Source organism: Sinohyriopsis cumingii, chromosome 9, assembly GCF_028554795.1.
Source record: "Sinohyriopsis cumingii isolate HCF-2022 chromosome 9, ASM2855479v2, whole genome shotgun sequence".
NCBI classification, from domain to species: domain Eukaryota; kingdom Metazoa; phylum Mollusca; class Bivalvia; order Unionida; family Unionidae; genus Sinohyriopsis; species Sinohyriopsis cumingii.
The window spans coordinates 41,967,216-42,019,018 of record NC_142969.1 but is presented as its reverse complement, the minus strand read 5'-3'; the positions used below and the strand labels follow the sequence as shown (position 1 = coordinate 42,019,018).

At 37.9% G+C, this 51,803-nt stretch overlaps 2 protein-coding genes across 2 annotated transcripts; both read left to right on the top strand.

The window, feature by feature from the left end:
- Nucleotides 1-21,721: 21,721 nt before the first annotated feature.
- Nucleotides 21,722-29,416, top strand: LOC149791624 (uncharacterized). The gene is made up of 2 exons (XM_089969230.1): nucleotides 21,722-21,961; nucleotides 27,239-29,416. The coding sequence occupies exon 2, from the start codon at nucleotides 27,260-27,262 to the stop codon at nucleotides 29,288-29,290; it is 2,031 nt and encodes a 676-aa protein (XP_089825356.1). The 5' UTR covers nucleotides 21,722-21,961; nucleotides 27,239-27,259; the 3' UTR covers nucleotides 29,291-29,416.
- A 4,087-nt stretch (nucleotides 29,417-33,503) lies between these two features.
- LOC149791623 (uncharacterized) lies at nucleotides 33,504-42,253 on the top strand. The gene is made up of 2 exons (XM_089970177.1): nucleotides 33,504-33,783; nucleotides 38,398-42,253. The coding sequence occupies exon 2, from the start codon at nucleotides 38,423-38,425 to the stop codon at nucleotides 40,427-40,429; it is 2,007 nt and encodes a 668-aa protein (XP_089826303.1). The 5' UTR covers nucleotides 33,504-33,783; nucleotides 38,398-38,422; the 3' UTR covers nucleotides 40,430-42,253.
- The last annotated feature ends 9,550 nt before the right edge of the window (nucleotides 42,254-51,803 follow it).

Here is a 51,803-nt window from a genome sequence, read left to right as displayed (position 1 = left end):
ACACCTATAAATGCCCTGCACGCTACCGAGTCAGGCATTCAGCAAGGACAAGGCAGAAAGAGACGACGAAGAAAACATCCTTTCACCAGACTTCACACGTCTAAAGCTAGAAAGACCAAGAAAAGAAGAACCGTTCGAGACTTAGACGTTTTCGATTATTGAGACACAGCAACAAAAAAATGATGCACCGAGAGTCTTGTGCCTGTTCCAAGTCGGAACTGGATCTGTTTGCCATGCCACCCACCATGATGACCATGCAAGAATCCCAATGGGTGGAATTTCATCCCGTCTCCTCATTGACAGATTCCGCTCCCATCGAGTTTGAAATGAAGGGACAGCCCGAAGATTACATCGATCTGAATAGCAGTTACTTGTACTTGAAAGTTCTAGATAGGGATGATGGTGCAGTAGAAGACACTGAGAATATAGCTCCCGTCAACAATTTCATGCATTCCTTGTTCAGCTCAGTGGACTTGTACTTGAATAACAAACTGGTCAGTAGCAGCATGGATACTTACCCTTATCGTGCCTACCTGGAAAATCTCTTGACGTACGGAATAGATGCCAAGAATTCTCATCTCAATGCTTGTGTGCTATGGGAACCTGACGAAGCGACCAAGTTTGACGAAATAGATAAAGACAATGACGGCTTTGAGGAAAGACGAAGCAAAATCTTAAATAAGAAGAGTTTAGAACTGATGGATCGTTTGCATTTGGACATGTGGTTGCAAGAGAAATATTTGCTGAACGGTGTCAATGTCCGCTTGAGACTGAATCGTAGCAGTGCCGCTTTCCATTTGTTGGCTGATACTGCTGCTGACAATCCTAAAAGCAAAATCGAGGACGTAAAACTCTACGTACGACGCGTGGAAGTGTTACCCAAAGTGGGAAATGACATTAGTCAAACGTTGAGCAGAACGACCGCCAAGTATCCCATACGACGCATGGAAGTGAAAACGTTCACCATTCCCGCTAGCCATCATTCCATGATCGAAGATCATCTGTTTCAAGGACAGTTACCCAAACGTTTAATCCTTGGTATGGTCCTGAATTCAGCCTTCAACGGAGCCTTCCATCAAAATCCTTTCAACTTTCAACACTTTAAGGTGAAGAAAATCGAAGTCAGTCGCGATGGCAAGACCTTGTGTACCCGACCTTTCGAACCTGACTTTAGTGACACGAAGATGAATTACTTGAGATCATACTTGTCCTTGTACGAAGCCACCGGCCAGTTAGGGACCAACACCAGTCACGGCATTACGTACGAAGATTACGCAGGAGGCTATGCTTTGTGGGCTTTCGATTTCACTCCAGACCAAGGCAGCGACGAGGGACATTTTCACCCCTTAAAATCAGGCCAGATTCGTGTGGAACTTCAGTTTGCAGAACCACTAGACAAGAGAGTGAACGTCATCCTGTATGCAGAATTCGATAATACGATAGAAATCAACAGTTTGAGAGAAGTCATTCTAGACTATTAGAAGCTATGGAAGACTGTTATCCCTCTTTACCTAGTGGAAAAACATTGGAGATGGAATGTGAGGAGACCTTGGAAAAAGAAGAAGTTATCATGATGAAGTCAAGATGGCCAGAACAAGAAGCCCATTTAGTCTCCTGTTTTGCCAAACACTTGGTCGAAAAAATGACGGAATTGATCAAAAAAGAGTGCTATGGATGTCAAAACGATCATCCCAGTCAAATTCAACACGATAAATGCCTGATGCTGAGTCAAGAAGAAAAATTGGACGAGTATCTGGACGATGCTTGGAGTCTCATCTCGGACGAAGACGTGTTGCACCAGTGGTATAAAGACTTGCGTGAACATTCTTGTCCACCATTAACCACTCAAGAGATCCATCGTATCGAAGCTCTCCTGAATCAAAGTGAGGAGACGAAACGAAGAAGCGGTTATTTGTCAGACATTTTCAAGCAAAAAGTCAGGATCGAATTGATGACTTATTATTACCTGTGAAGAAGAAAAAAAAACACAAAACATGGAGACCTGGGAACTTTATTACCTTTTGAACCAAAGTTCGTATACGGCTTCTTGGAATCCTGTCGTCTGTGCTAAAGATGAACTCCCTCATCGCAAACCTCAAGACCATCTAGCTTTCGTGATCAACACGGACGACAGTCATCTCCCAGGAACCCACTGGGTAGCCGTTTACTTTCCTCAAGAAGGATGTGTGGAATATTTCGATTCGTACGGATTGCCCCCTTTGGAAGACGATATCATTGACTTTATGAGAAGAAATGCTCAGACCACCCGATTCAATAATGTGAAATTACAAGGCACAGATTCCTTGGTGTGTGGACAGTACTGTGTGTATTTTCTGCATCATCGCAGCCCGGGCTATTCCTTAGAACATTTAGTGACTCATTTTGATCCTCGTTCTTCTTCTAGAAACGATGTGAAAGTAGATCGATGGTTTTGTGACCATTATGCTTATCTTTTTTCTCAAGCTAGGAAACGTAGTGTCCATCAATGGCCTAATGACTTCCAACAGTGGAAATCACAATTTCATTCAGAACGTTGTCAGCTCTGTTTAAAGTAGACTGTAAATTGAAAAAAATGTTTGTGATTAGAAAAAAATGTTTGATGTTATAATGTTGGATTATTGTTAAAAAAATGTTAGAGTTGTTGGTTAGTGTTAAGTGATTTTTGAATAAAAAATGTTGTGTTTTGAAAAAAAATGCCTTTTTGTCGTTTGTTTGGCTATAAGAATGTTGATTCATGCTCTTTGACTTCTTACTATCCCTCTCATGTCACTCATTGAACGTTCCGGCTCGAAAACCGTGGAGGGATGTTTTCCTTCACGTCCGCGCTTTGACTTTAAGAACCGGGGTAGTTTCCAATCTAACCATCCATTGTCGACTCATCCTCCTACGAAGATGTGCTCCAAACTAGCTAAGCTAAACGAAACCTACGTGAATTTGCATAGGGTCAGACACAGTCTGATACAGAAAGCTGAAGAGATAGAGAATGTGAGAATGTTAAAAGTCACTGAAGACCTGATAGAAGAGCTCTTTAGAGAAGAGGCGAACAGGGAGAAAGAAGAATGGACAGAGAAGTAGAGACTTCAGAGACAGCAGCAACAGCAACAACAACAACAGCAGCAGCAGCAGGAACCTGAACCTGACAGAGGCTTTGTCGATTGTCGTATCGACACCAAAGAGTTCTTCTTCTCTTTCCGAAGAAGCAGACCTATGGTCAGAAAGTCTATCCTCAGAGGACGACGCATTCTTAGAAACTAAAAGATTGCCATAGCAAACAAAAAAAAAAAACCCCCAAAAACAGCCCTTTTCAGGACTACACAATACTCTAGAAAAGAAATAACCATCGATTTGCCAATGTGTGTAGGTAGAGTAGTGAGAATATAAACACTAACTCTTTTTTATAGTGCATGTGTATGTGTTTGTAGGTGCTAAAGTAAGTTAGGTGTGGATAGTAGATTAAGATCATGTTTTTTTTGGTGTTTGAGGTGTGGCGAGAGTAGATTTGGGGTTGGATTGCTTTGAGTATGTGAATAGTATATTGAAGTGATTAATGAAAAATCTTTTAGAATAGGAATGGGTAGTATAAAAAAGTGAGTGAGTGTTTCTTTTAGGTCCGCGAGTTGTTTTGGTCATGATCTAGGTAAGATCAATTTTATGTTTTTAGGGGGATGTTTTCCTTCACGTCCGCGCTTTTAGTATAAATTAAAAGTCACTCGTCAGTCCAGCTACCCTTGTTGATTGATCAACACCAGAATGAACACCAGACTAGCGAAACTGTTGGAACTTCATGTGCATCTGGAATATGCCAGGCGCCTGTCGAACGAACTGGCCGCGGAAGCCATTGTGGAAGAGGGAAGGATGAAAGAGGAGGAGAGAAGAAACAAAGAAGAGGAGGAGAGAAGATACAAAGAAGAGGCGGAGAGAAGATACAAAGAAGAGGAGGAGGAGAGAAGAAACAAAGAAGAGGAAGAAAAAGAGAGAAGAAATTTCAGAATCCCAGAGACAGAAAATTGGGATTCTGAAGCTATTTATCCCGCCTCTGCTCTCTCCCCAAAAAAAGTAAAAAGCAACTGGGGAACAAGATGTGTATGTGGCGCCAGGCCTGGAAGGTGCCAGCATTAGATAGGTGCATCTGGAGTTAAAAACCAACAGCCCTTTTCAGGGCTATCCCAATACTCTAGAAAAGAAATAACAATCGATTTGCCAATGTGTGTAGGTAGAGTAGTGTGAATATAAACACTAACTCTTTTTTATAGTGTGAGGGTATGTGTTTGTGCATGTGTTTGTGCTTGCAAGAGCTCACGTACGTTTGTGTGAATAGTAGATTATGAGTTAGTTAATTGTTTCTTAGAGTATGTGGAAAGTATAGTTTGGGTTTTGTAACCGATCACGTACGATTGTGTGGATTGTAGATTATGGATTTCGTTTTAATGATTTGCGTGTGTAAATAGTAGATTTGGGGTTCGTTTATTGATGGTTCACGTATGTGGATAGTATATTATATGAAATGAGAAAAGTAGGGGATGTTTTCCTTCACGTCCGCGCTTTAACTATCAAACTAACAGTGTTTGCCATTGGAGCCTATTCTACGGAATAAGCAAACAAGAAGATGCCAGCAGCTTCAGCTTTGTATAACAACCTTATGGGAAGTTGGTATTGGATGGTGGATGGATTGAATGTAGCAGAAAGGCTTGAACAGGAATGGAGGCATGCAGTGACAAAAGACTTCGTCTCAAGACAAGTAACCAGCCTCCACTTAGCCATCGATATTGTGAAAGAAATGATAGAGGATGAGGAGAAGAGAATCAGAGGTTTAATTAACCCACCGTATGTGAAAGTGGGCAAGTTGAAAGAAGCCATAGTTTATGTGACGAGTGTAAGGTGTTTTTTAGAAGACATTGTAGAATGGACAGATTGGTCTTTTGTGAAGTGGGGCTTAGACAAGCTTAAGAAAGCGGAAGAAGTAATGAGGAATGTGCTGACCGAAGAGGTCAAGAAGATCAAAGAAAAGTGGTCAAAGGAAAGAAAAGAAGAAGAAAATAGAAAGAAAAAGGAAGAACTAGAGAAACTAAACGCTAACTGGATGAAAATCCAAGAGAAGTTCCGAGCCATGGGTCACCCGGACTGGATGCCGGAAACAGAAAAGAAGAAGAAAGGAATGATGGAAAAAATAAGAGGATGGTGGAAGAAGTTAAGGAGTTAGAAGAAGAAAAAAAACCCAAAGGCCCTTTTCAGGGCCACCCACATTTCTCGAAAAGAGAATGACTTTCGATTGCCTACCCTTTTTTTATTTAAAAAAAAAATCCCATGTTCAATTTCCCTTGTAGCTCAACAGTCCCACGATTTTTCTCCATGTTAATTTCCCTTGTCGCTCAACAGTCCCACGATTTTTCTCCATGTTAATTTCCCTTGTCGCCAGATTGTCCCACGATTTTTCTCCATGTTAATTTTCCATTGTCGCCAGATTGTCCCGGGGGGGGGGGGGTCTGTAATGCTAATTCCCATTGTCGCTAGGGTATCCCTATATACTACTAACCTGTACTGGTAAACGAAATCAACCAAAAATACCCGGATTATGTTAAAATATATACCGATGGATCAAAAACAAACAACCCACCAAGAACAGCAGCAGCAATAGTCATCCCTGAATTCAATATTCAAACGGGATCCAGATTACCTGACTATTGATCCATTTACACCACTGAATTCACTACAATGGATCAAAGACAACCAAATACCTAAAGCAGTCATTATAAGCGATTCCCTAAGCGTTATCAAATCGATCCAAAATCGCAATACACATTCTAGGGAACAATTCCTCGACAGAGCATGCCAATTAATCGACGATATCACCACAGCACATAAATTAGTCGAGCTCATGTGGATACCGTCGCACATTGGAATCTCTGGCAACGAAACAGCAGACAAAGTTGCAAAAACCAAACTAGGAGATCAAAACTCTGTCAAGCTTAACTATAGCTCTACAGAAGCAACAAGCTTCGCACAAGCATATATAGACCAAACATGGCAAGATTTTTGGAACTCCTCCACAAAAGGTAAAAAGCGCCATGACACCCCCCCCCAAAAAAAAAAAAACGTAGATAGGAACATACAGCTACCTAAGGGTACCTATTTAGAACAGAAAACCATAAACAGGATAATAACTGGAAAAACTAAACTAGCAAGTAGTTTTGGAAGGTTTATAGGACCCAAACCAGCAACCATTAACTGCTTTAACTGCCACACCACCGAAGATCTACACCACGTATTCAATATATGCCCAAAATATCAACCCGCTCGGAAAATATTTATCAAAAACCAAGAAGAGATCGGATCACCACACACATACCCAGAGTTACTTATGGACTCTAATAAAAATAAACAATCAGCATATAAAAATATAAATCAATTCATAGACTCAGCAGGACTTAGGAACAAAATGTAATTACTATCCCCACAAAACCAAAAGACCCAGTAACTAGCTAAATAAATTTAGAAGCCACCACATAAAAACCCATAACATATCATTCAATTTTATAAAAGTATTAATAAATAATTCACTTACGAAGTACCTATAAAAAACTAAGGAAATCGCAAAATCGGATGTCCTAGATGTCCTTAACGAACCGAGTAATCAGCTAGGATTCCGGTCCTAGATGTCCTTAACGAACCGTGTAAACGGCTAGGACTCCGGTCTCTTGCTAAATAAAGTATAAATAACATTCAATCTCTAAAAACATTAATTAATAAATAACTTAAAGAGGTAATATCTAAAAACTTATAAATAACATAACGTAGGAAACACACCCTAAACACCTCGACTAGTAATACCATAATAACCTTGAAAATCTCTCTTCATACATGATTTCTACTAAGAACCTCTATAAACAGCATAGAACACGCCCCCCCCCCCCCAGAACATTTTTAAGAAGAAACAAAATCGAAAAAAAAATCGCAAGAAACACCAGGCAAATGCAACAAGAAACCAGCGATGTAAAACAAGCAGGACCGTTCCCGAGCTCTCCTTACCGCTAATGACAGCCAACCATTCAACTGTAAGGGACCTTTATGGACCCACAGATTGTGGCCAAACTATCAGGGTTCCTTGAATCCATAAAAGCCTGTGGGAGGTGGCACCATTCCCTTCCCCAGGAACAACTAGCAGGCTGCGGTGCAGTCAGAAAAAAGTGGCACATGCACAATTGTGCGCACGCAACTATAATTAAACTCAACAACAACAACAAAGTGTTTGTCACAGGAGTTCCTTCCTTTATACTCCTCCTCTTCCCACTGCTCAGGTGGCTTAGTGATTAGAGCGTCCACCTCGGTGTGGGAGGTCGTGTGTCCGATCCACGGCCGAGTCATATCAAAGACTTATAAAAATGGTTGCAACAGCTGCCTCGCTTGGCGCTCAGCATTAAGAGGTTAGTGTTAGGACTGGTCGACCTGGTGTCAGAATAATGTGACTGGATGAGATATCATGCTACATGTCATCGGCATGGTGCCCCATTGCTAGACATCACTATAAACTGCCACACTGCAGACATCGTAGCGATATAACTGAAAAATTGTTAAAGCTACGTTAAAAATCCAAATCACAAACACTCCTCCTCTTCACACCCCCGTACCACCATTACGTGCCGGAAGACAGGAAATGACAAAGAATAACAGGAAACAATAAGACATTCCAATCAGATATCCAATGTCCTCAGGCCCGGCCCTAGGATGTGCGGAGCCAATGGCAGCATGCGGGGCCCAGGGCAGCAAGCGATGAGCGGGGCCCCAAGCAAAATATTTTCAGTCCCTGAAAGCACGGGGCTCAAGGCGGTTGCCTCGTTTGCCTTGCCCTAGGTCCGGGCCTGACTGTCCTTCACGTAGGACAGTGGAGATATGGTTTTAATCAGATTGCATTAAGGCTGTACACAGCTATGACAGTGTTCATCCAGTTTATCAGACCTTTTTGGCTTTTAAATAATCAACGGCATCATGAATTCAGGAGGTTTTATTTAATGTTTACATCTACAATTATTATATTAAAGATCCCGCACCTCTTTATATTCGATTTTAGCAGTCAAAATTGTTTTGAATTTTTCTCATGGATCTGATGTATATTTTTGGACAATTCTTTTATACTTTGCAAATATTTAAATTTCATTTTAAATTTTAAGTCCCATGAAATATATGAGAATATTGTATATTCAAGGCCGGCCGAAAAGTTTTGAGCGCCCTAGGCAAACTATGACTTGCTCCCTTCCCCCTCTGAGATAAAAATTCACTTCAGTCTAATTTGCGACCCCTGAAAGCGTGGCGCCTTGGCGACCGCCTTGTTCGCCTATGTATTCAGAGAGGCATGTGTACATATCGATTCCATTCAGTACTTGCTTATGTCTGCTTTTTTTTTTTATAACAAACCTATTATACACAAACTTATAGTTATACCTTGTCCTGGTGAAACTCTGAAAATTAAAACCTTGCCCTGTACACATATGCGAGGCATAAATTCATAAATCTGTACATGATTCGAGTGACTGTGTTTTCTGTTGGTTACCAGTATTATTTTCGTGACCAACCCTTGTCCCCACCCACCCACTCCACCCCGACTCACCCAATGTGTATTACGATGATTCATTATTCCTAACGACATTGTCAAGTACTTAAAAGACATTTTAAAAAAAAGTGAGCTTGTAAAGGTAAGAGAGGACAAAGGATATATTATTAGTTTAAAAATTGAACTGCAGCAAAACTTTAAAACTACTGGATGGGGAAAAGGGGGCGCATAAAAAAGAGTAAGTACGAGACATTGTTTGAAATTGAACTTTATAATTTAATTTCACGCTATTGACAAATAAACCAGTCAAATGAATTGAGATATGTGATAGCTGCCTTTGTGTAAAACAGAAGAAACGACGGAGAAAATGGATAAACGTGTCACAAAATACATACAGTGTAAGAATTGCATATACTAACTTGAAGCTGATCACTGATTCTGTAAGGCAATCCTATCACACAGCAGACATTATTGATATTGATACACTTAAGTGTAAATGCAAAGAGACGTTGAGATTCACAATTAATTCACTTATAACAACGTACATCAAAGATTTGTAGAAGAAAACTCGGAAGATATGAAAAAGGAGATTGAGAATCACAAAAAACGAAAATAAGAAACAGAGTAGTAAAACTGTAGATGAAGAGAAAAATAAGCAATCAAAAAAATGCATGAGAATGAAAAGCAATAGAGCGAATGTTTTACAGTTCATGAGTTAGTATGATAATCAGTAAAATTTGTTCAACCACGTGTTCATTTAGACACGGTCCTCGTAAATGAAATTATTACCTCATAAGTAAAAGTTATGTGAGAGTCTGATTGGCCAATTGTCAAAACACAAATCCAATATTTCTATTTAAGTGAAAAATCATCTAACCCCATTGTAAGTAACAGAGAAATCAAACTATAAAATGAAATAATATGATGTTACTAAAAATCGATCACATCCATTTAGGCATTATGTAATTGCAGACTACTTGCAAGAACAAATGCCTCGAGAACTTACGAGTCTGACCTCCAACAACGGATGTGCGGCAATAACTATAGCTAATATAACGTTTGACAAAAACACTTCAAAATATTTTTACGAATAATTTTCTTGTTTCAAATTCCAATCAAGACTTATGTCAGCTTGACTTAAGTAAGTCAACACGTCATCATCTTCGCTAACTAAGGTTCCGATATGTTAACCATATCTACAGCTGGGCGGATCAAAAGCAGATGTTTATGTGCTTTGGGTCTGTGAATTTCAGTGGATACGACGGGAAGCCACCGCATTCAATCAAAATAAGTTGTTCAATTTGAACACTGTTCCTACATGACTGAGACAAGGGGAGCACACAACTTGAACGGATTCATAAATAAGCAACTTTCCACTGCCGGTCTGTGTTTATACAAATACCATTAACTCAAATACAACTGTAACGGCTTCTCTCTGGTACGTAGTCATACTTTCGATGTTAAACTTACAAATTATCCTTTTGAAGTCAATTGCCTCCACCATTTTCAGCTGATGTACAATATACACCGCCGTTACGCGCCTTTGGTTAGTTGGCATTGCATACTAAGGGAGGCAACTTATGCAATCCAATAGACGTCGCTCCGACAAAATACAAAACTATTTGCTCGATCCACCAAGGTGTAAATAGGGTTAACATATCGGAATTTTGGCTTCTGAAGATGTCACGTCATAGAAATTAAAGAGGTACAATTTGGGGAACTGCTTTTTTGAACTCTAACATACATACATGTTCGCCAAGTTAGTTTGCGTATAGGTAAAGTACGCAATTGTAAACTGGATTGCCACATAGCAGAAGCACTTTACTCAGTGGGCATGATGGAGAGTAATCCTACACCGCCATAACAAGATCAGATCATGCTAGACTCGAATGTCAAAACATAGTTGAGTTGAGTAAAACAAAATGGCAAACAACCTCCACTTCAGAAGCTTAAAATTTAAATGTCCAATTTATGATTAAAAAATATGAAATGAATTTAGTAAAGATAGAAATGTGTTCCTGTGTGATTCATTATAAGTAGGAAGAAGGCTAGGGTTTTATTCAAACAATGTTGATTCGCATGAGGTTCGGCAAGATCTTTTTCCCATCCAGGTGGAGGTGGAGGTAACTGCCACACATAGCTTGTTGTTTACAAATAATCATATGCATAGCAGACAACGACAGCTAAAAGATTTGCAAAATACAAATAAATATTTGTAAGGTTATGAGATAATAAATTCCGTGCAAATTAGTTTAACTTATGATAAATTATAATATTTTACACAAGGTAAATAATGGTGCAAAGTTATATTGTGAAACACTCAGTAGATCTGAGAGATGTGATAGATCAACTTAATGATTTTCGCGTAAAAATAATATTCTTGATATTGAGAGATAGCATGTACTTGTTTACAAGTCTGAGTGGAAAAAAAGCCTCAGGCAAACAGTTTGTGATCAGAATATCCATCCAGCAGAAAAAATGCTCCAGTTCAAACAGCAAAATAGATATCCTACTGTTTTGAAAAACAAGATGAGGTTTTATATAAAACATTCAATGATAATATCATACAAATACCGATCAGCTCTGGAGGCAAGATAATCAAAGAAATGTAACACGAAGATGGATCAAATAACGTATTGGATGTGGATAAACATATATTTTTGCATTTGGCTAAATTTAGTAGAGAACTTGAAAATCTCGTAAACTTTATATCGTCAACCTGAATGATGCCCGCAATCAGAGTGTTATTTATGGGAAAACAAAGTTACATCTGAAAAACAACCATGTGACACAGCACATCAATTATCTGTTTTCGAAATAACAAAAGGAATGACAAAATCAACATAAAGATGAGATCATCCATACCTTTGAAATGATTGAAGAAGCGTTGCAAATTGCTGGAAATTATTATTTATCCATTGTGTGTAGTGCATGTCAATCCATTTAACAGCGTCATCATCAGTAAAGTACAGAGCCTGCAGTCCACCAGGGAACTGTGTCAGTGGACAGTTGTTCACAGTGTGTGACATGGCATGTAGAGCACCACAACTACAGAAAGAGTCAGTGGATTGGCCCCACCGGAAAGGTTGATTGCACAACGACACTATCCTGTCTGGAAACGGTTCGGCGTGGTCCACATATGTCGTGGAAGGTTGAAGCCAGGAGGGACGACAGATGGTTCAGCTACGAAGTAGTGGTTTACAACATCTGTTGAATACCACTCATTACTCCATTCCGACAAAGCTGTCATAGCCTTCGGCAATGGACCTAACCCGATTGAACGTTTCAAAGCCAAGCGGACTGCTGGGAGTGAGGTGATGTCCATGAACAGTGGAAATTTCTCACTAACATAAACATTAGCTAGCAGTTTTGTGGTTGCTTCCTGGCGACGGAGATGTGGCATTGGAATGTTGCTGAGTACCGGCAGCTATGGTAAAGAAGTAGAACCTAGTGTTCCAGAGATTATGCGCATTGTTGTGTTGAACTGGAGTTAATTAGCTTAGTATGGGACGATCGAGACCTGACTGGAGCGCAATACTCTACGGTTGAATAATGGGTGGGTGGGTGGGGGGCAGTGCTGATGTCTTGAGTGTCTGAACACTAGTGCCGCAGCTTTAGCCAGCCAGTTTGCAGAGTAGGTTGCTTCGAGTGCTCAGTTATGCTGCAGTTTTCTTCACGTAACTGTTGAATGTCACTGATCTGTCCAGAGTCACACCAAGGTATATATGTGTCGGGTCGTGTTTTATGTGCTGCCCATTGATTAGGATGCAAATCTGAGGTAGAAGACGCTGGAGACGGCCTTTGTTATGCTTGGCTGTAGGCACCTTTTCTTGAAGAAGTCCGTCATTTCCTCCAGGTCCTTGTTCAGTACGTCCTCAAGCTAAATGAACGAGCGACTTTGGGTCTTGAGAGCAATGTCGTAGGCATACACGGACTTGCGCGACTGTGTTTCAGGCAAGTCATTGATATAACCATTGAACATACTTTGCGAAAGAACAGACTGATGTGGGAGTCCATTAGTCTGGCGTATACACTAGCTGCAGATCTCTCAGATGTACACCATGAAGCGCCTTTTGCGTAGGAATAGTTCGATAGTCTCAACTGTCCAGCACGGCAGTACTCTGGGAATTTTCAGGAACAGCGTTGCATGCCAGACCGTATCATGTGCCGCTGTTAGATCAAGGAAAACAACTCCAGTTTTAAGGTTCCTCTGAAAACCGTTTTCAACAAACGTAGTCAGGGCAAAGACTTGATGTGGCCATGCCTGAAGCCTCCCTGCTCAACAGTTATAATTTTTTCCAAGTCCGGACCGATTCTTTGGAGAATCAGGCGCTCTAGTACCGTAAAATACAGAAAGCAAGGAGATTAGCCGATAGCTCACCGCATTATGGGGATCTTTGCCAGGCTTTGGGATCGGAATAACTTTTTCCTGGCGCCACAATGTCGGTATGCACTTTTTCCTTACAACCCGGATGTGTAAAGTGGCGAGCTATACCTTTGCCTTCGGGCCAAGATGCTTCACAAACTCATGCAGGATACTGTCATATCCTGCTGCTTTGCCTGATTTGATGTTGCATAGTACCTTTTCCAGCTCTGTTATTGTAAATTCCTCTGGAGTATTTTGATCTAGTTCATCTGTCTTTCGACGGCAGTATTGTCGCCACTCATGACGTTTTTGCCGTTTTTCCAGGGGTGCTTTTCTTCCTTGTTTGCTTCGATTTGAGTCATATCTATTGATACGCATGCGTTAGGAGTGTTATTGTAACCCATATTTAGATAATGTAAAGGTGAACCATTTCATGTTGTTGTTTTTTTAATAGAAAAATATTTCCACATTCTAGTCTTTGAGCTCTGTTAAAACTTCCCGCTACAAAAAATTGCCAATCCTTTTCCTTCAAAGCAAGCAGGGAAGAAGATTTCAAAAGTATGTATCAATTTATTCGTTTACCTGATAACTGATACATTTGTAACTCATGCATTTAAAACTGGTGAAATAGCTAAAATATCAAAAATTAAAAATGATGTTTATTATTGACTGCCTTCTTAATCTTACATAGGTCCACGAGAATTCTCTTGCTAGGCAGAATTGAGCTATATCCACAAACTCTGTTGATTTATATTCAGAAATGCATAGTATATACAATATAAATTATAAATGACACTTTCATAACAAACTGACAGGAAAGCACATATCCTTGTATCCCACATTAAATGCATGATTTTTAATTACTGTATTATAGTTTTCTCTGTTTGGAATATAGATGACATTCATAATTGTATCTTCATCTGTGATATGATCTGAAATGTAAAAGAAAAATAACCGATAGAACAGTTGTTTTACATCGTTCAGTTTGTTTCTAAAGAGGAAAGAAAAAAAGAAGAAAACGTTGCTTCGATCCAGACCCATAATAGGAATGGTAACTATGAAAAGAAAGGTTAGCTGAAGTTGAAAGAGTTGCATTTCTTGTGATATTTCCAAAAACACGGATCGGCATCGTATCTGGTATAACGGTACCAATTGCGCAAGTCCAGTTGGGTGTAGCTTACGGTGTAGGAACATTGCATTCAGAAATAAAGAACGACACTAGCTGTGATTGGTGCTTTTTATGTAAGATTTGTACTTTCTGTTAAGCTTTAAAAAAGTTAAGCCTCTTGGCAACATGTTAGATTATGTTAATTCCTATCTAGATCATATTTTGTATTTTTTATGATTTTTTAAAATGTGGTACACATGGCTGAAACTGGGTCTGTTGTGACTAGATAACTCTTACCCCTGTCTAGAGTTGTCTCTCTTAAATGAAATGGCGTACCTGGTTTTGTCCTTGTCAGATTGTTCTATATGACTGTGTGACATGCATACTGAGATACTGAGGTAGGATAGAAAGTATATTTATTTGACAAAACATTTGCATTGAGGTATATGGAAAAACAATTGGTACCGTGATACCATCTACAATCAACTTTCATTGATTTGTGTTGACTTAATATAAAAATAAATATCTAAAACATTCTCTTATTTTCGGCATTTTTGCACTGGAAAAGTACACAAGACACATATAATGTTTTAGTAAAATGCACCAGTATTTGTAGTGGAACTAGTCTGACAAATCTGTGGTAACGCGACACTAAAAATGCAAAGTCATATCAATTATTCCGGTGAGTAATGTGTGTCTGTGTGTGTGTGTGTGTGTGTGTGTGTGTGTTTCGGATTTTTAACGTAACTTTAACAATTGTAGTCATATCGCTACGATGTCTGCAGTGTGGCCGTTATGATGTCTACCATCGGGTTATCGTGTCGCAGATATGTAGCATTATGTCCCACCCATTCCCATTATCCTGACACCAGGCCGACCAATCCTAACACTAACCTATTAATGCTGAGCGCCAAGGGAGGTAGCTGCTAGTACAATTTATTTTATACGTCTTTGGTATGACTCAGCCTGGGTTCTAACCCGCACTTTCCACATCCGTGGCAGACGCTCTAGCCTCCGGTAAGTAATACTTTTACATGAAAACACTCACATAGAGATGCGATATTCCATTCGGAACAGCCTCTTATGAGAGAAAACACCAAAATATAAAGTGCAAAATTGCCAGCAGATTACTCAGATGCATAAATTAAGACTAACATTTTTATACGGCATAAACAACGGCACTAAAGTACACTGTATTGATTTCAACAGTTTTCAGAGAGGTGATACAACTGTTTAGCGTGTTTAAAATGAAAGCAACAATGCCGTTATCTAGAAATAGTGCCTAATATATAAGAAAACACTTTGGCTGATTTTTAAACTGAAAAGATACCCCACAATGCTGTAGAAAAAGTGCTTATCTACAGACTACATTGGACGAAAATAACATTGGAACATTATCAGACATACGATAGCAAGAGCTTGTTAAAGAATGTAGTAAGAATAATGAATAAATTACGTACTTTGATATGAGCAAATTCACTAATGTCCATACGGCGAAATGTACAGAGCGGCGTAAATGTCTAGTACACTATAGTACACTTTTAAAGAGTAATGTTCAAAGACTCAACAAGGTAAAATAGTGTCACGGTGTGTCCGTGTATAAAGTATGTGTTGTTGGTCCAATGAAAGGGATGGCCAAATGCGAAATATAGTAAATATTATTTGTGTACTTCAAAGAGTTCACGAAAAGTTGTAGATTATTGAAAATAAACTTACCGCTTGTAGACGACTGTTATATTGGTTTGTTGATAACAGCTCCAGCCATTCTATCGGTCATGAGGCATTTCCTGGATAGCGACATTTAAAACGCAATAATCAACAAGACTTATTCAGATCAGTATACAAATTCAATATTTATCTCCAGGTGCGAAATCAGAATTTGGAAAATAAAACACAGTTACCGAACACAGTTATATTCAAATCAGACAATAATAGCTTAGATATGAAATTGTTTAATTTGATCTGCAACAGTTTTTAAATTCAACCGCAGCATGGCTGGAAATATTTCAAGGAAAGAAACAAATGCTTAAATGAAAATGGGACAACACAAAATAAAAATGTATGCCAATGTTATCACCTGCTGTAATGATATATGCCTATGTTATCATCTGCTGTAATGACATTTGCATATGTTATCATCTGCTGTAATGATATATGTCTATGTTATCACCTGCTGTAATTATATATGCCTATGTTATCATCTGCTGTAATGATATCTGTCAATGTTATCACCTGCTGTAATGACACATGTCTATGTTATCATCTGCTGTAATGATATATGCCTATGCTATCATTTGCTGTAATGATATATGCCTATGTTATCACCTTCTGTAATGATATCTACCAATGTTATCACCTGCTGTAATGATACATGCCTATCACCTGCTGTAATGATATATGCCTATGTTATCACCTTCTGTAATGATATCTGCCAATGTTATCACCTGCTGTAATGATATCTGCTAATGAAAATGTAAATATGGATCTGACACTGTTGAGTACTGGAGTACATTATCAGCTGATGAAATACATTTTATGGCAGACAACAATGACCCCCCCCCCCCCCCAGCTGGACGTTCTTCTGCAAGACAGCGACAGACTAACATACTATACTACTAAGAATGTCACAGATATAGTCCATGCAGCGAAATCAGCCCACTACACTACTAAGATCATGGAAAGTTCCAGCTGCAAAGAACTCTTCGAGATTACTAAGAAACTAATGTCAAGGAACAAATCTACACCACTTCCAACTACCTTCTTTCCAGTCGACCTTCCGGACATGTTTGCAGATTTCTTCCGTGACAAAGTACAAACCATTAGAGATAAGCTTGACACCACAATTTCAATTGACTCGTCGTCACCATACAGTTGGGACACAGAATTTGAGCGGCAACCATTAGCAGCATTACAACCTGTCTCTATGGATTTCGTACGTACAATCCTGATGAAGAGTGCACCAAAGTCATGTGAACTTGATCCAATTCCAACATCACTGTTGCTTGAGAGCTTAGATCCAGTATTGCCTTCACTAACTGATGTTATTAATACCTCTCTCTCATCAGGGGAATTCCCATCATTTTTCAAAACTGCCATTGTAAAGCCTCTGCTGAAGAAACCAACACTAGACCATAACGATTTAAAGAACTACCGCCCAGTTTCTAATCTCCCATTCATATAAAAAAATCTTAGACAAGGTTGTTCTATCCAAGCTTGTACTTCATCTAAATTCAGACAGTCTTTTTAGCAATGTACAATCTGCATATCGCCCTTGCCACAGTACTGAAACTACTCTTCTAAAAGTAGTTAATGACATTCTCGCTGCGTTGGATAGCGGAAAGATTACAGTCCTCACCCTCCTTGATTTGTCTGCAGCATTTGACACAATAGACCATGATATATTACTTCACCGTCTCCATCATGTATTTGGCATTCATGATACAGCCATACTGTGGTTCAAGTCCTACTTGGTCAGCAGGACACAAATTGTATCTGCAAATGGAATACAGTCCAGCTCAGTTGATCTATGTTTTGGTGTTCCAAAGGTGTCTGTTCTTGGACCTGTTCTCTTTATTCTGTACACTCAGTCGCTCTCAGGTGTCATATATCATCATCCAGTGTGTCACTAATTGTACGCTTATGACACCAAAATATACAAATCTAGCCACACAACTGAAGTTGATGCTACCATCCAAGGTGTAGAGAGGTGCATTTCTGATGTGAAACCATGGATGACATGTAACAAGCTGCAGATGAATGATGATAAAACTGATGTCATTCTGATCACAACACAAATACTTTCTCATTCACATCCTTTACCTCAAACAATAAACATCAGCAACACCAACATTAAATTCACACAATCAGTACGAAACCTAGGTGTTACTCTGGACAGTACTCTCACATTGCACCAATATGTCATAAACGTATGCAAGGCTGCATATCTTGAGCTAAGACGCATCAGCTCCATTCGCAAATATCTTTCAGTTGATGCCACTACAACACTTGTATGTTCATTAGTACTTTCAAGACTGGACTATTGTAACTCAATTCTGTCTGGTTCATCTCAATATCTGCTCCAGAAACTTCAAAACGTTCAAAACACAGCTGCTCGGATCATACTTAGAGTACCAGGATCAGAGCACACCTCCCCGCTGCTCTGTACCCTACACTGGCCATCCATTCGATCCAGAAACAAACACAAATTTTGTTCTCTGTGCTACGTTTCACTGTCGGACTCTAGTCCAACATACCTATCCGACCTCACCCATGTGTATACACCAGCAAGATACTTACGCTCCTCTTCTGACAATCGTATACTCATTATTCCCACTATGAAAACAAAGTCATATGGACAACGTTCTTTTGCATACCAGGGCCCAAGAACGTGGAATGAATTGCCCACTGAACTTAGACACAAAGACACAGTGATCACATTCAAGAGGGCTCTCAAAATTCACTTATTTCAACTGCAAGAACAAACTTAAAGACCTAATAATGTTTCCTACCTTAAATATTCTCAGCATGTTTTTTTAATGTTTTCTAATTTCATGGTGTTTGTTTTTGTAATCATATCATTATATGTTTTTTATATCTTATTTGTGTTGTCTAATGTTGTAAAGCGCTTAGAGCTTCTAAAGATTAGGCTCTATACAAAGTCCTCATTATTATTAACAGAGGAGGGAACATAAATGTGATTTGGATTTTTAACGTAACTTTCAAAAAAATTCAGTCACATCGCTACGATGTCGACAGTGTGGCAGTTTATGGTGGTGTCTAGCACCGGGACATCATGCAAAGCGAGGCAGCTGCTAGTACCATTTTTATAATTCTTTGGTAATAAATCTGATATAATCTGTAGGCTACGTTTTATATAAATCTGAAGATTAGGTTTTATATAAGCTGTTGATTAGGTTTATATAAGCTGTTGATTAGGCTTTATATAATCTGTAGGTTAGGTCTTATATAAGTTGCAGATTAGGTCTTATATAAACTGTAGAATAGGTTTTATATTAGCTGTTGATTAGGCTTTATATAATCTTTAGGTTAGGTCTTATATAAGTTGTAGATTAGGTCTTATATAAACTGTATATGAGGTTTTATATTAGCTGTAGATTAGGTTTTATATAATCTGTTTTAGGTCTTATATAATCTGTAGATCAGGTTTTATATGATCTGTTTTAGGTCTTATATAATCTGTGTATGATGTTTTGTATAGCATGTATTAGGTATTATATAATATATGGATGAGGTCTTATATAATCTATGGATTAGGTCTTATATAATCTGCACATTAGGTGCAAAGGGACAAAACAGAACATGTAATATGCAGTTTCCACAGAATCAAATACATTTCAAAGGTTAACGGAGATATTAATTTTACAACACAGATGAAAACGTTGTGGTAACATAAGAATACATGACATATCTGAAAGTGAATTTAGCCTGTGTTGCTGATGGTGACGGTATGTTTCTACTACCAAGAGATATGGTCATAAAAATGAGTAGCATCATCGGATAAAACAACAATCTATAGAAATCCAGTTACACGGATAAACCTTGACTCTACTCAACCAAATATGAAACAAAGGTATGACAAAACCACAAAGGAAAAAACCTTTCAGCTTAGTGGTAATGATTTGCAATGATTTCAAACTTGACTTTTTCTTTAAACAGGTTCGTCAAGTAAGTTGAAGAGAGGAACGTGTTGGTACGTTGTTGCTTGACAGCTCTGATAAGTTTTGTATCTGTGGGACTGATTGGAGGTTTTGAATGGTCTAGCAAGTCTAGATACCATTTCATATATAATTTATAAGATATAATTTTCTTCGTTGAGAGTCCATGCTTCCTCCAGATAATACTCCAACTTCTATGTTTGACTCATTGTCAACAATCTTAACAATGTTCTTTTGTCAGGAGCGTGATTCTCTTTGCCAAGTGTTGAACAAAAGAGGACACCACGTGTTCTTACTGTACGGTCATTCGTTCCGGTACTGTTTCAACTTTTCTCCTCCTTTGTCCTGTCGACCTTCTTCTTCCTCAGTTAGCCTTGATGGTGACTGCTGTGGCTGCTGTGGTTCCCGTTTTTGACCTTTATCTTCGTGGTTGCCGGTTTCATATCTAAACAAGTTTTTATTAGTCTATGTTGACTTCATTGAGACTGTTGATTTTAATGGAGTGTCAGATCTGTAAAAAGGACCACATTCACTATGCTGTCTTGAAATTGAACAAGTTGAATTTCCTCAATCTTATGGCCCTGATGGTATGATGTGAAAATGTCCTTCCTCACTGCTGAATGCTGGGGTGAAATGAAATTTTATTGTTGGCACCCAATTATTGAGTGGATTTAGAGTCAATTAAGATTTCAAGTAATTCTTACCTCAAAATCAAGCTCGAATGGTACACAGTGACTGACCATCTCGGGCGACTAGTGCCATAAAACAATGTAATGATAACAATGGAAAAGATGTTGATAAACAGATCTGTCGAGGGCTGCATTACTTAAGATACCAAAGAACAAATGTATAGGTAACTGCACCTGGAGCAGCTGGTCTTTGATATTAGATCACAGTTTAGTGGCAATGGTGAGAGTTTTGATTCCAATCGTCGTATGGGATATTTTGCAGCGTTTCCTGTTCAGAATCTATCACTGTCCATTCCCTTACTCTGTTTTTTATTACAAGGGTGGATGTTGGATAATGCTTAGTAATGGATTGTCATTGGGTGAACCCACCATTTATATCGACCCTACACTTCCGGGTTTGTTTTGGGTATTGGTCAAGAAGGTCAGTATTAGTAATATATGGGTGTTGGTCAATAAGGATATGTGTTGGTTAGTAAGGCTGTGTGTTTATACGTAAGTTTCAAGTAGCCCTGGACTCATGTTCAGTTCCCATAAGAGCTAACCACCATGCCACACCATAATATTAAATTCAAATAATATTCATGCTTCACTATAATGTTGACTTTCCATAACGGTCATACTGAAATAAGCTAGACTGCCACCTGCCCTTCCCATACATGCTTAGTCATTTGAAAATCATGGTAGTTTTCAGTTTTCACACCATGGGAAGAAAAGATGGTTTTGTTGAAGAGGGAGTGAACGACGATACACTAATTGAAATCCACGTATCTCTCTCTTTCACTGATCATCTGGTAAAGTAAAAATCATTATTTTAAATTATGTATGGTCCTTAGTGTAAAACTAAAGGAAGGATTGATAGCCATCATACTTGGCAGTTCATATCCTTGTACCCCATTCGTTCCTTTTGACTCTGAGCCAATATCATGGTAATCTGAAAATGAAAGTAGAACACGTGGAACATGTAATTCCTTGTAATGTTTTGTTTGTACAGTTGTTACCGTCTTTTCTCCTAACCATCGATGAAAAACGAATAAAAGTATATTTTTAAAAAATGAGAGAAAACTATGAGTGAAAACTAGAGGTAGAGAACCATTGTACAATGGTGACATTTATTTCCCTTTCCATATTCATAGGTTTCACTTATAAACCTTATTTTTTTTTTTTCGATCTCTTTCTCTCAGGCGATGATAGACAGTAGCAATAACAATATTAATCTTATTCCCCTACTTTTATTGAATACGCTACCTGTACTACGATTTTATTCCGTGTGCGACATTTGGTTTGGAGCACTTAACACGTGGCAGTTTGCCAACGAAATACAAAGAGGACGAAGATAGGTTAAGAAATATACATTACATGTCATTCAGTAGATTTTCTCCCGATAGTAATCGTTCTAAATCAGATCATCGGCGTTTGTCGCAAGCATTTACTAATCACCTGGAATAAGTTATATTTTTACATCCGGGATTTCTGAAGGTACGTGTTGTACGTTTTCGAGAAACAAACACCAGTGGAGAAACTGAATTGAACTGAGGAAAGCCAACTTGTGAAGTGACCAAGACGTAGTTGTAATATTTGGTAAGTGATTAGGACTTACATCCGCCCGTTATTATTTAGGTCTAATATTGTATATTGTATATACCATTTAAAAATACTTAAAATCTGTGCCTTTTATCTTTTACAGATTATAAGTACATGCTGACGCTTATCTGGAGCGTTATATTCATAAGGTTTATTTTTCGTTGTTGATTGTGCTAGCGAGTCATTAGACACTACACAATAATCATTCACATAACACGTTCGCATACCTACCTAAACAAATATTTCCCTACCAACCGTTGTGCTGCCTACGCAGAGAATGCCTGCCTACTTTTGTACCTATTTACTCTCACTCTCATTCACTCTGTCTGTCTCTGTTCTTCGTTGGAGGTCTGTCTGTCTGTAAATTTACACATGCATGAAAAATCAAAGACTCTTTAACACCCCCGGGATTTTTTTTTTTTTTTCACAAAACTTTCTGAGTTCTACAATATGAACTATCGCCGCAATCACAGGAGAGAATATTATCTAAACGATTTACCGTACGATCACGGTCTTTTCGACGTTTATATAACTATTTTTCTTTTCCTCGCCCATACAACATATTGACACTCTGGTTTCTTTTTTCCTTGAATAGAACATTATCTATCAATATAAATGTAAGCACTCATTTTAGAGTGCTTGCATGATGATTCTCGTGTCTACCAAATCAGTGGAACAAAATTTTATGCATTATTTTGCCACTGGTTTTGGAACTTCTGCCAGGGCGGGAAGTGAGGACATTATCAATAGCTAAAAACAATTTTATGAAAATATGCATGCCGTATCTAAGGAGGAGTTTTTATTTTTACAGTCTGACATGTACATTAGACTGTTTCTAGATAATTTTAGGAAGTTGAAGGAAAATTGACTTGAAAGTGCTCAGCTTGCTAGCTGCTCAACCTAAATGAAATATTGTATTACTTTATGTTCAGGAACATATTCATATTGTGTTAAATTGGGTTAGTATTGGGATTTGTATACTTGTCATGTTCCAAAATTTGGCAAAATCACCATCTACTACATTTGTTACTGCATTCGATTGAAACTTGGATGTAATGTTGTCGAGGGTCTAAATTAGATACGCTGATACGCATGGTTTTCAGCATAGCAGATAGCGTGTGTGTGTGTGTGTGTGTGTGTGTGTGTGTGTGTTACAACTATTTGGTTTTAAAATAAATAATAGAAAAGAGTGAGAAGCAACAAGCTTTGTAAATTTCAACAAACAATTTACTTCTCTAGTGAAAAAGTTTTTAAAAAAAGAACTTTTAGCATTGCGAATTAAACGCCTCCACCAAATCCTTGAATTCCCAACTCAAATCCTAATGAATACAGTTCTGAATAATCTTTAGTATTATTCCAAATAACTACCAACGCTGAAGGTGTTGATTTGCTCGTAGTGACCGGTAGTCACTAATGTACTAATATTACAATGGCCTGAATTGTATTGATGTGCCAAATCTTTTGATGAATCGCAGTAGTATGATTCAAGGTTTCTTTGTTTTAATTCACTATAATTCTCAGTTAATGTCTCTTTCCAAGAATATTAATGAGCACGTTGTATTTCCAGTGAACAATAAATAATTTCACCCAAATCTAAATCTGAATACAACAATATAATTTATTTCTGGCCAGGTGTTATTATGGGAATAAATAATTTTTTCAAGTACACAAGATAAATATAAAAAACTAAGACACAAGAGAATAACCGGGATGAGGGCCAAAAGTTAATTTCTACAAAAATCTTAATTATTATTAGAATGTCTATTAATACAATTATAATAAAGAACATGGTAAACAAAATGTCCTTGACTTACAGCAAGATAAATATGTTTACTTTTATTGATAATGATCCCAGTATTAAACCTACACTCATAGAAGAAAAAAATATTGGCTAATTATTACTTTTTTACAGAATAAAGAAAAATCAATGATTCTGGTCTGGTATATAAAGAACTTGATTTTGGACAAGGTCAGCAACAAAATAAAATATTACATAATTCATAGCATATAGTAAAAAACAACAACAAACAAACAACGCAAATGACATTTATGCATAGTAAACACTTGTTAACGTTGTGTTACAATTTTTGAAAGTCATGTATCTTTAGCAGCAGTTGCTGTATGCAGCTGAAACTGTATCGTAATATTGTTATAGGTCTAAAATGTATACACTGATACGCGATACGACACCGCCAAGTGAAGTATTACGGCCAACAATGTAAAAATTGTGTGTACAAAATTATCAAAGTGGGTACAAGGATGATACTGACAAGTATAAGGACGGAAGTGAGAGCAAATGTATCCGTAAGACTCTCCATTCGTAAAATTCAAGTGTTATGATGCTCCATGATTTGAAGGAAAACAAAAATCAAGGACTGTCCAGCTAAATTCAAGTGTTTCATTACCGGGGAAAGGGGTGCATATTTTTCTTTCAGCTTTGTACAATCTACAGTCCGTGTAACCCGACAGACAGCATTTGCCTTTACCTTACAGACGAATTGTAATTATGCTATTGTTTACATGACAATCGTACAGATAAAGGTTACGAGAACTTTGTCTGATGTACACATATTTCGGTTTTGCTTTAGAGTAAATATTGGGTATATGGTCTAAAACACACCAGATCATATACGGTATCTTTGGTAAGAAACAATCCAGTCTACACATTATATATTTTATTTGCTCGCACAATCTTACTGTCAATTACCCTATTAACAATGCACCGCTGACACTTAGCAACGCCTATCAAGGAGGCCATTGATCACGCGGACAAAGGACAAGTGGCGAACTTAAGATTTCAGATTTCACTCCCTCACTTGGAGATCTAAGCAATCAGTGTACACGTATGTAAATGAACAGGGGCTAGTCCAAAAATATTTTTTTGTTTTTGGGGGTGGGGGGTGGGGTGCGTGAACAAGTAGGCGAGGGCCATGTTGTTCGAGCCCTTGATCCGCCCCGGGAGAAGGATCTACATGACGTGCGGATGTGACTTTATAGTATACCGTGTAACTGGCAGTAGGCACCTTTCCCTTTCACCTGACTTCGTATGACTTGTACACGGATGACATATTAAAGTCAGGCTCACACGCACACACAAACACACACACACACACACACACACACACAAACATATATGCCGGAAATTAAAATCACGCGGATAGAGGTGAGATGCATGATTGAGTTGTAAAGGTCAGTGTCTTTAACAACTCTGCCATCCAGAACCCATAAAAAATTCGAAGACCAGGGGTAAAATGCAAAAATAAATATCACGCTGATAGTATTAAAAAGTCAACAAGTTCATTTCACAATACTTATCTTACTGTCCTTGGAACAATATATGTAGTATTCAGAATCTTGTTGATCTTCAATTGTGAATGTGATGGACCACAGCGTTTGATCCATTTCTTATATTAATTTGATTATATTCATTAGAAATTAATTTTTTTTAAAAAACAACCCACCCACCCTAAAACCGCCACCGCTTAGTCTGTCTTGTTACCGACTGTCAGTATTACGTAGATGATATCAATTTTTGTTGGCGTGATACATTGTTTTAACAAACGATCAGAAGAGTTTTCAACTAATAATAGGTCATTTTTGTATTCTTATTAATTATGAATGATGTCAACAGTTTACACTGTACCACGTGCAACCCGAGGAATGTACAGTTTATTTTACAAGGTACAGATACAAAATTACAGCTTGCGTGTCCAGTTCGGCTGGTCGCTACGCATACTCGAGTTCATTGGTTGTTTAGTATTTTTAAACCGAGTTAAATAGGGTCAGTTGAATGATGAATATATATAAGACATTCGAGCTATCTCCTTAATAGATACGTTATTGTGTGCTACGTTTCGCAGATAAAAGGGAGCATCAAACTGGGCACGTCTCTCATTACTTCTGTCCGTCTCACTTTCGTTTCAAACAGATTAGCTAAGCAGTTAGCTTTTGATAATACCGTAGATAAATTAATTTGTTAACTTTCCACGTCATCATGTATTGAGCCATAGTCAGTGATTATCAAATCCAACCATTTTCTTTCCAGTACAACACATCCCTGTCTTGTTATTGGATTACAACCAAATTTAGTCTGCTAAATGATATTGATGAAGCCCTGGCAGAATTCTACTGTCAACGTCATGCATCATCGTTTAGTAGCTATACAGCCCATGATCGAGAAAATCACATACTTTCTTTCCATTTCATTAACTCCTTTTATTGTTACTAGATTTCAACCAAATTTCCTATGAAGCTTGATTTTCAGTTGATCATGTCGATTATCAGCAATCTACATAGTCAGACGAGTTATGGTTCTTTATTGTAATACTGACCCACTTCTGCTTGCGTACAATGAATTCCTTGATAATTATTGGATTTTCAACCAAATTGTAAAGGAAGCATGATATTAATGAAGTCATCGAAATGCAGGGAACGCCGGTTACTGGAATTCGTTTGTTTTCCAGTGTACAGCACCTAAAGTAGTGTAGTAATAAACATTGTCTTTATTATTATTATTATTATTATTATTGTTGGTTTTTTCCCTTGATATAATGCTCCAATAAATGTGAATCTTCCATGCAGAATGTCTCAAGAATTGCAAAGTCTCTATTACTCATTTTCACTCCCCCCCCCCCCCCGTTGCCCTCGCGCGATATTGGAATACTGATGGATCACTCGTGTGTGTGTGTGTGTGTGTGTGTGTGTGTGTGTGTGTGTATGTGTGTGTAGTCACAGAATACCTTTTGAATGAATTCATTAAGTCCTGGTAAACATTATCCAGCGTGATTCATATTACAACAAATTCAGTGCTTAGAGTTGTTATGTCTTCAACGACAGCTGGAATATAGCTATAGTGAACAATTATATAATTAAAATGTGTGTGCTTTGGAAGGAACGATTGAGTTACCTTCCCTAAAATCGACCTAATACTATCATTCTCAGTATCGGCGGGTTCCTATCTATAGACCTGATTCTGATTGAGTATGTATCAGTTCTAAAAATATACATTCTCGTGTGAACGAAAATTAGACATTTCAAGATTTATATTTTTTTAAAGGTGAATTTATTTTTCTAAAAGTCAGTTATCAAAAAGGGAACAGCATTTTGTAGACACAATTTTCATATGAACAACATATTAAATATTTTTTATGCGATTTTTTGATCATTTACAAACATTAGTCGCATAAAATGTTGCATTTCAGATGTAGCATGACAAAGCCGTGTTGCATATACTAGTATTTCTATCATGATCACGACGAACTTATATAATTTCAGAAGAAATAATAACAGAAAAAAATGGCTGCCACGAAAGCATCACCCCGTCTACATGACCGTCTGAAATGCCCGCTTTGTCTGATGGTATTCAAGATGCCGAGGATTCTGCCGTGCTTTCACTCCTTTTGTCAGGGTTGTCTTCAATCCCACATTTCTAAGAAAATCAAGAATGACGAAAATGCCAAGTCCTTTCAATGTCCCATCTGCAAGAAAGTCATATGCAATCCCAGTGGAAGGAAAACTTCTGACCTTGCAATTGCGTTTCCTCTCAACACCGTCGCCAGTTTTCTCCTTTCTGTGAAAAATGAGAAAGCGGAGTTTACTTGTGACCCCTGCAAACTAGGGGACAAAGCCATTAAGGGAGAAGGATACTGTTTAACATGCGACGAGACGTTGTGTAAACAGTGTATAACGTACCACAGAGCGAATAAAACTATGAACACTCATGAGATTCTTAACATAGATGAACTCACCAGCAAGCCAGAATATATTATTAAGCTGTCTAAAACGGCAGATTGTCCCAAACACAGTGACCAGGAGGTTGAATATTACTGCAAGGATCACAAAATTCTGTTTTGTGACAAATGTCAAAATGACCACAAGGGATGTTTCAACAAGCGTGATTTAGTGCAGCACGCGCGAGAAGAGATAGAGCAAGGGAAAGTTGAGGAAGTTATGAAACAATTTTGGAACCTTCTGGAGCATCTAGAAACTTTCATCAGGACGAACAAGGAAAATGTAAAGTCATTGGAAACTCAGGTGGAACAAGTGATAAAGGAGCTTCAAAGAATTCGTAATAAGCTGAACGAAACGTTTGATGAATTGGAGACAAAAGTAAGACAGGAATGTGAGAGAATATATAACAATGAAGCCAACAGAATCTTCAAAGAAAATGAAAGATGTAAACCTGTCATAGCTTCGATACGAACGTCCTACAAACTGATGGAGACAATGACTACATATGGTTTGAAGACTGACTTTAATATCTACCTGACACTGAATAAAATGGAGAACCATCTTGAGGACTACACCAAATCTGTAAAGAAATACTTTTCGGAAAAGAATTATGTAACATTAGAATTTAATGAACAAATGAAAAAGCTCGAAAATCTTCAGAAGGAAGAAGGAAGCCTAATTTCAGTCCAAGAACACCAGATACACTCACCATACAAACAGTTGACCGTAACCAGCGAAGACTACATTATTACCAGAATCAAAGTAGTTGATATCCGAGCTCCAGACGACAGAAACACACACTATACTGGAGTTGCTTTCTCATCTGCTGGTGACAGTTACGTGCTTGTGGATAGAGAAAACAACAGATGCCTTCTTTTTACATCTTCCAATAATTACACAAGTCAAATGGAACTTCCGGCAAAACCATGGGATGTATGTTTTTGTGGCGAAAACGATGTGGCTTTGTCCTTTCCAGAAGCAAAGCTGGTCCAAATTTCAAAGTTAAAAGATGGTTTATTCGACTCAGCGCGTATGATTTCTGTGGATATGAAAGTGTTTGGTCTTGCAGCTCTTGACAAAGACAATCTGGTGTTTTCTGGAAAGCTCAATGGAAAGTACTGCTGGAGTGTAATACAAACTAGCGATGGGAAAAAGCTGTCTCATTTTGAGATAAACGACTCAGAAGACGTCACAGACAAATTCTTCCACACCTACTTGGCTGTCAACTCTACCAAGGATAGAGTATATATTTCTTGTTCAGGAACCAACACCGTCTACTGTTATGGTCTGGATGGGAGGGTCTACTTTAAGTACCAACACAAAGATTTGAATATTCCTCTTGGTATTGATCTCGACCCAGAAAATAATGTGTACGTTGTAGGATACATGTCACTCAGTATTCACCAGCTCTCTCCAGACGGACGGCTGATTCAGATCTTTCAGTCAGGAGTTCCCCTAGATCCAGTGGCCTTGACCTTCCAGCCAAACGGGGAGAATTTCATTGTGACGGGCCACAGACAAAATAGGAAGTTATATGTTTTCCGAATAAAATACAAAGATGAACTAGACGCGAGTACAAATCATGCATTTAATTAATTGATTTGTGTGTATACCACTAACAGAGGAGTTAAGAAAAACAAAAACAAACAAACAAACAAACAACTCTGTGATATATTCCCGTCACCACTACAATTCAAAGTCTGTGTTAAATTTCTTTTCTTATTTGGTGTTCTTTATTGCTTTTGGAATGAAAGTATTGAATCTCATTTGATGGCACAGCCCAACCTATTGCTTTCTCAAACTGAAAATTAACAACTAAATGCAACGCTCGCAAGACCCATCATGAGTGTGTCGCATGAAGCATTTCTGAGAGAGAGAGAGAGAGAGAGAGAGAGAGAGAAAGAGAGAGAGAATGATACAAGTGATACAAGTGTATTTAAAAAAAATATTTGAAGGAGTTGTTTTCTGTCGGTACAGCAGAAGCAGGCAGTACGGTCAGTGTGACACAGTAGAATGCAACTTACATTAGTACGACGTTTGGAACTGATTAATTCGTTCCCAGTCTTAAAACTAATCTTTCAGAAATCATACTTAAAGAGCAGTTAAGCTTTTAAAAATGGCAAACATTTTTAATGACCTAGTTTTTAACATGTTGGAAATTTCATGCAGGTATCCTTGGTATAGTTTAACATGTATATAAACAGCTCCCAAACTTCATAATAATGCGAATATGACGTCAGAGGACGTATGCAGTTTGCAAAGTTGAGACTGCCGGAGTAAGTAAGATAGGCGAATTGGAATCCATGTGCAATCTGCAAACATTTGCATTTAGCAAGCCTCAATTATCACGTGCACTAACGATGTTTCAGTGATATGTGTTAGGGCTGTACGAATCGGCCTGAACGTGCTCAAATACCCAAAGAAACCTCCCTATCAGTAATGGATGAAAGCTAATCATAAGACAGCTGTAGAAATCTAAACTGAAACTGCGTCATGAAAAAGCGAAAGGTTGAATGCTGCGATATGACGGCTAATGCAAAAGTGAAGAAGAAAAAAAAATTAAAACAAAGAAGAAAAAAACAACAACCCAACAAACCACCGGCTTGATTACTTTCTAACCACCTGGTCGACTTTCCTGTTGTCTCTAAGGGAAATAAAATTAACTCCCCTTTCCTAGCCATTATGTAGCCAATACGATGTTAAAGCAACAATTCAGTTTTTCTTCCGTTCTTTTTCTTTCGACTTCAAACTTTCCATTTTGGCATACGGTGTGTGCTACGTTTACACCTGTTCTACTGATGTATGTTTTACAATTTTTTTTATTGAAATGAAATTAATTTGTTTGAATTGTGATATAAACCTTACTATATTGCATCCTTTATTCCAATATGGCTGCCTAAGACGTCATCCGAGAGGGTTCGTAAATAAATGCAAGGAACGTGTAAAACGTAGGTACTGTGCAACCATACTATATGTAATTCAACCCCTGCGACAAAACAGTTATGGTTGAATTGCAAAGAATTTTCCTTTCTAACCTATTAAACCATATCAAATAATAAAGCATCTCCGCATCACATATTGAAGTTTGCGAAGCATGTGAAGATTTTATTTTATTAAATCACATAGTAAGAAATGCACATCAAATATTAATGACTGTATAGCGGGTAACTAACAAAATACATAAAACCTTGGCGGAATAACAACAGCTCATCGATAGGTACGAATAAGGTGATACAGTAGCTATTGTATTATCGGATATATAATTCTTTCGGAATACCAATCCGCAGCCTTTTGACTATAATAGAAGCTTACATCAGTGGATAGATAGCACCGTGCTCGTGAATAATTTTTTCACAACAGAGGTGTTGTAGCGGTCTAAGGTTCTCGCCATTACAGATCATTGACGTCACACTTCAGTCCGCGTGGGTGCAAGTCTCGGGCTCGGCCATCGTGGGTATGTATGAAAACTTTTTAAGTAGGTTTCCTTGTATCTGTGGTTCTTCTCCGGGTTTTTCCTCCTCCCTTGGCGCATGTGTGTGTGCGATGGTATAGATGTGAGATTGTCTGCATAATAATCTATATGTGTATGAGTGATGATCACTGATGCCTGCATGCAGTTTGGTCTCACCATCAGCTTGGAGAAAACAAATGTCAGCGTGCAAGATACCACCATTGCCCCTTCCATCAAAATCAACGGTATCACCCTGGAAGCAGTCAACAACTTTACCTACCTGGGGTCAACCATCAGCAACACTCTCTCGATTGATATGGAGCTGGACAGAAGGCTTGGAAAGACAAACACCATCATGACTCGATTAACGAAGAGGGTGTGAGAAAACCACGCGCTGACAGAGCACACCAAGGTCCGAATCTACCAGGCCCGCGTTCTCAGCACCCTTCTATATGGAAGTGAGACCTGGAGTACCTACATGAGGCAAGAAAGCCGGCTCAACTCCTTCCATATACGGTGCCTAAAACGCATCCTGAAAATCAGCTGGCAAGACCGTATTCCACACAGCGAGATCCTGCAGCGTGCAAGTACCCTCATCATGTACTTCCTGCTGAGCCAACGCCGCCTTCGATGGCTGGGACACGTCCGACGCATGGAGGACGGAAGGCTGCCAAAGGACATCCTATATGGACAGCTGGCCACTGGCATGAGAAGAGTCGGCCGCCCCTCACTCCGTTTTAAGGATGTATGCAAGAGGGACATGAAGGCATGCAACTTTTCACCCGATGGCTGGGAAGAGCTGGCTGAGGACCGAGGCACCTGGAGACTGACGGTAAACAATGGCATATCAGTCGCTGATGCGAGGAGAGGCCAGTTGGCGGCAGAGAAACGTAAGAGAAAGAAGAACGCGGCAGCAACCACAGTAACGCAGACTTCCCAGTATGTCTGCACCAACTGCAATAGGGACTGTCACTCACGTATAGGCCTGCACAGCCACAACAGACGATGCCAACAGAGACAGACAACACGCCAAGGGCGCTATTCGCATGGTCTTTCGAGACTGAGTCGCAAATGATGATGATGATGATGATGATGATGTATGAGTGATGATCACATCACTCCTCCACCCCCGTGTTTTTTGTGTGCTTTTGTTTAAAGATGTGTGTTGGATAGTGACGCTGAGTAATGAATTGTCAATAAATGTTATTCCTCATCACTTTAGCCCCCTAGTTTTAATCCCTCTTTAACATCCGTTTGTAGGTGTGGGTGTTGGTAAGTAAATACCAGACTTGGTTAGCAATGATGAATATTGGTCAGTACGGGTCAGTCTTGGTTAGTAAGGAGGGATATTGGTCAGTAAGGGTTAATCATTGTTGGTAAGGATGAGTGCTGGTCAGTAAGGATGTTTTTTGTTATTATAAATGTGTGTTAATCCAAAATTTCGATAGTATCCCAAAACCAATGTTTAATTCCCATACCCAACACACTCAGTACACTGTTTCATTTGAATAACTATTTAAACCTCGTAATGTTAAATTCCCATTACCATCTTACCAACCAAAAATTTTAACCTAATTTAAATTCACATCATCGCCATACAATCTCATACTGTTTAATTCCCATTACCGCCAATATGCATTTTTACAGCTATATCACCCGCATCCTGCACTTTCCTCAGATTACTAATTCCTTTGCAAATCGTGGTTAAGTTTTCAGGTGAACGTTTCCTGTATGTAAAAAGGCTCATACCCCGAAAAGAATGGATGTATAGTTGAAGTGTAGAAGCAGGGCGATAAGCATTTGCATATCCATGCATCTCTACCCTTCCACTGATCACCTGCAAGGTAGAGTATTTTAAATTAATTATGGACCTTGGTCTACAACTCGGGAAGGGGTTAATAACCATCGTACTTTTAGTGCAAAATCAGGAAGCACCGCTTGTTATATACATACATCCCATATCCTCTTTCTGACTCTAAGCCAATATCAAGGTAATTAGAAAATGAAAACGAAAGTATCAGACGCTGTAGCACTTGGTATATAATTCCTTGGTATGTCTTGTTTGTACAGTCATTACAGGCTGGTCCTCTAAGCACTGATATAAAATTGATTAATAAAACTATTAAAAAAATAAGAGAACAAATTTGAGCGATAGTCAGTGGTACAAAACATTGTGCAATGATAACATTTATTCCCGTTCCATATTCATGTTTTTTCTTATAGTGTTTTTTGTTATTGAGGTTTCCTTCAGGCACTGAAATGCTATTGCAATACCAATATAAATCGTATACCGCAATTTTCATTAATTACACAAGGCTTTTCTTCCGTGTGCGACATTTGCTTTGCAACTCCTAACGATGGCAATCAGCCAAAGTAATACAAAGATGTCAAACAGAGGTTTGGAAATAGTTTACTTTGCATGTCGTTGATTCAATGTTGTTGGGACATAATCTTACCAAACAGCACGCCGGTCTTTTACAGAGGTACTTATTAACTACCTTGAATTGGTTCTCATTTACATCCGAGTTTTCTGACTGCTCGTGTTGTACAGTTTTCGAAAAGTGAATAGTCGCAGAATAATCTCTCGAACTGAGGAAAATCAACGTGTACAATGGCGAAGACGTAGCTGTAATTTTTGGTAAGCGAACTAAATCTTCCTTTCCACCATTACCTTGTATATTGTATATTTTTTTCTGCTTTTTATATTTTCCATTTTATATACATTTTAAAGAAGTTGAATATCTTTGCTTTCATCGTTTATCGTGTTGAACTACACGTGTACGTCTGTCTGGAAGGGTTTATCTTTATACGGTTTAATTTCAACAAAGTTTTGTCATTACAAATTAAGCTTTTAATAGCAATTATCTAGTCAATATTGTGCTTGAGAACCATTATATTCTATATATACTCACGTAGAAATGTACGTTCACATAGCTACCTACACATTAATATAACTAATTACCTTTGTACGTATTTATTACCCCCCCCCCCCCGCCCAATTTGTATATACATGAGATAAATTTCCTTGCGACTATTGACTAAGGGTGGACATTGAGTCAGGGGTGGAGCTTATTTCAGGGTATTCAAATGTATCTGCTAAATCAATGGAATGAACAATATTTTTATTTGTACGCGTACATTGAATAATGATCCAATGTAATTTAAAACTGCCCAACTTGCAAACGGCCTAACCTAAACTTACCTGGAAATGTCACACCAGTAGTTGCATTCAAGAAACTTTAAAATACTTTTAATGTGTGTCTTTTAATGATATCATTATTAATCATTGTGAATGATGTAAAAGACTACATTTGACTGGAGCCTGGACTCAATGTCGCCTTGTGTCTAAAATATATACGCCTGTATACCTTAGTTCTTGTCTTGTCTCTCTCACCAGTTGAGCAAGAAATAGCAAAAAATAATGTTTCATTGTTGTAAACAATGACAGAGTTTGAATGTGAAATATATGCAGCAGCAGTTGCTATATTCAACTGAAACCGTATTATAATATTAATGTAGGTCTGAAGTTTATAAGCTAGTATACGAGGAGCTCCTGCTTTGGTTGTCTAACTTAAGTATTATGATCAATAATGTTTTGCGTGAAATTTTATCAAAGTCAGGCACAGGGAATATAATGACAATCAAACGGACGGAAGTGATACGTCCGGTTTCGCTGAACGCTTGATGGTTTTAAGTTAAATATTTTATTATCGTATTTATTATCATCATTGCTAACATTATCCTTATTATTATCAATACTCTTCCCCTCTTTGCCGCCTTGTTCTGTTTGAGCAGATTAATCCTTGAAATCCTCGCTTCGTAAAATTGAAATATCATGAAGGTCAATTTTTGGAACAAATAATCAGGGGTCGTCAGGACCAACCAAATGTTTCTTACTGGGGTGGGGTTTGAGGGGGCTTATTCTTTCAGTCAGCTTTTTATAATTTACAATCCAATTAACTCGACAGGCAGCACTTGCTCTAACCTTACCCGTGCATTATAATTATGCGATTGTGTGCATGATAATTGGGAAGCTATCTTCCGCTTTTGAAGGTTACGAGAACTGGATATCTTTTGTACAAATATCTCGCCTCTGCTTTATAGACTATATGGAGTATACGTCATGTAACACATCAGATCCTATCTTTCTTGTCAATAACAATGAAATCTACATTTTATAAAGTCCATTTATCCCAGGCAATTGGCTATTAGCCAATTAACTATTCTTTGGCGACTCAAGGACAAGACAAGACATGACAAGACAAATTCTTTATTACACTCAGGTTACAAAAAGCAACATATGAGGAAAATATTAGTGCCTCATTTTGCATGTTAACTCAAAGCAACGTACAGCAATCGTGAAAAGTTGGCAAACAAGTCATCAAGAAGGCCGCTGATACTGTGGGAGAAAGATGTGTGGCTGGTTTTGTTAGGGTTTTGTGGGTTTCAGGTCATTGTGCAGCACATGATAGACTGCCTATACATGTCGGCCGGTATATGAAGTAAGAATAATGGAAATTCCTGGGACGAACCACCGATTCACCGGAAGCTATTGTCAAGTTTTCTCACATACCCACGTTGACCGAGTAGACACTCGAACCGATGTTGACACTGGGGAGTTGTCAGTGGCCAACATGAGCCACTTTGGCTTGGAGGTTTTGGATTTCAGTCCTTAAGTGGCACACTGTCACGTTGAGATCTAAGCAGTCAGGATATACGTACAAGTGATCAAGGACGAATCCATAAATATCATTGAGGGATTGGGTAGGAAGGAGAGTGAGGGAAAGGTTCATAAATAATTAAGCGAGGGATCTGTGGAACATAACATTCAGTTGGTGCTACCCGTTCCCGCAGGTTTTTGTATTTTAAACGTTTCCAGAGCATAATTTAACCGTCTATATGTAAAGAAATCTTACTCTAAGAAGGTTGCTTCGCGCTAATTGTGTGTGTGTGTGTGTGTGTGTGTGTTAGAGAGTGGTGCTTAAAGGACAGTTATAGTATACAGGTGCTTCTCGTTTAGGATGGACTTCACATGTTGCAGCGAAATGTCACCGGTATCAGCAGGGTGTCATCAGAAAAATATGTATTTTTTCATTCTGCAAGTTGTCAGCTGTCTGTAGCGTACACAGGTGACGTGTCAGGTCAGGCTTATCCACACACACACACACACACACACACACACATTTATTTAGCAAATACGTATATATATATATATATATATATATATATATATATATATATATATATATATATATATATATATATGTAACATTTTGCTTTGAACATATGCGTTCAAACCTCGGCAACTAGAAAAAGAAATAATAAGTAATCGGCTTTTCTTAAAATCTGTGGCAGATTTAAAAACGAAAATTTGAAGACTAGGGTAAATGTGGGGAAATAGATATTCCGACTACAGCATTCAAATATCAACACGTTCAATTCACGTGATTTATCTGATTTACCTTGAAACAAATATATGTATCCTTGATAATCGTGTTGACCTTCAGTTGCTAAGGTGCTGGCCCACAGTCTCTGATCCATTTCATACATTATTTTGATTGGAAACCAAATTTAACAAAACAACAACAAGCGCAACAGTATAATGTCTTGTTATCGACTGTCAGCTTTACGTAGATGATATCAGTTTTTGTTGGCATGATGCATTGTGTTAACAAACGATCAGTAGAGTTTTCAACTGATAATAGGTCACTTTGTATTCTAATTATATATTAATTATATCAATAGTTTACACTCTACGATGTGCAACCTGAGGAATGCGCACTTTATTGAATAAGGTACAGATGTGAGGTTATAACTTTTGTGCCAGACACGGTTGGTCGCTACGGACAGACTGTGCACGGATAATTGATTTCATTAATAGAATCGTTATTGTCCGTCGCCTTTCGCAGTTAGCAATTGATAAGACCCGACGGGTGGAATTCAACAGTCTTCTACGCTATCATTTGCAGAGTCATAGCCTCTGATCATTAGACCCGACCGCTTTCTTTCCGGCACAGCAGACTCGTTTCCTATTATTGGACTTAACCAAATTTGGTATGCTGCATCATATTGACGAGGCCCTGGCCGAGTTCGATTGTCAGCTTGCCACATCTCCATATAGTATAGTTAACGCGCACGATTGTCAAAATCACATACTTTTCCATCTGTAAACTCTCTTAATTATTATAAATATCAACAAATTTTTGTATGCAGCTTATTTGTCCTGAGTTCGATTATCAACATTCTGTATTGTTTAGAAGAGTTATGGTCCTTGATTGTTATACCCACCAGCTTTCGTTTCTGGACATTATATCCTTTGATGATTGTTGGATTTTCAACCAAATTTTATAGGCAGCCATTGATGAGGTCAGCGAAATGTGGGGAGCATCAAAATATTCTTGGTCTTTTTTTTTTATTGACACAGCATGAAAAATTACTGGTAAAGCAAAATATTATTATTATTATTATTATTATTAGTTTTCCTTCATATGTCTACGGTGTAAACGTGATTCTTTGATGCTGAATGTATACAAATTACTAAGTCTATTTTACTCAGTTTTGCCCCTATAGATGAGACTGGAGATTGAAATCTCTCTGTCTGCCTATGTGTGCTTGCGTGTATGTGTCTGTTGGGGTGGGAGAAGGGCAAAGGAGTCAACATACCATTTGCTGGAATTCAATAAATCTTGGCAAAGACTACCGAGTGTGGTGCAAAAAGTGCTTAAATTTAGAGTTACTAGATCATCAACGATAGCTGGAATATTACCATAGGAATAATTCTACTAAGCATACAATTGATAGGACTATATAGTTGCCTCCCCTAAAGTCGATAAGTACCGCAATTTACCATTGTCAGCATTTAAGGAAACGCAAACGAGCGGCATGGTTCGTATCTACAGATGTTTTTCTTGTTGAGTATGTACTAGTATTAAAAATTTATACCATAATGTGAATGAAAGTTAACAGGATTATATTGAGATCCTAAATTGTAAACGTTTTAATAATTATTCGCCTGTAAATCTTGACGCGGATTTGATATTTTTAACAAAGTTATCAAATAAGGAACACTCTTAGTAAAGGTCAATTTTCATTTGAAAATTGTATTATAGATTTGAGATTTGTCTTATGAGATTCACGAATCACTGACATATTTCAGTCTTAAAAATATGATATTTCAGGTGTACAATTAGCACGGACATGTTGGATATACTAGTATTTCTATCACGACCACGTTTAATTTATTTGATTTCAGAGAGGATATTGTCGCAGAGACCAAAATGGCGGTTACGAAAGCATCACCCCGTCTTCATGACCATCTGAAATGTCCGCTATGCCTGATGGTATTCAAGATGCCGAGGATTCTGCCGTGCTTCCACTCCTTTTGTCAGGGTTGTCTTCAGTCCCACATTTCTAAAAAAATAAAAAATAACGAGAATGCCACGTCCTTTCAATGTCCAATCTGTGAGAAAATCACGCGTTGTCCAATTGGAAGGAAAACGTCTGACCTTGCAATTGCGTTTCCTCTCAATACCGTCGCCAGCTTTCTCCTTTCTGTAAAAAATGAGAAAGCGGAGTTTACTTGTGACCCTTGCAAACTGGCTGGCAAGGCGATCACCGCGGAAGGATATTGCATGGCATGCGACGAGACGTTGTGCACACAGTGTACAATGTACCACAAAACAAATAAAACTCTGAACACTCATGAAATTCTTAACATGGATGAACTCACCAGCAAGCCGGAATATATTATTAAGCTGTCTAAAACGGCAGATTGTCCCAAACACAGTGATCAGGAGGTTGAATATTACTGCAAGGATCACAAAATTCTGTTTTGTGACAAATGTCAAAATGATCACCGGAGATGTTCCAACAAGCGTGATTTAGTGCAGCACGCGCGAGAAGAGATCGAGAAAGGGAAAGTAGAGGAAGTTATGAAACAATTTTGGAACCTTCTGGAGCATCTAGAAACTTTCATCAGGACGAACAAGGAAAATGTAAAGTCATTGGAAACTCAGGTGGAACAATTGATAAACGAACTTCAAGGAATTCGTAATAAGCTGAACGAAACGTTTGATGAATTGGAGATAAAAGTAAGACAGGAAGGCGAAAGGCTATGCAGAGAAGAAACCAATCGAATGTTCCAAGAAAATGAAAGATGTAAACCTATCATAGCTTCGATACGAACTTCCTACAAATTGATGGAGACAATGACTAGATATGGCTTGAAGACAGACTTCAATATCTACCTGACACTGAATAAAATGGAGAACCATCTTGAGGACTACACCAAATCTGTAAAGAAATACTTTTCGAAAAAGAATTATGTAGCATTAGAACTTAATGAACAATTGAAAAAGCTGTGTAATATTCAGATTGAAGAGGGAAGCCTGATTGTTGTTCAAGATCGCCAAATAGATTCACCATACAAACAGTTGACAGTATCCAGCGAGGACTACACAATTACCAGAATCAAAGTAGTTGATATCCAAGATCCAGACGACAGAAACACACACTATACTGGAGTTGCTTTTTCATCCGCAGGTGACAGTTATGTGCTTGTGGATAGAGAAAACAACAGATGCCTTCTTTTTACATCTTCCAATAATTGCATAAGCCAAGTGGAACTTCCGGCAAAACCATGGGACGTATGCTTTTGCGGCGAAAACGTTGTGGCTGTGTCCTTTCCAGAAGCAAATTTGGTCCAAATTTCAAAGTTAAAAGATGGTTTATTCGACTCAGTGCGAATGATATCTGTGGATATGGAAGTATCCGGTCTTGCAGCTCTTGACAAAGACAATCTGGTGCTTTCTGGAAAGCTCAATGGAAAGTACTGCTGGAGTGTAATACAGACTAGCGATGGGAAAATGCTGTCTCATTTTGAGATAAATGACTCAGAAGACGTCACAGACGAATTCTTCCACACCTACTTGGCTGTCAACTCTACCAAGGATAGAGTATATATTTCTTGTTCAGGAACCAACACCGTCTACTGCTACGGTCTGGATGGGAGGGTCTGCTTTAAGTACCAACACAAAGATTTGAATATTCCTCTTGGTATTGACCTCGACCCAGAAAATAACGTGTACGTTGTAGGATACAGGTCATTCAGTATTCACCAGCTCTCTCCAGACGGACGGCTGATTCAGATCTTTCAGTCAGGAGTTCCCCTAGATCCAGTGGCTTTGACCTTCCAACCGAACGGGGAGAATTTCATTGTGACGGGCCAAAGACAAACGAGGAAGTTATGTGTTTTCCGTATAAAATACAAAGGTGATCAGAAGTGAGTGATAATGATGCATTTATTTGCTGATTTATTTATTATATATTAGGAAACAAAATCATACTGAATCTTCTTTGATTGGACAAACTTCAACGTTACTAACGATTCGGACCAAACTTAGACTCTCACTTTGTCAATGAGAAAATTAATAACCAGAGGAGACCCTCGCATCTCACTGTTGGAATGAAATGTTTTCTGTGTGCACAACAGAGATGCAAACAATAAGGGCAGTTTGAATCGGCATTATGTAATTCAAACTAGTATGAGTTCAAAGGATTGAAGATGTAGTCCAGGAAACTAGGCCGCACATCCATGAGAAATTGAAGCACATGATTCATTCCCAGACTTAAAACTAATCGTTTAGAAATCGTATTGATACCGAAGTTAAGCTTTGAAAATGTTTTAACATGTAGAAAATTGCACGGTGTTATACTTTTAACATGTATTTAAACAATTTAATATATTCTTAAACTCGATAGTTACGTGCATTTAATATCAGATACTTCAAATGTTATGTACGGGTTGCTATGTTCAAACTTTCGTAGCAAGACGGAAGAGTTTGAATCCAAAGTGAGTTGCAAACGTGTACACTTGCTAATTTTTTTTGATCACAGTTATTCAAAAATAAGTTGTATAAGGAGAAACTACTCAGTTGGCAAGTGCACAACCGATATAACAATGATACACACCATAGCGCCTTAAACCGGCCTGAATATGCACGAATATCCTATAATTAGGAATGGTGAAAAGCTCATGATCAATTATGACAACTGTAGAAATTGAAACCGAAACCGCGACAAGAGAAGGCGAATATTTGAATAAAATAAGATAATTCATCTTTGTAGAAGTGATAGAAGGTGGATCATAATTCAAGGGTCGCGGGTCGGCAGCCTGGGTGTATCTTTACTCAAGTCCCTTAGCTCCCATTACCAAGGCATGAGATAGCCTGGGTGTATCTTTACTCAAGTCCCTTAGCTCCCATTACCAAGGCATGAGATAGCCTGGGTGTATCTTTACTCAAGTCCCTTAGCTCCCATTACCAAGGCATGAGATAGTCAAAATACAGTGTTAACGTGCCGTGAAAGAAAGGAAAAATTTGTTTTCGTTTTTCTGTTTTATTTTTATAACTTTGCTTAATAACTCAGAATTGATGTTCTTGCAAAAAGTCTGGGCTAGTTGTATGCACGCTCTATTGATGTATGCTTTGTAGTTTTGTATTGAAATAAAAAAAAAAAACAAAAACAAACAATAATTGTTTGAGGTGTCGTATAATCCTTATTAAAATCTATCACTTGTTTTCCGATGTGGCTGCCGTCGTCAGCTGAAAGTGTCTATGAAGTTAAAAGCAAGGGACACGTCAAACTTAGGTAACGTCAGCTAGTACAGTGCGACCATGCTGTATGTAATTCACCACTGGAACAAAAGATTTTTGGCCGAATTGCAATGCATTTTCCTTCTTGTAAAAACGCACACGCAATAAAACATTCACATCACCTAATAAAGATTGCACAGCAATACCTTTTTTTTTACTACATCATATGGTAACAAATGCACGTCAAATATTAAAAAATGTGCAATCAAAAATGCATAACATATAATTAGAAATACACGTCATGTAATAAATAATGCACATATTACGATAACAACAGCACGCGATATTTTTAGAAATGTGCAAGATATATTAAGAACTGTGCATCATATATTTAAAGTGAAAGTCGTATAATAAAGCATACATATGATATAATACAAAATGCACGTCATATACTAATGTATAACATTATATATAATGAAAAAAAACCACATTATATAATAAAACAATCATATCATGTGTGTATGTGATTTGGATTTTTAACGTATCTTTAACAATTTTAGCCATATCGCTTCGAAGTCTGCAGTGCGGCAGTTTTTAGTGTTGTCTAGAACTGGGGAATTATGCCTCAGACATGTAGCATCATGTCCAACTCAGTCACATTATCCAGGCACCCGGCTGAGTGCTTATAACACTCACCTGTAACATATACCTGTCAATGCTGAGCGCCAAGCGAGGCAGCTGTTAGTACCATTTTTGTAAGTTCTTGGTATGCCTAGGCAGGGGTACCAACCCGCGACCTCCCGCATCCGAGCGGACGCTCTAATCACTTGGGCTACTGGAGCGGTCGCATACTCATCATATAATAAGCAGTTGATATCATAACATAACAAATGCATATCATATAATAAGAAATGGATATCATATAATATTCAATTCCAAACGGACCGCATAAGACAGCCCCTGCGTTCCAGATTCAAATTCAATGTAAATTTAGACGTTCAATATGTGGGTATGGCTTACGGGGTTTCTTAGAAGAACAAAAAAGATGATGTACGGTGTATTAGTATTTGGCGTTGTATAACGGATGCCAAGCTATTAGCAGTGGATAGGTATTAGGCGTTGTATAACGGGTACTAAACTATTAGCAGTGGATAGGTATTTGGCGTTGTATAACGGGTGCCAAACTATTAGCAGTGGATAGGTATTTTGGCGTTGTGTAACGGATACCAAACTATTAGCAGTGAATAGGCATTTATCGTTGTATAACGGATACCAAACTATGAGCAGTGGATAGTATTTGGCGTTGTATAATGGATACCAAACTATTAGCAGTGGGTATATATATTTTGGCGTTGTATCACGGATACCAAACTATTAGCAGTGGATAGGCATTTGGCGTTGTATAACTGATACCTAAATATTAGCAGTGCATAGGTATTTAGGGTAGTATAACGGGTAACAAATTGCTAAACGTATATCGTCTTTTAGCGTTGTATAACGTGTACCAAACTGCTAGTAGTGTATTGGTGTTTAGCGTTGTATAACAGGTATCGAATTGAAAGCATCGTATCGGCATTTACAGTGTATAAAGGGCACCCAACTGTTAGCCAGTTTTGGTTATTAGCGTTGTGTATAACGGGTATCCAACTGTAAATAAGGTATACCAATATATGTTGGCGTATTATTCCCTTTCAGATCAGGTCTACAACTTTAGGTGAGAGCTCAAAGACTACAAAGCAAAACTAATATTTTAACAACGTTTGATGAATACTTGTTTTGGTATGAAATTGATATTATAATTTATACCAGAATTTTATCTAATAAAACGAAAAGCACCTCTTTTATTGCACTTTCTGACTTCTTTTTTTGGGGAAACGTTTTAAAACATTTACAAGAGCCATCTCATCAAGGAAACAAGGCCGTCATAAACTTGACGGTCATATAATAAAATAATTATTTACTTTTTGTTTATTTCCTATTTGGGTGGCTATAAAGATTGATCAATTACTTGAAAAATATAACATTTATCTCGGCCTCGGTGAATATTGATTTTCTAGCTTTGATAAATCATTGTAACAACCTCGACAAGAGTCAATAATTATTGAACATGAGTAAAATCCTGAAAAGGAATTCTACAAGACCTTTTCTGTTTTTTATTATTTTGCCTCGGGTGAGAGCAACTAATAACAACAACAACAACAACAATACTACTACTACTACTACTACTACTACTACTACTATTGCTACTACTACTACTACTACTACTACTAATAATAATAATAATAATAATAATAATAATAAAGCAACAAAAGCGCTTTAATTTAAGGGGTGACACAATTCGTATCTGACGCACCCATGCATGCATATACCAATTTTACCGATTGTTTAACTAAAGTAGATACACATATAACTTAATATCACATTTGTGAAAGAACAGTTACGATTGTTCTAAGGGATTCTTGGTAGGCATGTTTCGATTAGAGAATTGGTTGGATGCTGATGTTAACTATCACTGAGTTCAAAGATCAGTGAAACACACACGCACACACACACACACACACACACACACGCACAAACACACACATTGGACTGTCAAAACAGAAATCATCAAAACGATACAGATCTAAATCTTTACGAATAACATTCACTTCTCACGACCATATTTTGCAAAAAGGTGTTTATTGGTAGATAAATTAAGATTACAAAATTGGTGAATTTTTCCACTCGAAAACGTAAAATATATCAAAACCACCCAAATATTAATTTTAAAGTAAATGTGATAAAAATACTAATAATTGTATACACTATAGCTGATCGTGCTATTATTAGAGAGCCTATTAATTAAAATATTAAGGGCAGATACCAAAGCGTAAACTTTTCTAGCTATACTATTGTTATTATAGGCAGGGAAACTTTGATTGGGATGCCAACAACCGGGTAAGATATTTATCAGTGCTGACCAGTAGACATAAAACACACTCAGCACAGAACAAAATATTTAATGGACTGGAATAATTACGTAAAGTTTAGAGAAAACAAGTGCGTTCCTGACAATCGTAGCATGACTCACAATATTACAAAGAAATACATATACTTGTTGCATTCACTTAAACAACTAAAACATAACTTATGTTTTTCTTTTAATGTTGGTTTTTGTTTTATTTGACCCGAAACTTTTGCGAGAGTTGATTTGGCCGAATAAGTTTCACAACATTCCATTTGGCCACCACGTTTACATACCTGACACTTACCAAAAGCGTGATTAAAGGATCATAACTATAATTATATTTGCAATATTCACCACTGATTTGTTACAGATAAAACCCTATGGTTAAAAATATAAATTTTTAAAAACATTTTGTAATTTTGTTTTTGATAAAACCGTTTTGTAAAAAAATATACTTTGTATAACCATTTTGTAATGAATAATCAAAACAAACGGAAACCGGTATAATGGTAATATGGAAAATCTTTAATAGATACAAGATGCATTGTCAACCAATTCACACATACTATCACAAGAGAAGGGGTAAGTGATTTTAAGTTTATGGGTTGTTTTTTTTTGGTTGAAAGACAAACATGTACAGAGACAAAAAAATTCGGAAACTGATTAGTGTCTCTCTTCTCTAGTGATTTGGGTGGTCCTGAAGAAGGCCTTTGAAATTTGCTAACCAAAGTCCGTTTACAAAAGTGGCATCACTTCATTGATCGTCTTCTTTTCAAACTTTATCTCACGGTAGGTCCGTCGAATAATACCCGATTCAGATACCCTTGTGTCTCCACATACACTCTTTTCTTCAATATCTCTATTTCTGTAATCCTGGCACTGACACAGTTACTTCCTTAATACTTACTAACTTTCTTGCTTACTTACTTCCTTACTTGCTTATGTTGAAAGAAAGATGCTTGCGGCGATTCGGGCACGCGCGTCTGGTTTATTCCCACAATGTGGGATTTTTAATTTATTGTACGGGAGGGAATTAGAGCAACACTTCCGCACACGTGTATGCATACAGAGTATACTTCTGAGTTCAACGATGTCAATTCGGATGTCCGGCTGAGGCAACGCAGACGGAAGGCCAGAAAGCCGCACCAGCGCCGTGGAAGGCACACCCCAGCATCCAGGATAAGTTTTTGATTTCAATGGTCTGAAACTAAATGTAATCTTGACACAATATGGAATCATATTGACACGGTGCTATGAAAAGAGGATAAAATGGGTAAGGCTTCCTAATTTACAATTTATATTGGGAATCAGTACCGAAGCAAGTTAGTGTTGTGTGTTATAATCTGGAGTCCTATCTAACTGTATATATTTTTATTTCCGCCTTGTGCGGGGTCCTGATTTCCTGGGTTTTCGCCACCTTATATCATCTATTTGGGGTCTTAATAAATTGCAGTTAAGTTCAATTAGCCGCATGGTGCACCTGGGCCTGATGGTCATGGGGGTTTTGACCACCTTATATTTCAAAGCTGGGTCAAGTTATTGAATACTACTCCTATTTAGTGAATTAATATTGGCTTCATTGTGTGGTGTGGCCTGGTAGTTGGGATTTTAGCCACCTTATATTAGCTAATTGTGTTGGGACAGAGTTGAATATAATTTATATGCCTTTCCCCATTTCAGTAATGAGATTAATTAGGTTAGAGATGGTGTTAATAATTTATGTATTTATTCTAATATTTAACTGAATGATTTATATAAGTAGTTATGGATGTGTGTGCTTGGTATGATTGACCAGCTAACTATTTACGTTGCTTAGATGTCGTAATACAATTGACATGTTTCCTATTGATATTGCTTACAGAGTGCGTTACTGACCTGTTAGCTGATTGCATGATATGGGTGTCCTAATGTATATTTCCTTGGTCTGAAGTTTTAAGAGCATGGAATTTATTCTCAGCTGATGCTGGGTCCAACAATCCTTAGCAACAAAAAGCCTGAATGACCTGATTGACGTCTTTCCCTTCATCAGCTGATCTGTATTCCTTGCTCCACTCCCCAGATCTGTCCGCGGTTAGACATGTTGATAGTATTGAATTGGAATAGTGTAGGATGGTTATGTATAAATCTAGTTCATTGTTGATAACTGTTCTGTTACTTGACCTTAATGTTTTCCTTGTTTGCCACTTTGTTTTTGTTTTTTTATAAAAGAATAATATGTAATATGTTGTTGTAATTCATGTTGGTGTCATTGTTGCTTTCCATAAAATCCGGGGATGTAGATGATGCCACTATTTTCCGCTGTTCTGTTTGAAAGTGTTTCGTTCTTCTTGATGCCTGAGACATATGTTAAATACATGATGAAGATTTTCGAGTGCAGGACAGAATGGACAGTTTTTGCCCTAAGCTCTGTTATTAGGGAGAAATCTCCTGAAACTGCTAGCTAGTAAAGTGTCTCCAACTTTAGTAGCATTTATGACTTTTATATCATGTTCATTATTTAGCTCGGTGACAGTTATGTTTCTGCTGATTATTTGGGATGAAACATAATCTCCGTCCCTTAGGACTATCGTCCTATTCAATTTGCCATTTTTCGTTCATTTTTCGGCTTAAAATTCTGTAAATTTTTTGGATTATGTAATTTAGATGCGTTTGATTCTACTGTTCCAGTTTGGCTTTGGCTGTTTTGCCGGCTTTTTAATTTCTAGGTATACCAATATGAGATAGTACCCACATAAATTCCACTATCTTGTTGTTTACAACTAGTGTTTTGATTAAGGGGTTGGCTTCTTTTAAGAAAATTTCCCTGCTAGTACAGCTTCCTGATTTCAAGGATCATAAAAGACTGAGTGAATATCTGATTATGACTGACTTTGGGGCATTGGTTTTATTAATCCATTTCAATGCTTCCTTGATTGCCTAGAATTCTGCGGTTTAGATGGAGCACCAAGCAAGGAGTCGTGCTCCCATTTATATGTTTTCTTATGGAATAACAATTGCAGCTGCAGTTCTGTACTGGCACACGATGTTTACATACAAGGGGTAGTGCGAGTTAAACAGTATACCCGAAACTATTGTTGATTACGCTTGTCCACAGCTTGCTGGTGTTGTCTTGAGAACATGTGAAAAGATAGAATAATGCTCTAGTATATATTGTCTAACATTGGATTGAAACTGATTTAGATCTTCCACAAATCATAAAGCATGTTTCAGAAGAGAGAGCGCGTGGTTTTTCTTCAGTCAGAAGAGAAGGAACACAAGACGTCACTTACACTGTATAGGTGTGTTCCTAAGGGTTACCATTGCAGAACAGTTTCGGAACCATAACCTATGACTATAAAAGCGAGGAACATCTGTTAGGATGCACCTGCTGCTGATATACCATGTACATGGACCAATAATAATACCATAACTACGAATACAACTGCTGTAGCCATTATTTTTCTTCCTCAAGAAGGTGACTTGAGTTTAACTTTAGCTGATTTTTCGTAACCGCAAGAATGTTTGACTGTGATAGTTATACTACCCCACCTCCCTCTCCAATAATAACATTAGTGGATGATTTCAATTTTTAAAAAAAAAGCGAAAAGAAGAATTCGAGACATTTGGTAGCAACAGAAAAAATCTGAAGAAATATTTCTTCAATAACAAAAGAAGTTAGAAAGATAAAGGAAGAGGGAAAACAGCAGAAGTGAGTGATAACGAAAATATTGAGTTTGTTAGAAGATATTTTGGAGAAATTAAAGTTTCTGAAAGAAATGTATCGAATTTTCTTTAGCTCAACACATGAGAAGAGGCCTTCAAGTGCCATGATTTCAAAAGCTTCAATTACTACATCCGCTCGCACTGTTGCTGAGGTGTCAACAGCAGCAACTACTACTGCTATCAAAGCAGCAATGCGGTTGCTGGATGAGTATGACTTTGCCGTGGAAAGGAATTAAGACAGTTAAAGCTGATGATGTCAAGTCCATAAGCTTTCTTGTGCCTTGAGAAATGACAATGCTTATTTTCAAGGCTCGTCTATATATCTTAGAAAACATAATACTCAATGATTGCCATTCAAGTAGTAAAAGTAACCTCCCTTCCATTAATTAAATTGCATGCGTATGCAAGTACAACATCCATATTAAAAATAAAATAAAGAAGACTTTCTTTTTCTTATGTACGTTTTCTTTGAATAAGAATAACACTGAAAATTTCATAAAATTCAAATGTCTATATTATTCTTTCCCTCTTTGACCGTCTTTCTCTTTTTTAAATTTTTTCACCTGCTAAACTTTCTTGACAGGTATGGGTTCTTCTCTTTATGTTACTGATGAACGCTCCTCCTCATCAGTCTCATACTGCCTGTTCTCTTTTTTGCTTGGAGACTACGAAGACCAATGTCCTTTGTCCTGAAAACGATAGCAGGTACTTTACTTTTTTCGATCACGCCTGCTGTCTTTCATTTTCTTTAACGTCGTGGGCATTCTAGAGCCCATTGTCCTTGGGCTTGACAGATATGTCAATCATCTTGACTGTTATCTCGAGAGGAGTAATCCATGATCGTGTTGGTAATATACGTTCGAATGGCTATGTAAATCTCTGAATAGAAGGACGACGTGTTTTGCCTCATCCATCGTCTTCACAGTCTGAAAGCTGAATGAATACAGATTCTTTGAGTGTGAAGCTCTCTCGATATAGCGAGCGAGTGTGCTAAACTTTCTCAAATGAAATGTTTAAATCAAGATGAAACAATCACACCATTTCAGAGAGACCAGAAGAAACCAAGAGACAACAACTTTCGGTGTCGCCTCAAATGCTGAGTGAAACGTTAGCATAATGATTCTGAAGATGACATGAGTGAGCATGAACTAGCACCCTCAGAATCTGCCACAATAATGAGACAGTAAAATTACACCAAGAAAGTCGTTCAGTAACACCCAATTTTTTTTCCACATTCGAGAACCCAAAAAGTGACTTCAAGAAAATTAGAACTAAGTCTCCAAAGAAAGCATCAGGTTTTTACTGCATATTTATGGGAATCGTTGTAAAAAGATATTGAAATGAAAATGCCAAGCTAAAGATGACGATCGTTTAAGACGCTATTACTCACGACAAAATGATGTCTTCTGTTTGAATCGAGTTTAATACGCTGACACAATTAACACCGTCCAAAAGCATTGGCCAAATTCAACACTTCCAACAATACAATAACGAGTTTAACATGACCGATGGAAAAGCATCGCTCCACATGACCAAGGTTTCGCCTCCCAAAGGTAGCGGACCACTAAGAAAAGTGTTATTGGTGGACCAAATGTGCACTGCTAAATGGAGTATCTTCCAGATTCTTCAATCACATGATCAGACTTGCTTAACCCATGTAATTATCGTGGATCCTAGGTATGCAGAAGAACGATACCGCGGAGTAGAAAAAAATATGGATAAGCATTACAAATCGGGCAAGCACCAACAATGGAACGAGGCTGAAATCTTTTTGAAGCAAATAAACATTTCCAAAGAGACTTTGTGTTGCCTTCCTTAAATGCAGAAACTTCATAATTTTAGTGCAAACATAAAAATGATGTCTTACCAGATTTGAAATGTAGAAGCTTTATAATTCTTTCAAATTATAACTATTACCTGCGTTCTTCATATATAGGAGTGGATTACTAAAGGTGTTGTCTGTCTAAAGTCGACAAGAAGAATACGAGAAGCTTTGGTTAGTTTGGCGGAAAATTGATGTTAGTGCCCCATCATGCAATGCGATCGATCGTTCAATCGATCACTCACTCGTATCAACCACGCACATTGGTCAATATCCATGTACTGGACATTACTAAAGACAGCAAATGTAAAATTTTGAACAGAATATACGTGAGCTATATATGGCTCTCTAAATTCTAATTTGGTAAAGGTCACATTAACCAACAATAAATTGGTACATAACACCGGAACTGGGTCGCACTTAACACGGTACCTAAACACACTGATCAACTTAATCGGTTACGTTCACTCAGCCATGTGCTACCATAATATCTACAAAATTCACACTGTTACTTTCTTGTACACGGAGGTGTAAATATGTTTTTGATGTTACACTTGCCATAAGAAGGAAAAACAAACATTAAACGTGTGTCAAATGTATAAAATATATTGTGCCGTTGATGGTAATCTCAGAGTATTCAATACCACGATTATGTCTGCATCCTACTCCTCTGTTCTCAAAGTAATTGATGAAATGTCAGCATCCCTTTAACACGTGGATTGCTGGACCAGGTAAAATCGAATTCATCCAACGTTTAGCCGAACACAAATCACAATTGTAGGATCGTCCACCACAACGTATCATATGGCGTTACAGAGTGCAATCGGCATACACATTACTCCAAGAAAGTCACGAGAATCCATCTCATTTATGGGATCGTGCATGACTTTAGTAAAACACATCTTGTTTTAGTGCCCATTATATGGCATTGTTTAAAAATCCAAATTTGAAAGGAATGCAGAAATGAAAAAGAAATCAAGAAGAAAGTTATTCAACCAATGATGACTCCTGTTCTAATTGCTTCGAGCCTCATCCAAACCAATACCACACAAAAATAAACGAGGGAGTAGTATTGAACAGTGTGTGACTTACTGAGAAACAGCACCAAAGACAAGAAAGACAAGAAATAAACCCTTCTTAATCAACCACTTCATGCTTTTAGATAGTATTAACTACCATATTGTTCATACTGCTGGTTACGGAGGAGTTAAAACATAGTATCGTGTACGTTACAAGTGTACGTTTGTAGGTTGTGCGATAATGGTCATGTTATAAGAAACTCGACGTTCACGTTACAAAATTACAATCAAGGAAACAAATCACAGAAGTCTAGCCAATGTAGCAGACATTAGCAATCATTGGCAAGCAGATGTTGAAGCGTACAATCGTGGTTACAAATATTTGTTTTGTGTAATCGAGATGTTTTCAAACTCAGTTTGGATAGTTCCTTTGGCTTCTATAAAACAAGGTTTGAGAAAGTGCAAGCTTTATAACTGGTTTTAAAACAAGGTAGAAATCGCTCTCATGATGGCAAACAGACAAAGGCACCGAATTTCTAAACAAAGCTTTTGAAAAAGAAGTGACAAAAACACCTC

Excerpts from the sequence above, each read along its gene's own strand:
- LOC149791624 (XM_089969230.1), top strand. The coding sequence starts at position 27,260 with ATGGCTGCCACGAAAGCATCACCCCGTCTACATGACCGTCTGAAATGC.
- LOC149791623 (XM_089970177.1), top strand. The coding sequence starts at position 38,423 with ATGGCGGTTACGAAAGCATCACCCCGTCTTCATGACCATCTGAAATGT.